At 39.2% G+C, this 72,089-nt stretch overlaps 1 protein-coding gene across 2 annotated transcripts; it reads right to left on the bottom strand.

The window, feature by feature from the left end:
* Positions 1-18,947: 18,947 nt before the first annotated feature.
* Positions 18,948-55,529, bottom strand: CAV1 (caveolin 1). Of its 2 annotated transcripts, none has more exons than XM_017535054.1 (3): positions 55,228-55,529; positions 53,658-53,822; positions 18,948-21,175 (listed from the first exon to the last, which is right to left on the bottom strand). In XM_017535054.1, exons 1-3 carry the CDS (start codon positions 55,255-55,257, stop codon positions 20,834-20,836), a joined length of 537 nt encoding a protein of 178 aa, XP_017390543.1. In that variant the 5' UTR covers positions 55,258-55,529; the 3' UTR covers positions 18,948-20,833. The 2 variants fall into 2 exon arrangements, with proteins under 2 accessions (XP_017390543.1, XP_017390544.1); XM_017535055.1 differs by having other exon boundaries at positions 54,528-55,306.
* Positions 55,530-72,089: the final 16,560 nt, after the last annotated feature.

Here is a 72,089-nt window from a genome sequence, read left to right as displayed (position 1 = left end):
TGGATATTGTTGCCTGGGATTTCACTGCGGTTATTGTGTCAGGTTAGCTAGTTGATTTGAGTATTTGAACATGTGGCATTTTTGGTTTCAAATGTGCTTTCAATATAACTTACCACCCAGTAATGAGATTGTTGGAGAGGAGGATTATAGTTCTCACGTGTTCCTAGCTGCTGGCGGTGATCAATATCTGCCAGAGTAACCTAAAACTCATGAACAGCCAAATTTGCTTAAGTCAGGTGCATTCACTTGGTCTGAGATAATTGCTTGAGAGTTGGTTAAGGAGAAACGCTGGGTTTTGAAGACAGCCCTGTGAGTGTTACTAGACTTGTCTCCTACTCAGCTCTAACAGTTCTATGGGGTTGAGGGCTGTGATGAAGGGTGAGTCACAAAGTCACACAGACCTCCCTATGGTCTGTGTAAAAAATGTGGCATGGAAGGCAGCCCTGCACAGTTATTGAGTGGACAGGGTGATTTTTCTTTCAAACACAGGATGTGAGTAATGTTACATTTCTTTCCTTTCTCTAAATAAATTTAATATGCTTCAAGCCTCCAATCAGCCTCACGGGTGGAAAGGTCAAGCATTGTATTGACGATGTCCTTCTTGGTGCCAAGTGAATGCTCTGTCATTTGGTCCCTTAAGATCATAGCTGACATGCTCAGTGTTCAAAGCTATACTATTCCTTAAGGGTGGAGGCTCTGCTGGAGCTGCCGTTGTGGGGCTCTAGCATCATTGCCAAGTCTAGGAGCCCAGTGCTCGTGGTCCAGCCTCTTTAGGAAGTCGAGGTGGCTGTTTCCTGCTGAGGTCCTGTCATATCTTGGGGTGCTGCAAGGGATCAGAGCACAGGCTCCTAGTGCTGTGAAGCGCCCCTACTTTTGGTGTCTTACCAATCTTGGATGCTTTCCAAATTACTCTGTGGTCTTACTTTTTCCCTTCCTTCCATTTCTGAAAGAATCCCATGTAATCACTCTTCAAGAAGTAATTTAGAAACATAGTGTGAACTCGTCTCCTTGGAGTGGTGGCTGAAAAAATAACATGCCAATACTAGCTATAAACACACTCCCTACAATGTAATCTACTTATGCTGACAGCCTCATTATTCAGTGAGATAGTGAGAGGAATTGTTGTAGAATTGTCACCTGAAACTACCAAGTAAGCGAGATGTAACCTTCTGAGATATGAAGTGCAGAGAAAAGAAATGGAAATCTTTTTATAGTGGAAGAAAATCATTTGCCTTTTCTTGGGCACATGTATGTCTTTAACTGTGCAAGGAAACATATATTCAATTATTTGTTAACACAAGCACCATTACTTTGATAATAGTTATTTAAAATAATTTAAAGTGAGTAACATATTTTAATAATAATCGGTATTTGCTTAGCATTAGATGTTTTCATGCAAGTGATCTCATTTGTTCTTGACAACATTCTGGGAAGGAGGCATGACACATAGGATCTCTCCTTTTTGCCACTAAGAAAAGTCAAGCACTTTTCATGTTAATTGAGCCTCAAAGCTAATCAGTTAGCAGACAGCTGAGTGTAACTAGTACCCAAGTTCGTTACTTTTCCACTTGGCCCCTTTGCCCTAAGCAGTAGATGTGGAGCAAAAATATGGCTTATGGATGACTTAATTTTAAGTGGTTACTTTGAAGTACATCTTTCAAATTAGCCATGAAAGACTTTCCTCACAGTATCCAATCAATGACCAAATTCTCTTTTCCTGTAGACTATATGTTTAACCTCAACTTGGCCAAGTACATATTACATGCTCCCAGCACTCTGCAGCTAGGAGCAGTTTGGCAGGGTGTAGGTTTGTGGAGGGATTAGGTATGGGTAGTCACTGATTCATTAAAAAACATTCAAATAGCAACTACTGAATGCCCAGCATCATCCTAGGGTCCAGTGCTACCATTTTTTTTTTTTTTTTTTTTTTTTTTTTTTTTAGATGGAGTCTCACTCTTTCCCACACTAGAGTGCAGTGGTGCGATCATAGCTCACTGTAGTCTCAACCTCCCAGGCTCAGGTGATCCTCCAGAGGTCTGTGCCACTACACTTGGATAATTTATCTTTATTTTTTGTAGCAACTGGGTCTTTCTACATTGCCCAGGCTGGTCTTGAAATCTTGGGTTTAAGTGATCCTCCTGCCTTGGCCTCCGAAAATGTTGGGATTATGAGCATGAGCCACCACACTTGGCCTCCAGTGCTGCTCGGTCCGACACAGTAGCCTTGAGCAACAATGGATTATTTAAATTGGAATTAATTGAAATTGAATAAGAAATGCATTTTTTCACTCTCACCAGTCATATTTCAAGCATTTAATTGCCACAAGTGGCCAATGGCTCTTATTGGGCCATTGGCCACTTAATTTTATTGGGTCATTTTATAAGATTTATAAAAATCTTACGGATTTTAAAAGGAAGAATATTTCTTTAAGAACTTTCCTTTTCTTAGGACAGAAATAAAGTATTTCCCTTATTGCAGAAAGTTTTGTTGGATAGCAGAGCTGCAGAGTTATAAGGATACAGAGGGACTAGAACTTACAGTTATTGCATGCCTATTACAGAACTTAGAATCTATCATGGTACATTCTATAATAGGGTATCAGTTTTAGTTTAGCAGATTTTTCTTATGCCAGTCACTATGCTAAATCCTATGGATACAATGAAAGCTAAAAATTGGTCTCTGAAACCCAGTAGTTACAGTTCAAGGGAAACAAGAAAAAAGTACCTTAAGGCCTTAGGGAACTAGAGTAATTTTTCCTGGGAAAGTTACAAGAGAAAACACAGTTATACATATTTATTCTGTCTTCTCTACCAATGTACATGCCTTGCTTTTTGAATAACACAGAAAAGTCTATGGCCATACCACCCTGAACATGCCCAATCTCATCTGAAGAGCACAGAAAAGACTTTAATAACTGTATCATGTAATAAGTAATTATTATAATTTTGCATTGACATTCTCAAAGCACTGGACTCCCTTTGCTCATTTTATAAATGAACCTGGACGGTAGGGTAAGAACTGTGACAACTTCTGAATTTACCTGGCAACATTAATCACAGGGTAGGCAGTCAGCCTCATGCCAGTGATGTTTCTCAGTGCAGCCTCCCCACCACCACTGGTAAAGTGAAGGAGACATTTAAGTCTCCTAATGACCCCACAGTTATATGGGTGCCCAGCAGTGGTCTTTTATTGAAACTTCTGGCAGCAGCTGTTTTGTATCTCTTCTACATTTAACATATTTCATGTAAATTGCAAAGATAATGAAATAGTTATGCCCCCTAAATGAGTAAGATAACTCATTTAATTTATGAGCAGTGGCTGTATATTAACTGTGTTTTCTGAAACTTGGATGAAAAGGACATCTATTTATTGACTGAACTAAGCAGATGGGGTTCTGTATTGCTATCTGGGGCTGGGGCCAAGGATTTAACCCTCAGGTTCCTTCCTTGCTGGCATTACTGCTACTGTACAGGCAGGAAGTTGCCCAGGAGTGAAAGCACAATGCTGCTGCGACAGAAGTCTATTTTAAGCAGCTGGTTTGTTTCCTCACTTTAGTGACCTTGGATAGATCTGTCTTTTCCCTCTGTCTCTGTCTTTGTCTCTACAATTGATTCAGATATAGCATTTATTGTACATGTGATATGGTTTGAATTTTTTGCAGCCTTTATTGTTAAAGGGAGACCAGGCAGTCTAAGCTCTCAATCTGGATTTATTTCTTGTTCCGCCAGTGTCTCTTTAAGTGACCCTAGGCTCATTAAATGACCCTAATGGAGGGACCAGTATCCCTGGCGCTTTATTCTTTCCATCTGTAAAATGGGGTTATGATCATGCCTCCCTTCCTATCTCTGGGAAATACAAGAGCATACATATGTGGGAGAATTTGGGGGATTGGAGTTTTATGAATATTTAGATTGTAAATAGACATGTTTGTTGGTCTGCCTGTCACAACCCTGTCTCTGATTAATTTCTTCTTCCTTCCATAGCCCCTTGACTGGGCAAACTTCAAACAAGGTGACTGAGCTCCCTCAGCTGCCACTGATTGGACCAGGATAGACAACAAATGTAGGAGGAGTTAATCTGGATCTAGCCTGAGCCAGTCAGATATCTCCCTTGAATCCATGCATATAGAAATACAAAAAATGGAAGCCAGAGGATGATGGATCCTTGAAGTAAAAGGTCAGGTAGATCTTGAAAATTTTTGACTCAATCCATATTGACCCAAACACAAGAATAATTCTGGTCTACAGAGAGATGCAATAGAAAGCCTTGGGTGTATTAAGAAAAGCAGATAAGTAACCCTGGGGCATAAGAAAGAGTGAGACAGGGTGATGGAAAGAGTGGCTGCCTGAAACTTTCTAGTTCACACAAGGTCTGGCTCTGTTTTAAGCATTCTTTACATTTTCATTCACACCAAACTCTAATGAGGTAGGAAACGTTACAGGTGCTGGTTTAGAGAATGCAGTCAGCTATGGGACTTATCCAAGGTCACACAGCTGGTTTTTAAGTTGGCTGAGGATTTGATTACAGATTTCTACTTCTAAGTTCAAAGTTTTTTTCTGCTACACAATGGCCTATTTTTTAAGGTTGAAGCTTGACAGAAAAATAAGAAAATCTAAAGAAACTGTTCTAGTTCAATGTAGATACTGAAGGCTGGTATTTTACTTGTAATGTGACTAATATTTGACATTATCCCTGATACTTGTCCCAATGCCAGTAACCTCACCATTAAATTCATCTCTTCCTCTGGAATTTGAATGACACTAACACTTTTTTCTCATTCCACTCAAGTAATTTTTCATTTCTGTTGGAACAAGAGTGTGAAAATTTACAAGGCTATCATATATTTTAATTGGTATTTACTCATGGTTCTGATAGATATTTTCTGTGTTTGGTCATCCGCTCTGTGAAGCCTGCATCTTCAAAAATTATTATTAGAACACATTTTAGTGACAATTATAAAAGCAAGCACCAACATTTCAATTAAGATCTAAGTCAGTATAAAGTATGTATTTAATCCACCAAGTCAATCAAAGGTTTTCAAATTTTCTTTGTGATGGAACTACTTAGTCCAACAAAATGTTATGCTGAAAATTAATATGAAAATAAATTAAAACAGAACTTGTGTGTTGAGGGAAAGTGGTAGACACTATTCCACTGATCTCTTTCCCTAATCTGCCTCTGTCATCTTGGGGGAGCTGGTCAATACCTCTGAATTCTATAAGGCACAGTTTTTTAAAATGGTACTTTTGGTTCTGGGGTACACGTGCAGATCATGCAGGATTGTTGCATAGGTACATATATGGCAAGGTGGTTTGCTGCTTTAATTCCCCCGTCACCTATATCTGGCATTTCCCCCCATGTTATCTCTCCCCAACATCCTCACCCCCCACTGTCCATCCCCTAATTCCCCCCAGTGTGTGATGCTCCCCTCCCTGTGTCCATGTGTTCTCATTGTTCAACACCCACCTATGAGTGAGAACATGCAGTATTTGATTTTCTGTTTTTGTGTCAGTCTGCTGAGAATGATGGTTTCCAGATCCATCCAAGTCCCTACAAAGGACCCAAACTCATCATTTTTTATGGCTGCATAGTATTCCATGGTGTATATGTGCCACATTTTCCTTTTCTGATCTATCATCGATGGGCATTTGGGTTTGTTCCAGGTCTTTGCTATTGTAAACAGCGTAAGGCACAGTTTTAAAGCTATTTTATTAAACCGTATAATTGATTGTCAATAATTTTTGTTTTACAAAAAGTTATTTTCTCAACAGGAAAAAAAAGCGAAATATTAATTTCATCTTGGAGTTGACTTTATAGGTGCTTCATGGAGCTCCCGTGAAGACAAAGACCTTTGCCTTGCTTATCTTTTCAATCCCTGCAATACCAAATAGGTGCTCCATAAATGCCTGTTGAAGGAATAACATAAACAGTATGTTAACAGAAACTTAGACTAGAGAATACATTATTTGCATGGCTTTTAATCATTTGCTCTTCCTTTTTTCCCACTGATGACACACAGTGCTATTGTAATACTGTCAAATAGTGTCACACTTAGGCACTTTCTCTCAAGCTGATAGTGAGTTTCCCTATAAAAAAGAGCTTTGAAGCTAATAGTGATAAGTATTAAACTCATTGTGTGACCTGGAATTGGTTATTTAACCATTCCAAGCTTCTATTTCTTGATCTCTAAAACAGAGCAATAGTATCTACTTGACCTAGATTATAATACATAGCACTTAGGGCTGTTGTCAGTAATATTTGCAAAATGCTTAGTACATTGCCTGTTGTGTGGTATGTGTTCAATAAGTGGAGGCTATTATTGTTTAGCAGGCAATATGAAAGGCAATGAGGCGAAAAACACAATCATTGTAAAAATGCAAAGTCACTCTGAAACCAATTTATATTAATCAATGTGCATATTGTGCTATGTACTTTACTGACTGCTTACTTGTGCTGTACAGTCAACAGAACTTTCTGTCTCAGAGTTGACAGGTAATTAAATCTCACCTTTTCCAAGAGGTTGTGCAATGTGATGGGGGATTTAAGAAATATTCTCTCAAAAGGACGTTGGCTGGTGCCTGGGATAGTTATTATCTCATTAATGGTTGACATTATATTAATACAACTGAAAGAGAGGAGTAGGTTTCTTTCTTGGCCATTCATAGGGTGGCTCAGATTGGCAGCTGTTGCTTTTTTTTTTTTTTTAAACAACTGCCTTTTTTCCGTTGCAAATACCCCACCCTTTATGCCAGTTTTCACGTTTTTCACTTGTGTTGTTAAAGTACTAGGCATGTGTACAGTTTTATCTTTTTGACACACAAATTATTCAACTTTCTCTAGCATCACATGTCTCTTTCTAGTTGATTTTATTCACTTTCTGCATGTCTAACTCTCCCCACTCCTCTCTCATCACAATGAAAAAATCCCTACTTCGGTAGCTGCAAGTTTTTTTTTTTTTTTTTTTTTTTTTTTTTTTTTTTTTTTTTTTTTTTTTTTTTTTTTTTTTTCTAGCTCTGTGGAAGTTTGAGTGACTCATTGCAGAGAGGAATTGATGGAGTCAACAGCTGCTGGAAAAATCTCTTTTTCCTTAATAGCCGTGTCAACATGTGGTTGCTATTATTCAAGTAAGAAAAATATGTATATCAAACATCCGTGGTAGTCCTTGCTAAAATTTTCATTAGAGAAACTCATATTTTGATGTAATAAAATGTTCAAATTAGTACCTGAGAGGATGTTTTGTGAGAGAACAAAATCATGGAGAAATAAAGTCTGAAAAGAAAAACAAATGGCAAGCATGTTGTTAATAATGCTGTAATTTATTTCAGAGTGGGCTGGGTGATTTTCTTCATGGCATTATTTGTGGCACTGTAGAAATTTGGTACCCCATGCCTTCCTAGTCTCCAGGATGATCTGACAATTCATCCAACAAACACTAATTGCTTATCAGGGTAAAATCTCTGCTTCATGGAGTTTAAAATCCTAAAAGGGGAGAAAAACTAAATATTGTGAACAGTCATATGAAATAATTACTCAATGTGATATGTGCTGTGACGGAAATAGGCAAGAGGCTAAGGTAGAAATTAAGATAAAAGGAATTCAGTTAGGGAAGATGTGGGACACCTCTCTGAGGGGTGACATTGAGGCTGAGACCTAAAGAATGAAAAGGAGGTAGCAAAGTAGAGAGGAGGATATAAGATCAACTTGGTCAGCAGGAGCATCTGTGCAAAGTCCTTTGACTTTGAGAGGGGCTGTAGCATGTTCTTGGGACTAAAAGAAGATCAGTGTGTCTGGAGCACAGATCATGAGGAGATGGTAGTATGAAATTAGGTTAGAGAGATAGGCAGGAGCTGAATCATGGGACTTTGTAGGCCTTCGTTAACAGATGTGATTTTATCAACACATTTTACTGAATGCAGAGAAAAGTTACTAGAGGGTTTTAAGTTCTGTGTGTGTGTATGTGCGTGTTCCTCTGAAAATGTTTGTTGCTATAAAGCAAAGTGGCCAAATGAGTTGCATGGGGTTAAGGGTGGAAACAGATAGACTGCCTAAAGTAGACCAGGATTTAAACAATGGCTGCTCACACTGAGGTTGTGGCAGCAGAAATGAAGCAGGGGTGCAAGAGCAAGACACATTTTGAAGATGGAACTGACACAATCTGGTAGTGAATTGGCTATGGGGCTTGAGAAAAAGAAAGGTCTATGGGGATTCCTAGGTTTCAAACTTGGGTAACTGTGTGGATGATCGAACAGTTAAAAATGATGTAGAATATTTGGCAGGGTGGAGGAAGCATAAGTAATACAGTTTGGAATGGCATATGATAGAGATATCTATGAGACAGACAGGGGGAGATGAGATAGCCTGGAGAGAACATGCACAGAGAGACAAGAAGAGGGCTTAGGATGGAGCCTTGGGCTAGCTTTTCATATGTGGGTTGGGTAGAGTACATCTGAAGAATAAAGCATCTCAAAAGCAGAATAACAAACTGGTTGACAAACACTCCTGGGAGCAGATCTATTACAATGAAAGGACCAATAATTTGTAACTTAATTTAACATCCTAACTGAGAAAAAGAAATATATTAGCAACATGAAACAAGAAAAGAAATCACCCCCCAAAAGCCATGTAAAATATCAGATCTAAAGTAACCTAATCGGTGGGATAAATAGTAATGTAGATACAGCTAAAGAATGAAGTAGTTGAAAGACCAGATGGAAGAATGCTTCTAGAATGGTAGAAAATGTAAAAGTTCATAGCCAGGGATAATAGAAGTACCAGTTTTTAGATACTTACAATGCCTGAAGGAAAAATTATAAAAATGAAGAGAGGAAAATATTTAAAGAAATGTAAAGACATTTTCAAAAGAAAGAACAGCTACAGATTGAAATGGTCTTTAGAGGACCATTTCATGGGAAATATATATTTAAAATATTTATATGTATTAAAATATTAAATACATATTTTAAAATTAACACAAAGGTCCATTATATTGAGACTTAAGAATACCATATGCAAAGAGAAAATAATAAATGACACAAATGATGTCAGAGTTTTCAATAATTGTAGAATGCCATTTATTAGTAACTTTTTAAAATAAGAAATTTGATGATAGAATTTAACAATTCATTTGTCATTCAAACATGTGATGGCAATAAAAATATTCTCAGGCATACAAGGCTTTACCATAAAAAGAACTCATATTGAAGAGATGTTTTAACATGAATGCTCAAAAAAAGAGAGAAAAATATATTTAAAAAAATTTTTTTAAAACAACTATATCCAAAATATCACAGAATTAAAGCTCTATATTGTGTCAATATGATTGACAATCCTGCTGGGGGAAGGCAAAAAGTCATGAATGTATATTAAAATTCTTGTCTAGTTATACTGTATATATACATTACTTTAAGAAAGTATTAAAAAGAAGCAAAAAGTAGAATACTTGCCATAAAAAGTAAGATAATAGAAAAAAATGTATCAATAATCACAATGAATACAAATAGACCAAATCTGCCAGTTAAAGAATAGACTATTGGCTGTCCGCATTGGCTCGTGCCTGTAATCCCAGCACACTGGGAGGCTAAGTTGGGAGGTCAGGAGATCGAGACCATCCTGGCCAACATGGTGAAACCCCGTCTCTACTAAAAATATAAAAAAATTAGCCAGACGTGGTGGCACACAACTATAGTACCAGGAGGCGGAGGTCATAGTGAGGTGAGTTCACACCACTGCACTCCAGCCTGGTGACAGCGTGAGGCTCCATCAAAAAAAAAAAAAAAAAAAAAAAAAAAAGACTATCAGATTGGATAAAAAACAAAATCCAACTCTAACTATGTCCTGTTTATAGAAGACTCACATGAAGCATAAGAACATGGGAACCTTACAGACACACAGTCTGGAAGATGCCATTCACATGACAGTCTCTCTAAATGGCAATGCTTATCTTTAAAAAATTTTTTTGAGGTGGAGTCTTGCTCTGTCACCCAGGCTGGTGGGATCTTGGCTTACTGCAACCTCTGCCTCCTGGGTTTAAGGGATTCTCTTGCCTCAGTCTCCCCAGTAACTGCGATTACAGGCATGGCATCCGCCACTATGCCCGGCTAATTTTTGTATTTTTAGTAGAGAAAGGGTTTCACCATGTTGGCCAGGCTGGTCTCGAACTCCTGACCTCAGATGACTTGCCACTCTCTGGCTCCCAAAGTGCTGAGATTACAGGCATGAGCCACTGCGCCTGGCCAAGAAAATGCTTAAGTAAGCAGGTGTAACTATGTAAGTTTTTAGCAAAATAAACTTTATGACAAAACAATAATTATAGACTCACTACTTAACCATAAAAGATATGTAGAAGCAACTTATCAGTAAGATAAAATATTTCTAAAATGGTATGCACTATGAGTAGCTTGATATGTATATAAAGCAAACAATTATAAATCCTTTAGGAGGACTGATTCTCTAGACTTATTTAAGAAATGGACTAGACAAAAAAGTCATTAAAATATAGAATATATGAACAACAAAATATAAGGCTGATATAATAGACATATATTGAATTCTGCATCTAAAAATTAGAGGATGCATATTCTTCTCAAGCATACATTAAATATTTATTAAAATTTATCATGGACCTGACCATAAAATGTCTTAATACATTTCAAGAACAAGTATATTCACATCATATTTTTTCCCATAATAGAGCTAGAAATTAAAATAAAAACTAATTTAAGAAATTTTATATATTTGGCAATTAAAAACATAATATTTGTTAAAAGTCACTGAACTGTGGTTAGGATATATTTCTCTTTAATGTTAATTATGCCTCAATATTCAAAAGTCAATTGCATTTCTAAAAACAAACAGTCAACAATTAGCAAATATGCACTAAAATAGTTACTAGGTATAATAATTATACTTAGAATAAATAAATCATAAAACATGAAAAACTCTACATGGAAAAATTATGAAACTTTATTGAAAATGCTTGTAAAGAAATAAATGAAACTTTACTTCCATGCTTATAGCTAGCCTTGATATCATACACATGTCAATTTTCCAACTTGATTTAAATATTCAATTCCAATTGATATTCCAACTGAGTTTTATTAGAAATGGATGAGACAGTTTTAAGTTTTTTTGGAAAATTAAATGGCCAAAAAATAACAAAGGCACTTGAAAGCAAGGAGTAAAGAAAACAGGAAATTAAAACTTGTCTTACAAGATTTGGAGACTTACTTTAAAATGTTATTTGAGTACAGAAAAAACAAATTGACCAGTGGACTAGAGAGTGCAGAAATCAATCTAAGTATGAATGGAACTTCAATAAATAACAGAGGTGGCAGTATAGTTTAAAGGAGAAAGGAACACATTTTCAATTAATTAAGCTAGCAAAAATGGTTATCTTGTTCAGAGAAAAAAAAAATGAAACTGGATTCCTACATCATGCCATACAAACAAATCAACTCCACATAATTAGATTAAGGACTTAAAAGTTAAAACCAAATATTTAATGTAATTGAACATATTGCAAAATACTTTATGTCAGAAAAACCTAAGATATTTAATCTCTTAGACCACAGTAATGCTAGTTAAAATACAAAAAATATCTTATTTATCTTGGCATAGAAAAACACTCAACATGAAAAAATGGATAAATTTGAACACTAAAGTCAAAATATTTGTGTTCATTACTAGACATTTTCATGAAAGTGAAAATGATACAAATTGAGAAAATATTTGAAGCACATGTAAAAATAAAATGATAAACATTAAGAATCTACAAAAATTCCTGACTCAATAATGAAAGAAAAGCCATTATTTTAAGAACCCTTGCTGAATGACACGTCATCTAACAGAAGAAGCCCACATGACCAAAAACCAGTGAAGAGATGCTTAACCTCACTGGTAATCAGAAAGTTACAAATCAAGACTAAATAAGATACTATTTCACACCCTGTTGATTAGCAAAACTGAAGAAGTGTAACAGTTCCAAATGTTGGTGGCAGTGTAAATTGCTATTATTACTTTGAAAAGCAATTGGCCATATCTAGAAAAGCTGGGGAATACATCATTTGTCAGAACTGAACAATTCAGTCCTAATGATAATCCCTAGAGGAATTTATGCTCATAAGCCCTCCCAGGGTACATATGCAAGTATGATTATAGCAGCACCATTGGCATACCATGTTCTCCTCAAGAGGCAGCTGGATAAAATGGGGTATGTTCACACAACAGACAAATCTATAGCACTGACAAGGAATGACCTAGAGCAATATTCAACAATATGAACAAATCTTAAGTGAAAAAAAAAAAAAAATCAAATGCCAGAATGGTCCATTCTGCATGACACTCCTTAAAAAGACTTTAAAAAGAACTAAAACTAAATAGATATTCTTTCCCTGGGAGATTGTATTTAAAACTTTTTAATAGGCAGGAGATAATAAATACAAAATTTAGGAGAATGGTTACCTCATATGGATTCAGGGGGACAGGTGGATAGGAAAGAGAAGGAATAAATGTGTAGTTGTGAGTTCTAGTTATTTGATTTGGTGATGAATTAATAGAGGTTGATTAATGATCATTAAATAATAAAATAAATAAAATCAACTAGAAGAGAGCCCCAGATGAACCAATGATAACATTGACTATCAAGCATGCCTATGCCTACATCTGGGCACCCGAAATAAGAAATTATTTAAAAAACCTCTTCAGCTGGGCACTATTGCATATGCCGATAGCCCCAGCTTCTCAGGAGACTGAGGTGAGCGGATTGTTTGAGCCTCCGTGTTCAAGACCAGCCTAAGCGACTTATCAAGACCTCATCTCAGGAAAAAACAAAACAAACAAAATCCAAAACAAACAAACAAAAACCCCAAACCCCAGAAACCTGTTGGGCTTAAAAGTATAATCATAGGTAGGGTAATTTAATAGTGTTTAGACAATGTATATAGATAATTCTTTTGTTAATTTTGGCAGTAAAAGAAAGCAGAAAAAACATTGATGGTTAGAGGAGGTTATAAGGTTAAGGAAGGGAATGTTTTTTTTTTTTGTTTGTTTCTGGTTTTTTTNATTTTTTTTTTAATGATAAAGTTATACGTGATGTTTGGAGGCTAAGGAGAACAATCCAGAACACAGGGAGAGATAGATAGTAAGAGTTAAACGAGATGACCAACAGAGCAAAGATCTTGTGAAAATAAGAAAGGACGAGATTCAGAGTGCATGTGAAGGGAATGGCTTTTGCTCAGATTAGGGAAGCATCCATTTTAGCAGAATGGAAAAATAAGATGAGAGCAAGTATCAGTAGGATTGGTGTGCATTGGGGGAAGTTGAGAGAGTTTGCATTGATGGTAAGTTGGGTAATAAATAACATCTTGAGACACACATTATTACTAAAAAAACTGGCAGATTTGAGAGTGAATATGAAAGTCAAATAAATGGAGTTTTTTAGAGAAAAAATAGGCTTGACTCTTAGTGGTAAAATAGTTCTATTGGTTATTTGATAGAACTCAATCTGATTCCATGGAAATTATTTAATTTTTGTCAAATAATATAAGTATTAGGTTTTATTTCAAAAAGTGTGTTTCTTTTCATCATTGAAATCTCTGTCTTGGAGTCTGTACATCAACTTATCACTTAGTCATCTTATGGTCTTGAAAGTCACTAAACTATAATATGACTGAACATACCCTATTATGAAACATTTTTTATGTTTTGAAAACTAATATGTAAATGCTTAAATCAAAGATTTTGCTAACTTTGTGAGAGCAGCTTTAATTTCATATTTTAGACTCAAAATGTTTTAATTTGTATTTAAATTGGCAACCATATTGTTGACCATTACTTGTTCTCAGTTGAGACACAACTTGCTTTTTGTGGCATTTCTACTGGCTATATGATTTGGTGCCATAGTTTAGCTCCCAGCTTCTGGAGCCAGACTCCATGGGTTCATAATCCTGACTTTGTTAGTTGCTGGTTGTGTGACTCTGAGAGAGTTACTTGACTCTTCTGTGTCTTGATTTCTTACTCTGTAAAATTGGGATGATAATGATAATACATACCATATAGGGTTATTGCAAAGATTAAGTAAACTAATACATTTAAAAGGATATAGTTAACATACGAAGTTGGATTAGAAGTTTTAACTGCTACTTAACTTGTGCTAATATTTACTCCAGTTCTGCTCACATTACTTTCTTAGTATACATTTCAGAATGGATTAAATAATTCTGCTAGCCAGTGGCAACAGGAAGCTTCATGAAGGGGAGAAAGGCTTAGGGGGGCTCAGAAACTGCACAGAGCAGGGGAATAGATGAGTGGAAGGAACAGAGCTTTGAGGACAGACACACCTGGAACTCCTGGATTAGACAATAGCTCCAATACTTAGTGACGTGAACAAGTGATTCTCTAAAACTCTTTAAATCTTATTTGTAAGGACATAAATAGCTATTTTAAACTCTTGTATAAATTTGTAATAATGTCTGTAAAGTATCTGACAGGAGCTCAGAAATGACACAGTTCTTTAAATATACTCACCCCCAAATTTTAAACAAAAAGTAGATGCATATCCTACCCACAATTTTAAGTTTTACTATTTAAGATAACATCATGCTATGAACATATTTCCATGTCATTAAATATTCTATTTCATGCAATATTTAAAAGCTAATAGAAGTCTGTTAAATGCATATGCCATAATTTATGTAACCGATTGGGTTGTTTTTAATATATATGTTGTTTCCAATGTATTATGCTATTGACAATAAAATAATGAACATCTATGATGATGAACATTGATATGCCCCTATTATTTTTGTTTAGTAAAAGGAATTGTGGGATATATCATGGGTACATTTAATTGTCTTCCAAATGGCTTATATCTGTTACCTTCTCAGATACAATGAATGAATGTGCCCATTTGCCTGAGTCTTCACCAGCATGGATATTACCTTTGTTTTCCGTGTCTGCAAACTTAGGTGAAAATGATGTCTCATTGCATTAACTGTTACTACTTAATTACTAATGAGTATAATTTTTTTTTATGATTGTTGTGTACTTCTTTTTTGTGAACTATCTTCTTTGCTTATTTCTCTATTAGCATATTCATCTTTTTCTTTTTTTTTAAATTTATCGTATTTTAGATTCTAGGGTACATGTGCAGTTCATGTAAGATTGTTGCATAGGTACATTCATGGCAAGGTGGCCCATTCCCACCATCTCCCATCACCTATACCTGACATTTCTCCTCACGTTATTCCTCCCCCACTCTCCCTCCTACTATCCCTCCCATAGCCCCCTCCAACAGACCCCAGCATGTGATGCTCCCCTCTCTGTGTCCAAGTGTTCTCATTGTTTAACACCCACCTATGAGTGAGAACATGTGGTGTTTGATTTTCTGTTCCTGTGTCAGTTTGCTGAGAATGATGGTTTCCAGGTTCATCCATGTCCCTACAAAGGACACAAAGTCATGGTTTTTTTATGACTGCATAGTATTACATGGTGTATATGTGCCACATTTTCTTTGTCCAGTTTATCATTGATGGGCATTTGGGTTGGTTCCAGGTCCTTGCTATTGTAAACAGTGCCGCAATGAACATGTGTGTGCATATGTCTTTATAATAGAACAATTTATAGTCCTTTGGGTATATACCCAGTAGTGGGATTGCTGTGTCAAATGGAATTTCTATTTCTAGATCCCTGAGGAAGTGCTACACTGTCTTCCACAATGGTTGAGCTAATTTACATTACCATCAACAGTATAAAAGTGATCCCACTTCTCCACATCCTCTCCAGCATCTGTTGTCTCCAGATTTTTTAATGATTGCCATTCTAACTGGCATGAGATGGTATCTCAATGTGGTTTTGATTTGCATTTCTCTAATGACCAGTGATGATGAGCATTTTTTTCATGTTTGTTGGCTTCATATATGTCTTCTTTTGAAAAAGTGTCTGTTCATATCCTTTGCCCACTTTTGGATAGGTTTGTCTGTTTTTTTCTTGTAAATCTGTTTCAGTTCTTTGTAGATTCAGGATATTAGCCCTTTGTCAGATGGGTAGATTGCAAAAATTTTTTCCCATTCTCTTGATTGCTGGTTCACTCTAATGATTGTTTCTTTTGCTGTACAGAAGCTCTGAAGTTTAATTACATCCCATTTGTCTATTTGGGCTTTTGTTGCCATTGCTTTTAGTGTTTTAGTCATGAAGTCCTTGCCTGTACCTATGTCCTGAATGGTTTTGCCTAGGTTTTCTTCTAGGGTTTTTATGGTGTTAGTTCTTATGTTTAAGTCTTTACTCCATCTGGAGTTAATTTTAGTGGAAGGTGTTAGGAAGGGGTCCATTTTCTGCTTTCTGCACATTGCTAGCCAATTTTTCCAACACCATTTATTAAACAGGGGATCCTTTCCTCATTACTTGTTTTTGTCAGGTTTGTCAAAGATCAGATGGTTGTAGATGTGTGATGTTGCTCCAGAGGCCTCTGTTGTGTTCCATTGGTCTATGTCTCTGTTTTGATACCAGTTCCATGCTGTTTTGATTACTGTTGCCTTGTGGTATAGCTTGAAGTCTGGCAGCATGATGCTGCCAGCTTTGTTCTTTTTGCTTAGGATTGTCTTGGCTCTGCAGGCTCTTTTTTGGTTCCATATGAAGTTTAAAGTGGTTTTTTTCCAGTTCTGTGAAGAAGGTCATTGGTAGTTTGATGGGGATAATAGCATTAAATCTATAAATTACTTTGGGTAGTATGGCCATTTTCACACTATTGATTCTTCCCAACCATAAGCATGGAATGTTTTTCCATCTGTTTGTCTTCTCTTATTTCCTTGAGCAGTGGTTTGTAGTTCTCCTTGAAGAGGTCCTTTACCTCCTTGTCACCTTTTTTTAATTTATGAAAGCTCTTTGTATTTTTAAGTGTATTATAATGTTGTGCACTCAAATTCTTTCTGTTATCAGTCATATTTGTTTCTACTGTTTTTGATATGTAGAAGTTTGATATTTTATGTTTATTGCCATGATCTTTTATTTTATGATTTCAGCCTTTTGTGTTATGTTAAGGGTGTCTTTCTTTACTTCTCCCCTCCACCCAATATTAAAAATATGGGTTACAATTTAAAACTCAGAACACTTGACTATTAGCACCCACATCAGGGATGATATGAGTCAGCTATTCAAACTGAGCCCCACTCCACCGAGATGATGTATGTTATTAAGGAACTAAATTTACTAGATGTTTCTATCTTCCCTCACTCCCTCCCTCCCTTCCTTCCTTTTTCCTTCCTTCCTTTCCTCTCCTTTCCCCTCCCTTCCCCTCCCCTCCCCTCTCCTCTCCTCCCCTCTCCTCCCCTCTCCTCTCCTTTCTTCTTTCTTTTCTAAGATGGTCTCTCTTGTTGTCAAGGCTGGTCTGAACTCTTGGCCTCATTTGATCCTCCAGTCTCAGCCTCAGCCTTCTAAAGTGCTAGAATTACAGGCTAAATGTATAATGTATGAAGCTATTTATTATCAATATGGAGTCAAAGTTGTCCAAAGCCATGTAGTGATTTGTGTATCTGGAGAATACAATGGAACTAGATGAGAAGCTGTGATAATTAACTTTTTGTGTCAACTTGACTGGGTCATGGGGTGTCCATATGTTTGGTCATGTATATTTCTGAGTGTTTCTTTGAGGGTGCTTTTGGATAAGATTAACATTTAAACTGATAGACAGAGTAAGGCAGATTGCCCTCCCTAATGTGGGTGGGCTTCATCTAATTAGTTGAAGGTTTGCATAAAATAAGCTGACTGTGACCCAGACCATCAAGTAAGAGAGAATTCCTTATACTTGACTGCCTTCAAACTGGAACACTGGATTTTTTTTCCTGTCTTTGAACTTGGCCTAAAATAGCAACTTTTCCTGGCTCTTAAGCCTGCTGATGTTGGACTGGAACTACATCATCAGCTCTCCTGGCTTCCCAGCTTGCTTACTCACCCTGCAGATTTGGGAACTTGTCGCCCTCCATAATCATGTGAGCCAGTTCCTTATAATAAAGCTCTTGCTCTCTATCTCTATCATCTCCATCTATCTCTATCTCTTTCTCTATTATCTCCATCTGTCTCTATCTCCATCTATCCCTATAATCTCCTTCTATATCTTTATCATCTCCATCTATCTCTCTTTCTCATCATCTCCATCTCTTTCTCTCATCTCCTCCATCTCTTTCATCTCTCTATATATACACCGATTTCTGTTTCTATCTATCCCTATATATCTCTGTCTCCATTTATCTATTTCTATCTCTGTTCTATTTATCCCTATCTATCTATCTACCTATCTATCTATCTATCTATCTATCCATCTCTAGCTCCATCTCTGCATCTCCATGGCCATCTTTATCTCTATCTTCATCTCTCTCTTTATCTCTATCCTATCTGTCTCTCTTTGTCTCTATCCTATCTATCTATTTCTCTTTATCTCTATCCTATCTATCTGTCTATCTATCTCCATCTATCTCTTATTGGTTCAGTTTCTCTGGAAAATCCTAATACAGGAGTCCTGCCTGTCAACTTAGCCAAGCAGCAAACATAAATTGAGACTGCAATATACCTCTTTAAAACCCAGTTAAGGCATAGCAAAGTTGAAGCCATCACTCCCTGAATGCAAATTGTGTCATTTACCAAGTGAGAGCATTAATATCCAAGCTTGCTGGGGGCTCAAATTAGATGACATATAATAAAACATTGGGCAAATTGCTAAAAAATATATTTGTTATTAATTATAACTTTTATCTGAAGTAACTCATGAATGGTGATGACCTTAGCAGAAATATCCTAAGTGACTTGGTAATAATTTTAAAGTGGGAGGCTATTACCCCCCACAAACACACTACAAACATATACACACACTATACACATGCTCACTACATACAAACATAGACACACACAGACGCTGACATATAAACACCTGTTTTGGGGAAAAACAGTAAAGCTGACTGTTTAACTGTTAAACATTTTTATTGTGCAGGCTTGTAACCTTTATAGGACATGCATGATAAAAAATTGTAAAATATATCAGTAAGCATATAAAATTTCAGCAATCTTTTGGACCAGCAATTGATTTGCATGAGGGACTAAGCATCTATGTAGAACAGACATGTCTTGGAATACACAGTTTACATATTGAATCACAAAGCCATTTCCTAAGTGATTTTCTTCATATAAAGATAAAAGTATCTTTACATTTAAAAAGTATGCAGTATAGCACATTTTCAGTTATATACAGTTTAAAAGTAAAACTATGTCCATGCCAGTGTCTGTTTTAAATGCAAAAAGTCAAAGTAGGTAACAGGTTGATAATTAAAGTGTCAAGAAAACTGGAAGAGGCAAAAATCAAGCGGAGTTCCAATACGTGTACCAAAAAAAAAAATAATAATAATAATAAAATAAAAGCATGACTGAAGGTTTCAGAAAAGTCCCCAAGGGCAGAATCACAATATGAGCAGGAGAAATAAAAAGCTTTTGCATATACCAGGCAGCTTTCACTATGACTCAGGTTTACAGGTGAAATTCCTCAGTTTGAGTTCAGAAGAATTTGAACTTATTCCAGCAAAACTACTTCATTCTTTTTATTACTGCCCCCTCCCCCATCTTCTTTCTGGGCAAAGGGATGCTTGGATTAGGTCCAAAGCTCCTGGTAGGGGGAGGGGCCATGTGTCACAGCATAACAGACGGTTGCAAGTGCTTTACTGAGCAGGGGTCATGTTTGCAGCAACTCTGACAGGCTCACACAATGGCCTCCGTTTTCCAGCCCCTCCCCAGAGGCCCACTGATCAGCTGAAAAGGGAACACAATGTTGAGCCACTAAACCACCCCAGTGATGGATTAGTTTGGATTCAGAAAAGCATGATTATTCTTGAAAATAAAGGAAGCTGAATAGACATGCTGACCTCATTCAGCTGATGACAGACAGGGAAAGCTGGCTTCCATGCCTGCCAGCCCACAGAGGGCTCAGCCCCATTGGTCCACTTTAATTCGTTTCATTGGGCTACTGTCGACCATCTCTATGGATAAAGATGCCACATGATGAAGCCCAGATGCGAGCTTCACTGGACTCTAGCTCAGAGTCAGAAATGCTCATGGAAGACTAGGTCATGGATATTCTAATTTTGGTCTTCAGGGAAGCTGCTGACCTAATGCATGTTGATGCATTAGACCCTATTTGAAAAAAATTTGTGAAAAACAGGAAGGCACTTAGGTCTTGTTATCTATATAACAAATATTCAGGCACAGAAAATATAGGTTAAAATTTCAAGAAGAGTAAGGCATTAGTTGGATCATGAGAAGGCAGAAGATTATGTTTTCTAACTTGTAAGGATTACTGGATCCTACTGGATCACGAAAATAAATGGCAGTAATCCACTAACTCCTTAAATGGTGGAAAAAGAGTTTGCTGAAAATATGCCCATATACTTGTACCCTCAATGGCCATACCCTGGAATTCTTCCCTTACCATAAAATGACCAACATTTTAGAGTAGGCAGTTGAGGTTGTTGGTTCTTTTTTTTCCCCTCCAGTTCTCCATAATTCTCTCAAATTAACTTTCAACAATATGTTCATATCTCAGCCAATAAAGTGATGGTTGATCCACATGCAAATAAAAAGGTAAAGAAAAAAATTTAAAAATTCAGACTGCCAAAAAAATAGATGAAATAACTCAGAAGAGACATAATACTTATGAAAACTGAGAAAGTGATTTCTTTGTTCTCAACCAAGATAATTCATTCATAAATTGTTGCTGTATTAGAAACTTGAAACTTGAAATTGGCACCAGGAAAATTAAAAGGAAAAAACATCAGGTATACTTCTATCCTTGAAATGTCATTTATATTTCTTTCTGCAAGCTGATGCGGACATTGCTGAATATTTTCCCAATAGCTTCGAAGAGTGGGTCACAGACGGTGTGGATGTAGATGGAATAGACACGGCTGATGCACTGAATCTCAATCAGGAAGCTCTTAATGCATGGGACAACTGCCCAGATGTGCAGGAAAGAGAGAATGGCAAAGTAAATACCCCATATGAGTGCCATCGGAATGCCAAAGAGGGCAGACAGCAAGCGATAAAACCAGTATTTCGTCACAGTGAAGGTGGTGAAGCTGGCCTTCCAAATGCCATCGAAACTGTGTGTCCCTTCTGGTTCTGCAATCACATCTTCAAAGTCAATCTAAAAGGAAGAAGTGACAGAACATGAGCATGGAATTGAAGAAAAGAGAAAAACTCACTATTTAGTATCCCATAGACATATACTGTATTAGCTTTTATGAGTTAATTCTTTGTGAGATGCTTAAAAACAACCAGCAGCATCAGCATCACTTGGATCTTGGAAATACAGATTTTTGGTTTTTTTTTTTTTTGAGACAGGGTCTTCCTCTGTCACCTAGGCTGGAGTGCAGTGGCATGATCATGGCTCACTGCAGCTTTGACTTCCCAGGCTCAAGCAATCTGACTGCCTCAGCCTCTTAAGTAGCTGGGACCACAGCTGCATGTCACCACACTCAGCTAATCTTTTTTTTTTTAATTGTACTTTAGGTTCTAGGGTACATGTGCAGATCATGCAGGATTGTTGCATGGGGACATACATGGCAAGGTGGTTTGCTGCCTCCATTCCCCCATCACCTATATCTGGCATTTTTCCCTATGCTATCTCTCCCCAACCTCCCTACCCCCTGTCCCTCCCCAGCACCCCCGCAACAGACCCCAGTTTGTGATGCTCCCCTCCCTGTGTCCATGTGTTCTCATTGTTCATCACCCACCTATGAGTGAGAACATGCAGTGTTTGATTTTCTGTTCTTGTGTCAGGTTGCTGAAAATGATGGTTTCCAGATTCATCCATGTCCCTACAAAGGACATGAACTCATCGTTTTTTATGGCTGCATAATATTCCATGGTGTATATGTGCCACATTTTCCTTGTCCAGTCATTGATGGGCATTTGGGTTGGTTCCAGGTCTTTGCTATTGTAAACAGTGCCACAATGAACATGCATGTGCATGTGTCTTTATATTAGGATGACTTATAATCCTTTGGGTATATATCCAGTAATGGGATTTCTGGGTCAAATGGAATTTCTATTTCTAGATCCTTGAGGAAGTGCTACACTGTCTTCCACAATGGTTGAGCTAATTTACACTCCCATCAACAGTGTAAAAGTGATCCCACTTCTCCACATCCTCTCCAGCATCTGTTGTCTCCAGAATTTTTAATGATTGCTATTCTAACTGGCATGAGATGGTATCTCAGTGTGGTTTTGATTTGCATTTCTCTAATGACCAGTGATGATGAGCATTTTTTTTCATGTTTGTTGGCTTCATATATGTCTTCTTCTGAAAAGTGTCTGTTCATATCCTTTGCCCACTTTTGGATAGGTTTGTCTGTTTTTTTCTTGTAAATCTGTTTCAGTTCTTTGTAGATTCAGGATATTAGCCCTTTGTCAGATGGGTAGATTGCAAAATTTTTTCCCATTGTCTTGATTGCTGGTTCACTCCAATGATTGTTTCTTTTGCTGTATAGAAGCTCTGGAGTTTGATTTGATTAGATCCTATTTCTCTATTTGGGTTTTTGTTGCCAATGCTTTTGTTGTTTTAGTCATGAAGTCCTTGCCTGTGCCTACGTCCTGAATGGTTTTGCCTCGGTTTTATTCTAGGGTTTTTATGGTTTTATGTCTTTTTTTTTAGTTGTGTTTTAAGAGATGGAGTCTCACTATGTTGCCCAGATTGGTCTTGAACTCCTGGGATCGAGGAATCGACCCGCCTTGGCATTCCAAGGGGTTGGCATAACAGGCATGAGCCACTGAGCCAACCTGAAACACAGATATTTGGGTTCTCCTTGGGCTTTATTATCTCTCAAGGGTAGAACCCAGGAGATTTTTTCACATGTCTTCTGGGAGTTTCTCTATCACACAAAAGGTTGAGAACTATAGCTCTAAAGAAAACCAAATGGATGTGATTAAATTTCTTGACTTAAAAGTAAAACCCCAAAACATGGATAAGGATATGAGGCACTCAGTACAATGTAATGAACATGACATAATTTAACTGCCTTCGAAGACACCTACACATGCAATTTTAAGGGTGTTTAGTTAACAATTGGTTAATAATTTTTCAAATTCCCAATTAGCATAATTACTTAAGGAAATTATATCATGATGAGCTGGGAGGCATCAAGAAGGCTTCATGAGGTGGGAGATTTGAGCAGGGCTTGGGAAATTGAGTATGATTTGGAGAGGAAGAAGAAAGAGACCTTGGAAGTGTGTCAAAGCCCCAGGAACAAGCAAGGGTGCCACAGTGAGTGTCACAGGCAGAACAGACCTGTGTCACCAAGGCTGGAAAGACAGGCTGAGGCCAGACTGGATATTATTATACAGACATTGGTGTCTATGGAAGATATGGGAGCAGGGGAATGTAGCCACAATCAATGCACTAATTTATCAAGATAAGTTTGACAACTGGGAAAAGGAGGAAAGAGATTCAAGGAAGGGAGGCTGTCACTGTCACTCAAGTTTGAAGGGCCAAGACTAGAAAGGTGGTTATAAGAAAAGAAAAGAGGGTCCCAGAGATGCTAAGTGAAGAATCCACAGGACTTGGTTAGTTCAAAGATGAGGATGATAGGAGCTGAAATACAAATTTGGCCCCTTTCCCAGTAGCAGGCTCTGCCAGGTAAATGTTCACCCAAACAATTAATTACAGGAAATTTTATCCCTCTGTAAAGATTTATATAAACTACACTTAAGCATAGGATTAAAAACAGAATTTCCAACTGAAAGGTAGGACAGAGGCAGTGCAACTGCTCGGCAGTGACAGCTATAGGAAGGGATTTAATGTAGTTTGAAATCCAAACAGGCAGATGACTGCCAGCAGCAACTCAGGCAGGCTCCGGATTAGGGAATGAGGACTTCCATGACTCCATGGAGCTGCTCAGTGCCAAAAAGCCACTTTGATTCGACACAGTAAAATGTCTTCTGGAAAAAGTATGTGATGCTTACCAATTTTTAAAGTTTATTTTGTGGAACATTCTGTTTCTTGACTTAGTGTCCAATGTTTTAATAACGTAATGTGAAAACAAGCAGTATGGCCACAATTATATAAGTGGTTAAGTAGATTTATTGTCACTCTTATTTTTTCTTCACCCATTTGGATCTAGACACAGGGTAAACATTTACTTGTGTGTTTTAAAATGTGGCAAATATGTGGCAAATCAGGTCAATACTTTTATGAAGTTTCTGTGCAAGTTTTATTTTTTAAAGATGTCTTTGTTTTGTAAGAGGATTTGAAGGCAGAATTAAAACACTACAGCAGGTAGTCAAAAGATGGGCAATGGCCATCTATGACTGCCTTGAAATGAGTACACACATTTTGAATGTATAATGGAAAATAATCCATTACTCTTATTAAAAAATATTCTATTACGAAAGAAGGTTAGAAAACAATTTACTGGGAGCAGAGGATTCCTACCTCTTTACAGAGCAGACCCAAAGCAGGTCTGCCTTGAGATTCTTTTCCTAGGAGGGAAAGATTTGTGAACATTTGTTGACTGGTTATTATGATCAGTCACTGCTCTCATTTAACTCACAACAACTCTATAATACAGTATTCCCATTTATTTTTTTAAAAAGCGATATTCAGAAATGCTAATGAATTGTCCAAGTAAATAAGAGGTAGATTTGTAGTTTAAATCTGGTCTGAAAGTTATCAATTTTCTTCAATATTGTACCACTTTTCCAAAATATTCTTCAAACTTTCTCTAAGTTGAGTATGCTATTTCATAATTAAAAGACACATTAATAAAAAAGAGTTTGCCAAATTTAACTCTGTGGTAACTGCAACAAATCTCACAGCATGTTGTCTGAGGACAGTGTTATGCCATATGTGCAATGGTTCTTAGTGAGGATATTTATGAACATGAGTGTGTAAGATTTTTTAATAATAATTCTATTTTTCTGAGCCTAAATTCAAATTATTTTTTAACGAGTACATTGGATTCTTATACTTTCTTTTAACTTGCTTACTAAATTTCTGGATGCTTGCAATTTCAGTGAAACTGCGTTTTCAGAAACTGCTAGTGAGCATGATTTATCCTCAAACATCCAAGTGAATTTAGAGTAGGTCTCCAGGGGTGCAAAGCAACATGACAAAAATAACATGTTATATAAATATATCCAGTTATTGCTGCTTTAGTCTTGAAAATTTAAGGTGGTTTAAAGGGAAACTAAAAGTATAGCCAATTAGGTGCAGCTGAGAAAAAGAAAACAAGGCAGGTTAAAGGAACAATAGTGGCAGAAGTAAAGCTTAGTGTCTTCTACCTCCATTTACACAGCAGTAATTAGTATTAGAGGAGTACGTGAGATAATTTATATAAAGTATTTAGCATGGGTGTAGAGCCTAGCAATATGATTAGTAAACGCCCAATAAATAGTAGCACTTAAAAAAAATCTCTTGCTTTTGATGATTAGGTCTTTTTTCTTTTCTTTCCTTCCTTCCTTCCCCCACCCCTCCTTTTTTTTTTTGAGACAGGGTCTTGCTCTGTCACCCAGGCTAGAGTGCAGTGGCACAATCACTGCTCACTGCAGCCTTGACCTCCTGGGCTCAAGCAATCCTCCCACCTCAGCCCCCAGAATAGCTGGGACTACAGGCACGCATCACCGGCTAATTTTCTTTTTTTTTTTGTAGAGATGGATGTTGGCAGGGGGAGGGTCTTATTATGTTGCCTAGGCTGATCTCGAACTCCTGAGCTCAAGCAATTCTCCTGTTCTGACCTCCCAAAGTGTTGGGATTACAGACATGAGCCACTGCACCCGCTGTGACTAGGTTTTTAAATAGACAATTGTAATAACAGGAACTATCAGCTGCAGAGCACATAGGGCTGTCAATTTAAACCCCACCAGTAGCTCAAAAGAACTAACTTCCATTTGTAATTATCTTCACTACAACCCACTGAAATGCATGTCATTATTCCCGTTTTACAGATGAGAATACTGCCGGGGGTTAATAAATTACCCACGGTCACACAGATGCTAAGTGACAAAGCTAGAACTTGTCATATTTCAATTCTGTGCTCCTTTTGCCTTTGTATTCCTGAGACCACAAGCCTTTACAATTGTCTTATTTGCTTGATTTTCACCCAGATAGATATGCTTCCTAAAACATTCCCATTTTGATCATTAAAGGAATTACTCTTGTTAATGTTTCCACTTTAAGATAAGACATCTAACCTAGGATGTTTTGCATTACTGGTCCTGATTGTGTTTTTATGGCTCTGAATGGTACGTTCTCACAATCCTGGGTCCCCAGCCAGGGACCCTCTAATTGGCAGATATGGAAACTGAGGCACAGAATGATTAAAATGAGACAGGCATTCTCAAGATCCAAAGTGAATTAATGGAAGAGCTAAAATTAGAACTCTAATTTCCTGATTCCCAGGTCTATGTCCAGCCTTGCGCTTCATACTTTTTCCCTAGGAAGTTACATCACCTTCCCCATGTGCCTTCTCTACTTACTCCATTCATATCTCTAGGTCTCCTTTAAATCTCTCATTGCTTTCTAAGGCATGACTTGAAAGTTTATGAGAAATGTTCTTTCTATAGTGTGAACATGAACATTTTTTGTACATTTATCTATGGTGAAAAAACCAGGAAGGAATATTTTTTACAAATCCAAGTATATTTTGACATGTATTCAGAATGTACTGAATCCAACAAAACTCTACTAAATGATTGATCCTTCTATTTAAGGGAGTTCGGAGTTCCACATCAATCAAAGCATAGCTGCTTCAGCAGATTCACAGATATTTAAAGCTAAAGGGATTCTTAAAGCAATGGAGTCACATTTGAGATACAGAAATTGATGACCAAAGCTGTCAGATGACTGGACCAAGTACCTTCCCATTTAATGGCAGCACAGGATTGCAACTCAGACTTAGAAACTCTCCTGGGCTCTTCTACTACTGCTTGCTATCATCACACATCCTTGATCACTCCAGCTGCTACATTCCGGATGCCTGTGTCTGAAATTAAACATCCTGAGGCTATCAAGAGGTCCCACAGGTCTACTGTTGAGTGGATGATGGTGCCTCTTTCTCACAATCCTTAATGGGCTCATTATTCACATTTAGCATCAGCTTGATTTATCTCTCATTGAAACAGTGACTCCCGAGTCCCAGTTCCCAGGGGACTGACTCCACTTGCCCTTATACAAGGGCTGGTCTTGCTTGGAGCAGTACTTTATGTGATTGCTTAGATTTTGAGCAGGACAGGAATTAAAAATTTGTGTAAAAACCTAATGCCCAAGAGGTGTAGGTGCCATCAGTTTCTTAGAGTGGGCTGCCTCAGATGAGGTTGAGCTACTCCTCCAAGAACCAACTGTCTGTTCTGTAATCTATGGAATAAGTTGCCTTTCTGGAGAGAATTATTACACAGACCTAAAGATCAAAGGCATAAATGTACTTCAGTGATATTTTTGTGTCTCAGTAGATGCTTTATTAGGAGCCAACAGTTTACATTACTAGATTTTTATAAATGACGTGAAATACCTTTGTACAGCATTGGTTTACAATACTACAATTTCAGAAACATGAGTTAACACAAATCAAGCAGCAGACGTCAAGAAAAGCAATCTGTCCTGTTGTGTTTTGATAGTACTTGGCTGATGTAGTAAATCTCAGAGGATTTCATTCTGTTCAATGTATCTGAAGGCAATATTTGAAAAACAGTTTATATGTGCACAGGATTTTTAAAATATAGGATCTTTTTTGGGTCTCAAAATCTGGACATTTTATTTTGAATAAGGAATTTTCAAGAAGGAAACCCTAAGCACGTAATAGATTTCATAAGTAATGATCTTACACATTCTGTTTCTATTGAAAAATATCTTCGTAGACAGTAAATATCATGATTGTACTGGATATATAGAACACATAAAAAACACCACCTAAGATGTTTACAGAAGACTTGTCTGCTGCCTGCCCAAAATTTACAACTCTACTTCTCTGCCAACAGGATCCTGATGGATTCAGGTAATGGCAATAATCCTTTGATCTCAGAGATGAGTCACAGTTGGTTTAGACTTGCCATGGTAAGGTTAGTCTTCTTGGCGAGTGATTGGTTTAAGGCAGGCATGTGACTCAGTTCTGGCCAATGAGATCTAAGTGAAATCTGCTAGAGGGGACTTCCAGGGAAGCTTTGTCTTCCTTATGAAAAGAGACAGAGGCAAACTCTCTTTGCCCTTTTCATCCTGCTTAGAATCTGAGGAGTTGCTTGTGTTGTGATTGTGAGGTGACATGCATGATTAAAAGGCCAAAAAAATAGGAGACATGCTGCTTTTGCCATTATCAAGCTACTGAAGCAATGCCAGAAGCTGCCCACCCCTAGACTTTTGCCTATGTGACATAGAAATACCTTTATTTTTAAGCCACAGCTGTTTAGGTTTTTAGTTACCTGTAGCAGAATGCATTCTTAATACACTCTTACCTGCTGGCTTGCATGGTAGTCGTACATCTCCTCTTTTAGAAACATGAGCTTAATTTCTGATCTCAACATATATTTTCAACACTACTGGACACTATTACCGCAATACACTGCCTAACCTGTATCAGAAAATGTTTGCTTTACATTGATATAAGTTTTAGCAAACCACAAATGGGATGATACATTGACTAAGACTGAAACAAATTAATATATTCTTTTCATCTAGGAAAATCACACTTAGATGTGATAGACAGCACCTAAGATGGCTTTCAATGACCTTCTCTGCTGGTGTTCATTCCCTTGTGTAATGACATCCCTCTAAATGTGGGCTAGACTTAGTGATTTCCTTCTAAATAATAAAACATGGCAAAAGTGATGGGGTATCACTTCTGAGACGAGGTTACAAAAGAGTGGGCCATTCATCTTGCTTGCCTGTCTTGGTCTCTCCCTTGCTTGCTCTACTGGAAACCAGCTGCCATGTTGTGAGTTGCCCTGTGGAGAGGCCCACGTGGAAAGGAACTGAGAGAGGGGTTTGGCTAGCAACCACTGAGACACGGAGGCCCTCATCTTGACAGCCTAAAAGGAACTGAATCCTGCCATCAGCCACGCGAGTGAGCTTAGACATGGATATTTCCCAGCCCTGAGACCTGGATTGCAGCCTCTGAGAGACCCTGAGCAGAACCACTCAATTAAATCACTTTGATTCCTGATACATAGAAACTGTAGAGGAGCAGTTTGTTGTGCTAAGCGACTCAGTTTTGGGGGTGATTTGTTATGTAGCTAGACAATATAATTCCAAAACAAACCACTTTTATTTTGATGATGATTTCTTATTTTCTATTTTATTGTTTTTTTCTATTAGACAATTTGGTTTTCATGTTTACAGAGAAATGTATGCAATGAATGTCTATCAGATGTCCTGGGACAAAGTCCAGAAATAGATGAGAAGGAAATATAGCATTTACAACTTTCTACAATTCGTACCAAACAGAATATAAGAAAAAAATTAGGCTATAGATAGTGTTTGGGTTGAAATATCAGCCCAAATACTTGAAGTGGTTTAGATTTATACCCAGGTATGCACCAAAGACAAATGACCAGCTCTATCTGGAAAACTGATCACCAAACTTCAACCCTGGAATATAATGCTTCATTCAGCACTAGCGCAGGTTTCTCATTTCTCAGGAGTTCTTGGCAAAAGGATCACCTGGTGAAGGGTGCTTGTTAAAATCCAGATTCTCTGGCCCCATTTGAGACTCAGATCAGACTCTCTGGGGTAGGGACTGGGTAACTGTATTTTTACCAGGTTTGCCCTTTGTCTCATGCAAAAGACGAGAGTGTGCCATATTCCCTTGGATTTAATTACAGCTCCTTTTTGCATATGCCTTTCTTTTTCCTCCACTCCTGACAGCCCTAGTCTGTTCCCCTCTTCTTTCTGGGAGCTCCTTGTGCTGGATGGCATCTGGACACCGGTGGATAAATGAGTAGAGCTACTTTTTGAGAGGCTTTTGCTAATTTAAACCCATAAATATGTATTACTGGGTAAGGATAAATGATGATTATTTATTATGAAAACGTACAAATTGATGATAGAAATCTTGATTTATTGTCATTATTCTAAATCCTGCATAAACAAATGCATTAAAAAAATGTAAATACATACTTGTAAAATCCTAATGTATGGGTCAAACCCAGTCATACAGAGAGAGGGTTTAGACCAATTTCAAACTCCTTCTTTGTTCCCACACATATTTTTAACGTGTTGAGCTGCCTTTGAAGTCGATGGAATAAATGTTGTGTGTGAGTGTGTGGGTGCAGAGGAGATTGAGAAATAGCACAATTAAATGTTAACAGAACATGGGAACTTTGCTCTAATACCCATGTGTTTCTCAGGGGCAATCTTTATTGGGCCAAACTGGCACCTCTGGGGAAAAGGCTGCAGTGCTCTTGCAGCCCCTACTGAAAATAGGAGGCCTGGATTGCATTGCAGATGCCTGTGTTGACAGGGGTTCCTAGGGATATCCACCTAGATCCCTAGGAAAAATGTAAACTTCTGGTAGGAGCACTGATTCTCGTTCTTGGGCTTGAACACTGGAGTGACAAATACTAAGTAACCTCGTCTTGCAGAAGGAAGCGTTTCCAAGGTTTCAAGATGGAAGAGGGCAAAAAGGTGGGTATTTATCTACCTTTGTGAGCAACTGAAGAGGGTTAGGGTGTGGGGTTGTGGGTGTGGAGGGGACTTACAGTTACTGACTTGAGCATCCAGCTTGGAATCCAGAGTCTCTGTCTTCTAAATGATTTCCCTCTTGTTGCTTCCCAGTCATTACAGAGGCCTCATAATATTTTACATTGATAGTGCTCTATTTCACTCATCTGCTTCTCTTCACAAACTTGTGAAGATCTAGATCATTTTCATAATAAGAATTGTCTTTTATTTCCCCACTGAGGGAAGGGAAGTTCACTTGACTAATAAGTGACTACATCAAGACCAGGATTTAGGGCAAAGTCTGTGTCTGCTGTGAACATCTGGTATCCTCCATAATACCTAGTGGTATTATGTACATATTAATTAGTGTATAAATATTTCTTCTAAATGCTCATTGAAAAGATGTAGCTGTATATAACATTTCACCAGCCATAGTATTATCACTTATTAATTCTTTGCCTGGTATGACAAGCACACTTTGATTTATGTATTTATTTATTTTTGGCAACCTCTTTTATCCTATTATTTTATTTCAAATGATTTAAAATTTCACTTAAATTTTAAATTAAATTTTATTTTAAAATTTTATTTAAAATTTAAATAAAATTCATTTAAAATAAAACAAATAAAAATCATTTTATTTTAAATGATTTTCTTATTCACCATAGCTCTAAAATACCACAACCATTGTCAAAATACAGTGGAGGTTGATTATCACTTAGGTCACTTGGACAGTATGGAAAGCCCCCTGACAAGGGGGTAATTCAAGCTCAGAAGTCTTTACCTTTAAAAAAAAACAATTTAGAAAATATAGGTTAAAGCATGCTTTGTGCTTGAGTTTTCTCCCATAACCTGAAGCACCTCAGTTGTGTAGACCTGCCCCCAAAGCAGGGGATATACACTGGAAAATGATGAGGAGAGGGCCTCAGGGAGGAGGCAGGAGAAGCAGCCCAGGCCCTGCCCTGCCAGGGCAGGGACGGGGAGAAAAGTGACTTTGTCCTTTGGTGCCTCTTGCCTCCACTTTTCCTCATGTTTTCTCGTGTGTGTGTGTGTGTGTGTGTGTGTGTGTGTGTGTCTGTGAATGTGCATGTCTGTGTATATGTGTCTGTGCAGGAAAAGAGGCAGGTGTATATATAACTTGTACTTTAGAATTACTTCAGGTGACTGTGTTTTCTTTTCTGGCAGGGGTGGGAGGGATGGTGCATACAGCAAGGGACAGCATTGTCTTCAGTGTCCTTTATGTGTCATTAATGGACGCAGGCATCAGTGTGGTGGATATATTCCAAGACAAGAGCCACTTACGGGCCTTGGAATAGCAATAAGTCATGTTATACAGCACTATATGCCTCAGTGGATTCACATCATGCCCTGTGTGTGAGGACCTGCAAGGCAGGTATTATTTCTCCCATTTTACAGATTAGGAGATTGAGCCTCAGGGAGGTTGTAATCAGTAATTGAAACAAACCCAGGATTTTGCTCTCTCAGTTTTTCATTCAGTTCTCCCTCCATCACACCATTCTCTTTAACCTCACCCCAAACTCCTTGTTCTGTTTATGCAAGCCTCTCATTCAAACAGAAACACATGGGGATTTCTGAACCCATGGGCTCTGGCTGCTCTTTGTTGCCTACATCCATATTTGCCATCCAAATTGTAAAACATGTTTCCCCTCACTCTGCAAATAATCATTTCCACCAAAGAAAGGGGGTGTAATTCAAGCAAGAGAGGTAGCTGGCTGGCTTCCTTCTGCTCTCAAACTTCCACATTCAGTGTCACCCTCACTCCCCAGCAACCTAACTCTCTTCTGGCCAGGACCCCTGGGCATTTGACTGACTATTGGCTACCAGAGTCCTCACTGCGTTGTCATGTCTTTCTGGCTTTTCCTGGTTCACTATAACATTGTATGTTCCCCTTGCTCCATTCCTTTAGTGTCAGTGGTTCCCATACATTAGTATACTTAAGAAATTTCTGGGGATGCTTGTTAAAATGCAGATTCTTGGGGCTTGAGATTATGAATCAGTGCTCCCAGGGTAGAGTCCAGGCATTTGTACATCTTCCAACCCCCAATTTTGATGCAGTTGGTCGGGGGAGGACACTTTGAGAAACCAGGATGCCTTAGGCTTTATTCTCTGCTGGCGGAGAGAATCCAAAAAAGGTGACACTCAGATGTGAGTGAATGTGATAATCCATTACTGTGTTGCTTTTGAAGAGCACTTATGAAAAGCATTATATCCTGCTTAACAGCATGGAGGTATCTGGATCTTTGCTTCTTAGGGTTATCTCATCTAAACTACTAAACCTCTCTGTGCCTAAGTTTCTTATCTGTAAAATGTGGTATGATAATACCTACATCTTAAGAGTTGTTGCTCTGGACATGAGTTAATTTATGCAAAATACTTAGGGCACTGCCTGCTACATCAGGAGCTCTGGCCCAGGTGCCTTAACCAGAAGTGGGGAAGGGTCAGGGATGTCAGTAACAGTATTGGGAAGATGGAAAAGGAGAACCTTTTGGTATTCTTGAAATCATTCCATGTCAGTGACTGCTTACTTTGTATTCTGCCATTAAGCAATCAAGAAGGGTGAGCTCATCTCTAGCAAGTCAATGAGGCTTCTGAGTTTACTACCATGAGGCACACAGTGATAAAATATGCCCCAGGGAGATGATGCCCTAGCTGATGAGTGCACAGATGTGTCAGAGAAAGTTGCACCAACATTCCATATGAGCCACTTTGGGATTAATTCCTTTTCATCTTATTCCTCCTTTTCTTTTGTTTGAAGGTAACCATCTGGCTTCTCCATCTTTTGCTCTTCTTAGGAGGGAGTATGAGTTTTCCTGGGGTTTGTATTACATTTTGAACATGTAAGCTAAATCTTCCTACACTGATAACAAAGATACCCATTTCTAGTTTATACCCTGTTATGCATTGAATTGTGTCCCCTTCGGCAAGCTCTGTTGATGTTCTAATCCCAAGACACTCAGAATGTGACTTTATTTGGATATAGGGTCATTGCAGATGTAATTAGTAAAGATGACGTCATACTGGAGTAGGGTGGACCCCTTGTCAAATATGACTGGTGTCCTTATATGAGGACAGCCATGTGAAAACACACAGGCAGAAGGCCATTAACGATGGGTACAGAGTGGAGTTATGTAGCTGCAATCTAAGGAATGCCAAAGATTGCCAGCAAACCACCAGAAACCAGGAGAGACAAGGAAAGCCTTCCCTACTGGCCTCAGAAAAAGCCTGGCCTTGCTGACATCTTGATTTTGGACGTCTAGTTTCCAGAATCACAAAATTTTTCCCAAGAAGTTTCTGTAGCTTTAGGCCATCCAGTTTGTGATGCTTTGTTAGGGAAGCCCTAGCAAATGCACACACATTCCCTTGGAAGTCACCAAAAATGATACTCAGGGATAGGATTTGGGATTTCTGGAACATTTTCATACCTCTTTGTGTAGCCTGTGCACTTTTTTTTTTTTGAGACAGAGTGTCATACTTGTTGCCCGGGCTGGAGTGCAATGGTGCAGTCTTGGCTCACTGCAACTTCTGCCTCCTGGGTTCAAGCAATTCTCCTGCCTCAACCTCCTAAGTAGCTGGGATTACAGGTGCCCACCACCACACCTGACTAATTTTTCTTTCTTTCTTTTTTTTTTTTTTTTGTATTTTTAGTAGAGATGAGGTTTCATCATGTTGCCACACTGGTCTCAAACTCCTGACCTCAGGTGATCCGCCTGCCACAGACTCCCAAATTGCTGGAATTACGGGCAACAGCCATTGTGCCTGGCCTGCACGTTCTTTTTTATGGGGTTCCCAGGTGGGTACCTAAAACCACACTGCAGACCAGCTGGCTGTGAGCAGTCTGCAGGAATCTGGAGACATCTCTCCTGTCTACATGGCCTCACATGTTCATATCATGAAAAACATCTAATGGCAGATGTCTTAGTACAAAGCAGGCTGTACACATCTTGATTCCATTTTGTCCTCTGGTGTCAATTTGGTAGCACTTGTTGATGTTGAGTGTTACCAAACAAGTGACATAGAACAGTGAACAGTGTAAAAATAGGCCACAGAAGAGCCAGCAATAGTATGGATTCTGTGTGATTAGCTAGTGAACTTAAATAGAGAGGAGGGATACCTCAGGGCACTAACATTTGCCATCTTTGAGGAGAAATAACCACAACCCCTCCAAGTGTTGAAAGTTCCAACCTAAATAGAAAAATCTTATCTTGCTTAATGTAAGAAAATCTTATTTTATCTAAATATGCAATTATAGGGATTCATCCAGAGGCCTGGCTTCCTCGCTAAATTCTGTGTTTACACTTTGGAGTTTGTTATTCTTTAACCTTTTGGGCGTGTCATGGGACAAATCTGAATGATTACCACACTAAAGAAAACAAAAGCTCTTTCTTTTCTGTCAAAGACACAAAAACGGAAATGTCTTAATCATTTTCAGACTATCCATTGGTCTGCGTGCACACTTGTTTGAACTAGAGCTTTTTAAACATCATTAGCTTCTTTTCAGTTTCTATAATACACTTCCTGATGGCAGAGGTTGTTTCCTACAATTCAGTTAAGTCAAACTAGGGTTACGAATAGCTTTCATCTTACCTCATTGCTGGAATATTTTTTCCTCCAGTGCTGCTAGTCTGTTTATTAAACACATAGAAAATGAATGAAATAAATCTCTGCAGGTTTGAATGTTGCATGGCAAATGAGGAAAAGGATATACACTAGGGTTCTTGCAAAGTCTAGGCAAGGATAATCACAGCCCCTTATGCAGTACAGAAAGCCAAAAGTGCCTGCAAGAAATAAACAAGCATTCTAGGCTAGAAATATTACTCAACTTCAAGTTGTATCTTATCACATCATATCCTGATTCTCTAGAGCGGTAGTTCTCAATCAAGAGCAATTTTTTCTTCCCTTTCAGGGAATATTTGGCATTGTCTAGAGATACTTTCAGTTGTCACAATTTGGGGGATGCATCTGTCTAGTATCATATGCTGTATAACGTGGCTGTCAAGACGCAGACCCCAAGCTCTACAACAGGGCTTTCCTATCTGGGCACTATTAACATTTTGGGTCCAATAATTCTTCATTACTGGGGTGTGGGTAGGGGTATTGTCCTGTGCACTGTAGGATGATTATCAGCATCCCTGTTTCTCTACCCAAGTAGAGACAGATGCATCCCCCAAATTGTGACAACTGAAAGTATCTCCAGACAATGCCAAATATTCCCTGAAAGGGAAGAAAAAATTTCTCTTGATTGAGAACTACCGCTCTAGAGAATCAGGATATGATGTGATAAGATACAACTTGAAGTTGAGAAATATTTCTAGCCTAGAATGCTTGTTTATTTCTTGCAAGTACTTTTGGCTTGCTGTACTGTGACTTTGCGAGTTCATTCATTCGTTTATCCAATATTTATGAAGCATTTACTTTTTGAGGATGGAGTAACTAAAATGAGGAAACAGGACCAGGACAAGATCAATGAGCTGGCCATGGGTAATGGAAAAGGGGACAGTGCCTATAAAACAGACACGGTCTCTGGCTTCTCAGGCTCACTCAGGAATCATTACCAAGGAGGGGTGATTTCCTCTGTGGTGCACTCTCTTACTTTTAATGTAATAAAGGAAGTCATTTTCGTAGTTGCCTCTCTAAATCACTCTTCTCTAGAATTCAGACTGGAATCTTGAGGGTTTCTCCTAGGACAATTCCCCAAACCCTCTTTTTGAGATGGAGTCTCCCTCTGTCGCCATGCTGGAGCGCAGTGGTGCAATCTTGGCTCACTGCAACCTCTGCCTCCCACGTTCAAGTGATTCTCCTGCCTCAGCCTCCTGAGTAGCTGGGACTACAGGTGTGCGCCACCATGCCCAGCTTATTTTTGTAGTTTTAATAGAGACGGGGTTTCACCATATTGGCCAGGATTGTCTCAATCTCTTGACCTTGTGATTTGCTGGCCGTGGCCTCCCAAAGCGCTGGGATTACAGGCGTGAGCCACTGCACCCGGCCCCTTCCCAAACCCTTTTCTACATCGAGGGCATTTGTAATTTACAAATGCCCACCGCGCGCCGGGACCGGGGTCCGGTGCGGAGTGCCCCCAGTCCTGGGAAACGGGGTGCGGCCGGAAAGGCGGCCGCCCCCTCGCCCGTCACGCAACGCACGTTCCTGGGGAACCTGGCGCTAAACCATTCGTAGACGACCTGCTTCTTGGCCGGGGTTTCGTACGTAGCAGAACAGCTCCCTCGCCGCGATCTATTGAAAGTCAGCCCTCGACACAAGGGTTTGTTTAAAAAAAAAAAAAGGAAAAGGGAAGAAAAAAGAGTCCGTCTCCTCCAGTATTCCAGTATCCCAATATAAGCAACCACTTCTCTGCCCCACAGAGGGTTTTCTCTTTGAATCCCCCTCCCTCTGCCTCTGTACAGGGGAACTGTTTTCTTCTTCCTTGCTCTTATCTTGCCTATTAAAGTTTTTGCTCTTTAAAACCAAAAAAAACACGAAAAACAAAAAACAGCTTCCCATTTGCTGTTGATTTGCTTGGAACATTCCTTCAGCACTCTGCACTTGGCTAACTTTGAGTTATTAATAATGTTTTAACCTAAATGCTTTTTCTTCAATGACTTCTTTCTAGCCGCTATCTTTTTTTACTCACTTGGACTTTTTTTTTTTTTTTCTTTTTTTTTTTATCTAGCATATCACATCCTTATTTAATGGAGTGTATATGTATGTGTGTGTGTGGTTATTATTTTTGATACTAGACTCTAAGCTCCCTGGAATGTAGTAGGTATTAAATTAATGTTTGTTGGATAAATGAATGAGTTAGTGAATACTGCTATTTACAAAGTTATATTTTTCTTTTTCTCCTATTTACAAGAGCAGTAACCTGATAAAATCTGCTAGGGAAAGGAGAATTTGGAATGTGTTATTATCTGGCATAAGAAATAGTAATTGCATTCATTCATTGAATTTATTTATTCTAATCCAAGCATAATTTTGGTAAAAAAAGTGAATAAAATGGAAGACAAATTAGTTCAGTTTTTGCTTATCATGAAATTTGAGTTTAAACCTACAGATTTTGGCATAGCTCTACCCACAGACATGATGATTTCCCTAAGAATGTTTAGGTGGTCTGGAATTCAAACACCTTCATGTTTACCTTCAGAATCATATGGCTGGGGTGTGGAGTGATAGGATTAAAATCATGCAGGGGCCTAAATAGTAAATTTTATATGGGTCAGAGAGAAACAAACTCTTTACAGCTGGGTAATGGGAAAATCTGACTCAACGTAATAGTGCTTCTGCCCTGTAGCTCTTAGTCATCTGATCCTATTGCTCATAGATGGGCTGTTAAAAAAAAAAACAACAAACAAACTATAGAAATGGAACCACATGCACTAGGTGAATTTGACAACTGTCAGCACTCAGAAAGTCTGAGCACTTTTTATTTAGCTAGACCTTAAGACCACTGTTCCAACTAAAGTTGCAAGTAATTATGTATGTCTCTGTCATGTGAACTAAGATGAACTGGCTGGTTGAAAACAAAACAAAACAACCCCCCCCCCAAAAAAAAAGCCCAAAACCCAAAAGTTTGTAGCCAACTTTGGAACTGATCTTCTGATCCATCTTGGAGCACATACAGCCAATTTGGCGGCAAGAGCGATCAAAGGGAAGACCACAGAGTTCTAAGCCCAGATCAGAATGGGAAATGAACTCTAGCTCTTGACCTTCTTCAGTACCAAATATTTATTTGTGGTCCATTTGCATTCAGTATGACATCTGTTGATACCTTGGTATTTCAAAGATGATTTAATTAAATCCCACAATTTGAATATTAACAGTGAGGATGCCAACTGGTAAAACCTAGGAAGAGGGTAATAAAAATACCCTTGATGAAAGGTCTCCCACCATCTCTTTGTGTGAGTTTTCTGTACTCTTACAGGCTTTGACTCTTGTATGAAGACTGGTCAACTGGAGTCTCAGAAATTTATAAATAAAGGCAACTTAGAGATTGTCTGCTTCTACTTCTTGATTTTATAGATGAAGAAACTCCTGTTCAGAGTGTAAGTGCCTTTCCCAAGGCCCAACATGACCCTGGAGGTCGATGTTCAAGATAGAACCGGAATTCAGATTTATTTTGAGGCTCAGTTTCCCTGTCTGCTCTGAGGAGTGACTGGCATCTTCTCAGTAACTTAAGGCCTCTTTTCTGCTAGAGAAATAATGATGTCTGCCTGTCCCTGGGCCCTTTGAAGATCTCTGTGGCCACTGGCACTTTGAGAATTTTGCTGCATAATTTGGAAAATAAAACTAGTGCATGTTGTCAGCTCCATTCCTATTATGTCTAAGCCATGAACTCAGGTGGAAAAAGGGGGAGGGGGATGACACTCTGGTGTTCTGACTAGCTAAGCTTCCTCTTGGGGAGAATTAAAAATAAACAGGCGAAGGAAAGGAAGGAACCACAGAGCTGGATTACATAAGTGATATGAGATTTATGCTATGTAGAAAGTATATCTCATGTAGTTGCTAAAGCAGTGTGCAAGAAAGAATTTTTTGTCATAGAAATTTGAGTGACAAATGTCATATTCCAATACAAATGCCAAAGACTTCCCCAAATGAGGATACAGTGAAATAATAACTACTTCACTGTGGCCCTTAAGGACCTGAAAGTTTTATCATGATGGAGGGTTTTATTATTAAGAAATTCTAAGAGTCTAAACCACACTCAATTCTGGCTATATATTAGCAACACCTGAGAGCCTTAAAAAAGAATACGGAGTCCTGGGCCCCACCATAGACCAATTAAATCAGAGTTTATAGGGCTGGGATGTGTAAAACAGTGATTTTAAATGTTCCCCAGATGATTTGCAGCCAGGGTGAAGAACCACTGGTCTAAATTCACAGAATAGCCAGCCTTTGCAGAGGCCACACTCTTTCATGAGTTTCTATCACAATAGGGGTTTATACAGGCTGCAAAATTGTGTGAATATGCAATGTGTAGGAGGGAGTGGATGGGCAGGCTTGCCATACAGATAATGCTTCATGCTGACCTTTTGGTACATACAATGCATGCATTTTGCAGTGTTCTACTTTTCGATGTTTACCACTTGCACTCTCAACCACTTACTGAAACAATGCCACATCAATTCCTCTTCCCCCCTAAACAAACCAGGTATCCTGCTGGCATACGGGAAAGTGTTCATATGTATATCTATGTTTAATGATGAGGCTGTGTGTGCAGGCTGTTATGCACCAAACTGTAACTGTAGAGACTGAAGGATTTGAGAAGTTATATAGACAAATAAGGAATTTAACACATGACTATTACAAAATAACCTCTGGTGACACATTCCTGGGATTATCCACTCATTACTTGGGAGTTCTCTCATATCACCTAACACTTTTTTTTGGAGACAAGGTTTCACTCTGTTGCCCAGGCTAGCATGCAGTGGCACAATCATGGCTCACTGCAGGCTTGACTTCCTGGGCTCAAGCAATCTTCCCACCTCTCAGCCCTCTAAGTAGCTGGGACTACAGGTACATGCCATCACGCCTAACTAATTTTTGTATTTTTTGTAGAGACAAGGCTTCATCATGTTATCCAGGCAGACCTCAAGCTTCTGGGCTCAAGCCATCTATCTGCCTTGACCTCCCAAAGTGCCAGGGTAACAGGTGTAAGCCACCACGCTCAGCCCACCTAACACTTTTCTGAATAAAAAGCTAAATGTTCCAGCCTTCCCTCTTATTTCTTATCTTGAATGGTGATTGCATCTGAGCAGTGTTTTTCTTGTAAGTCTCATACTAACCTAACAATAACCAAAGGTAATTGTTATTCCATGTTCCCTTCCAACTTTTCCAATAAATCACATACACGAAACAGTCCCTCCCAGCCTTACCTGGAGATTCCTCCTGACTCCTTATTCTTTTCCTTTAGCTCTTCCCCAAGGCTTCTCCAGAATCTCTACCTTCCTCTTAAGATCAAAACAGAAATCTATTCTGAATAAGTCTGACCAATAGCAGATAAGGTAGAGAATCTTATATGTGACATTTCTTTAAATATTTCATTATGCTTTTAAAATATCATTAAATAATTTTGATGCTTAATTTTCTGGAACAATTGACAGAGCTACTTTGAGTCCCCAGTTACTCAAGGAATGGTGTGTGGGTTCATCTATGGCTGTGTTTACAAAAGTAACTCTTAACCTGGAGACCTTGGCCCCTTGGGGCTGTGGAATTATTACAAGGGGGGTTTCCATATCCATTTTGCTCACCAGGCATCTTGGTTTTCCACATCACAGGCTCCCACAAAAATGACAACCCTTTCCTGGTATTTTCTTATTTTTTATATGCTCACCTATTTGTTTCCTACTTAATCTGTTTTATTTCAAGTCCTTTAACATCATCTTATTTTGTATTGAACTTTGTCTTATTTTTAGGGGCTATTGTAATTTGTCTAAATTACTTTGATATTATTTTTATCACAGATGTTAACAAGGTCATTGTAACTGGTATCATTTTTAAGTTGAGAGTCCTCTTAACTTGCTCACGCAAGTTTCTGATAAAATATTAAATGTGCTAGGTCTGTGATGCTGGCTGTATGTTGGATAACAAGTTACATCCAAAGTTCACAATACAGCCTATTACTCTTCTGATGGCTACTTCCTAGTTTTACCTATTCTCAACTGAATAATGATCCTGGTATTTTATACTTAGCCTGTTGAGAGGAAAGATGTTTGGGGTCAAATTAATGAGTCTTACATCATTACAGTAAATTCTTCTCCTATTATAGGAGACAAAAGAAGGAAACACATCTGGGAAAAGAGCTAACATTCATTTCACTTGGCACAGATACCAATAATGGAATTAATAGTGTCTGACTCTTTCAGAGTCATTTATGTGTTATTATTGTTGTTGTTTTGTTTTCTTCTTTTATCTGAAAAGAGATCTGAGATCTATAAGAAACCACTTTTGAGGCAAAACCAAATTTCTGTGCTATTGGAATAGTGGGTTAACAGTTACCACCTCCTAGCATGCAAAATCTCAGAGCTCTGTGTACTTGGATCTAGAAGTAGTAAAGTCAAAGAGAAGGAAGCAGAGGCTTGGGTTTCTCAAAGCTGTGGTCTCCTTCCAGGTATGGGAGGTTTTGAACTTTTCTTTTGGGCCATTCCCTAATCTAGTCATTCCTCTGAATCTTGCCATTGTGTGGGGATAGACAGGTTTAACAGGGAGTCCTTCCATCCCTCCTGTGACAGGGGAGTTCTCCAGTGGCCAGAGACCCAGCCCCCAGCCTCCACGCTTCTGGACTTAGGGGCAATGTGAAACAGCAGCTGATAATATATTTTGGCATTCTGGGAATTTGCCTGTCCTGTCTGCCAGACACTTAGGAGATTAGCCTTATCCTCCATGACCCCAGGAGATCATCTACATGCCACAGCTTGCTTACTGGAAGGTTTAGGAGAGATGTATTTGTGTCCTCCTAAACCTGGAGATTTTTTTTTAAGAGTCTTAATAACAAATATTTTAAATATACACACATATTAGAATATGTTTTCTCTTTAAGTAAATAGACGAAATGTTTTTGAATTTATTTATTAAGTTCTTGAATTTTTTTTTTCAACAAGTTTTTCGAATGTGACCAATAGGGACCAAGTGGCAAAGGAAGGAAGACACTCAGTAAGGTAATCCCACTGTGTCTTTTCATTCAAAGCACACATTAACTTACTTTAAAAAGAATTTCAGAGTGTCAACTGAATTCGGCATCTATTTTATCATGTCTTGCTCTGCATGGGGCACTGGGCAGCCACAGAGGTGAGGGTGCCATTGCCCTGCTCTGAAGGACACAGGCACAAATTCGGGGAGAGAACAGAGGAAGAGAAGAGAGGACACTGAAGGACAGTGAAGCAGAATAGTGGAAGTCTTTGATGAACACCACAACAGAGATAAAAACAAAGGATTGTAGGGTCAAGGAGAAGAGATGGCTGATTCCGAGGAAGCTTCGATATCAGAGGCGAGCTCCAGTGAATGGTTGAGGTTCTGGCAAGCAGGCTGTGGTGCAGCAGAACTCATGACATGCTCCGTGCCTGGTGCAGGGCCAGTGCTTCCCAAATATTGGTTGAATGTCTGATGTGGTTTTCTGTGTCCCCACCCAAATCTCATCTTGAATTGTAGCTCCCATAATTCCCACATTTTGTGGGAAGGACCCTTGAATTGTAGCTCCCATAATTTTCCCATTTTTGGGGAGATAACTGAATCATGGTGGCAGTTTTCTCCATACTGTTCTCGTGGTAGTGAATAAGTCTCACGAAAGCTGATGTTTTGATAAGGGGTTTCCCCTTTTGCTTGACTCTCAATTCTCTTTTGTCTGCCACCATGTAAGATGTGCCTTTTACCGTCCTCCATGATTGTGAGGCCTCCCCAAGCATGTGGAACTGTGAGTCCATTATATCTCTTTTTTAAATAAATCATCCAGTCTCAGTTATGTCTTTATCAGCAGCGTGAAAACAGACAAATACAATACCCTTTCTGGAATAGCACATTATATGACCTAGAGAAATAGAGGGGCTTACCCCAAAATAGTCTGGTGAATTTGTGGTTATTAACTGTTTTAGACAATTTCTCTTTCTACTAAAAAGCCTCACTCTCAAGAACATGCAAGGAAGAGAGATCTGTGAAGTTAACCAAAATAATAAGTGGTGAAATCTAAGGAGCACAATTCCACTTCCTTGACATAATTTGTTATGCCCATTTCCAGCCATATATTACTTCTAAGAAGATAGAAAAGCTATACAGTGAACCATGATTGGTGAGACATTTTAATTGTTCTTCCTGGAGATTAATGGTGCCTTGTAAAATGCACTGTTAAATCTGTTTCTTGCTTCTGGCATTTGTTTTTGAGAACAAATGTGTAATTACTAGGGAGGAAGTCTCAGAGAAACTATTTGCCATATTCCATAGGCATTTCTCCTCCCAACATAAAACTCAGGGTTTTCTCAATTGTTTCCTGCTTTTACAATGTGTTGGTGTGGCCACACAAATATCTATAGAAGTTGAGCAGGCAAATTGAGAACCTTAAAAGGAGCTGTTTAGTGCAAAGTACCTGTCAGGACCTGCTTCTTTTCCTCATGCTTACCCCTCCCCACACATACAGGCAGGATCAACTCCACCCCACCGGCTCTGGCCAGCTTGGTGATTAGGGGCACTTTAAAGACTTAAGTGATTCAACCTTAGCCAGCACTGCAAAGAGTCTCCTTCTACTTCTAATCACTGAGGCCACACCCACACTTTGTACCCCATTTCTGGTCTTTGGAGCTTAATCCTCCCTGCCCAGCATCCCCATTCCTTGAAGCCTGGGATTTTACATTGGCCCTTCCCCTTCCTCAAAGGACCTGCCAAAATCTAGGGCCTTATCCTAGAAGCTCAGACCTGTTACTCCCCACAGAGGTCACGTCTGGAATTGCCATAAGCTGCTCACCCAGTGTGAGGACACCATCTTTTCCACACTATGGCCAAACCAATGGCTTCAGGGATCATGGCTTATTACAGAGAGGTACTAGAGCACAGTATCTAAGAATCCGGGCTTTGAAGTTTCACCACCTGAGTTCAAACCCTGACTCTACCACTTCCTGCCTGTGTTATTCTGGGCAACTTGCTAAGCTTGAGTTTTCTTATCTACAAAATGAATATGATGATGATGATGATGATGATAATAATAATAATAATAATAGTACGCATCTCACAGGGCTGTTGGAGGTGTCACTAAAGTGATCTTTCTCGCCCAGTCAGCCTGCAGGAAGTGCTAGAAGAAGCACCCCAGCTTCTGTCTCATTCCCACTTGCACAACTCCCCTTGGTTTGCCCCATTGCACTGACAGCTCTTTAAATGGCATATCTCATCAGATATGACTCTGATGAGTACAGAATTCAGCTTTTCAAAACTTCATTTTTAGATTGCTATGAGACAGAATATTAAGCACATCCATACACCCTCAAAAGTTATTTAAGTCTTCTTGAAAGTAAAAACATTTGGTTTTTAATTGCCAGCACAGCTAATGATGATTAAGAAGAAACGGTTGTATCTTTAGGAATATGTCCTTCCCTGCCATGAAATAATGACCAATAAGAGACATCTTCTCAAGGTTCAATAAAGAAAACAAGATGTATTTCATATCTGAACATCAAAATAGTTCCCATGAAAGGCAGGAAATTTGTATTCTGTGCAGGTGTAATTCTGTTCTACCAACTAATTCCCTTGGTAGTTGCATAGCCTGTGGATCATGCAGCTTTCCTTTAAGGCGACATTAAAAACACTTCCCCCACCCTAAACAATGGTTTATGTGAAAGCATGCCATTTTATGTTTCCTGGACTAACTGAAAAATAGTTTAAACTATTTTAAACATTTACATCTTTTATTGAGTAGCTGAGAAAATATATGATGGAAGGATGTCAGTTTCATTAACTCTGTTTCAGGGAAAGAAAGGTCTGAGGGTTGAGTAGATTGGAACGTAAGGGCTCCTCTTTTAAGTTAGGGTGCAGCTTGATGGCTGTGATGAAAGGCAGCAGATGGGTGACATTAGAGAAAGGAGTCGGGGAAAGGCCTGACATGCCTGGAATGTAGAAATTTTGCCCATTCTGCTAAAAAATAGTGTGACTAGGGACTTCCAGTATATTCCAGGTACAGGAATTAGAGACAACCCATTGCAAATTCATTTGTAACAATATTGTTTTTTTTTTTTTTTTTTTTTTTTTCCAAATGGGACCCTTCTGAGCATGCCAGGATGCTATTATTTGGGGCTGAGTAGTGCTGGCTGGTCTGTATGAGAAAACCTAGAACATATGGTCACCCCTGAGGCTCTAAGCTTGCAGTTGGCATAAAGCCCAAGTGGCCTCAAGGGATGGAGAACCATTGAGCAAGTTGATATGGGAGCCCTCTCTGGTGTTACAAAACTCTCTGGCAGGGTTTTAAGTGCCCTAACTCACCAGTGTTCTACTGGCAGGGAAAACATCTACAACTTTGCTGTGCTTCTTATTTGTTCTCTTCAGGTAGAATCAACTAGGGTGTATATCTTGAAGCCAACCTTGGGTACAGTCATTTCTAAATCTGACTTCACAGTGTAATCATTTGAAACTCTGAAAAATACAGACATTCAGCTTCTACCTCTAGATATTCTAATTTAATATACCTGAGGTGGGCCCAGGCATCTGTATTTGTAAACATTCCTTTGATTATTTTGACACCTAGCCAAATTTGATAGTTCTTTTGGGCTTATGAAGAGGCTGTGGGGTTTTTAAAAGGCTGCATATTTCAATTTTTCTTTCTGTTTGAGATGGAGCCTCACTCTGTCGCCCATGCTAAAGTGCAGTGGTGCTATCTCAGCACACTGTAACTTCTGCCTCCCTGGCTCAAGCGATTCTCCTGCCTCAGCCACGAAGTAGCTGGTACTACAGGCACACACCACCATGTCTGGATAATCTTTTGTATTTTTCATAGAGATGGGGTTTCACCATGTTGGCCAGGCTGGTCTTGAACTCCTGACCTCAGGTGCTCCGCCTGCCTTGGCCTCCCAATAAATTTTTTAATAGGAGGATTAGAAGTTGAGAGCCAATACATGAAGAGAGGATATTAGAGAGGAAATGAAATATTTTCTACAATTTAATCACAATTTTTTATGAGACCAGAAAAGAAGCAAATTGCCTAAAAGTATCTAATCCTATTTTGCCTTGTTTATTCGCTCAGAAACAATTTGAAGATTTAGAAATGAGGTGCTTTTTGGACCAAGGACATAAGGATATAAGATTTTAACAGACAGTAGAATTTGGTAAAGAAATCCAGAAAAAGTATGTGAAGGAATCTGAGTAAAAAAAGTTAAGGAGATAGCTGCAAACTCCATGTGGGCAGCAATTCTATCTATCTTGTTCCGTATTGTAGTTCCTGGCACACAATGGTAGATGCATAAAAATTATTTACTAAAAGGCAAATGGCTCTTGGGGGGAACACTATTATGTGAGAATGACTCCCATACATTACTTTATAGTTAAAGAAAATCATGGGGCATGGTGGCTCATACCTATAATCCCAGCACTTTGGGAGGTTGAGGCAGGAGGATTGCTTGAACCCAAGAGTTCAAGACCAGCCTGGGCAACATAGGGAGACCCTGTCTCTACAAAAAATAAAACAATCAGCAGGGTATTGTGCTACATCCCTGTGGTCTCAGTTACTCAGGAGTCACTTGAGCCCAGGAGGTTGAGGCCATAGTGAGCCATGATTCCACCACTGCACTACTGCCTGGGCAACAGAGCAATATCTTGTCTCAAAAAATACATAGATAGATAGATAGATGATAGATAGATAGATAGATAGAGCAAAGAAACACATAATAGTTTGCCCAAAATATTTTTGGGGCATTTATTAATTGCTTTTAGACAAACAATTTTGCTCCCTATGTATAAGCTCAAATCTCAGGGACTACTGAGGAAGATAAATCTGGGGACCTAATGTCTTCCATCCTTTCTTCTTCCTTGGTGTCCACTGGGACTAGAATGCTTTCTAGTTGAAAGAGATCATGAAAGCATTAGGCCATTATGCTAAAACCAAACCTGATCTGATTACTTCATGCATGCTTTTTCTTGACTGGTAAAGAAAAAGAATTTTGTATCAGTGTCTACTTTAGAATGACCACATTCAAGTTTCAGAGAAGTTACAAAAGTTGTAATTTTTTTTTCTCATCTTGGCACAATCATCTTTCACTACAAGAGGTTGCCTCTGAATATCTACATTTTAGGCATAGTTTCTAGGGGCCGAGGCTGTCTGTTTTAGAAAGTTGTTTTAAAAGAAGTATAGATCGCGTATCTTTTTCTCTAGGGCCTCAGATTATAGTAAAGAAGATAATAAATATGCAAGGTCTCCAGAGTGTGGAAGAAGAAAGAGTGTGTGTATCTTGGAATAAATCATCTTTGTATAAAGACAGCAGCCCTGACCTTTCCCCACTGCAGACACAGCCAGGGGGATCATGGAAGGTCCCAACCCCTCAGGTCAGTGCACACAGCCTTGTTTTCCTAGGGGTCAGCTCTTTCTGGTCATTCTATCATAGAGAATTATGTTTAAAAGTAGAGCAAACTAAAAAGCAGTTTCATTTGGAATATGAGTGTCTGTTATTTTATGGACTTGAGTGGGCAGGATACATAAACAGGTGGTTTTTCAAATTACTGGACTTTCCAGATGCTGCTCACTACTGCAGCTGTTCCTACTTTCAACCCCTTAAAAGTATGGCCAACCCTGGGTTAATTGAAAGAATATCTCACATCATGAAGCTTTTCATAATTCAAGGGTACTTCGTGTACCTTGCCTTAAATTTTAATAAATAATGTGAAATCATATTCAGTTAAAACTGAAGTTTTTTTTTATTATAGTTGATAGATGGAGGGTGGAAAATACTCTTTTAATAAGCATTTAAAGTATGTATAATTGTTGGCTGAACTTGAAAGCATTTCACATGCTTAAGAATAAATAATATCCACCATATTATTATCATTCTTTGCTCGGTATTCTGAGAACAATTTCCCACTAAAGATAATCATAATGTAATTTTACAAGTTGGGGATTCTGAATTCCATGCATAATTTCATACATGGTAGAATATCAAGCACCAACTTGTGAAGCTATCCCCTAAACAAACATACAAGCAAAACTAATACTAATGCCAACAGAAAAAGATATTAACGTGGTACTGAGTGCTTTGAGACAATCTGATCTTTTAAATCTTATGCTTTGATTAGATGTATATCAAATAATAATTTTATAAAGACTGTTATACTGATATTATTCACCAATTGCTCTAGAATGCTTTCTAGTTGAAAGGGATCATGGTGGCATTAAGCCATTCTATTGAATCCAAAACTGGTCTGATTATCATGTGCATGCATTTTCTTGACTATTAAAGAAAAATTTATCTCTGTGCATATTTAAGAATCACTGCATTCCCATTTTAGAAAAGCAAGTTGTGAATGTATTTTTCTGTTTTGCAGCAGACCTCTTCTCTGATGTCCTGATTTGTCTCAGTGCTAACAGAATCATCTAAATGCATTTTTTCCTCTCATGACAATAGTCTATGACAAATCACATAATTTTATCTATTCTTCCTTAATGATACATTTCAAAATATCTGTTTTGGGCAGTAACTATGTAATAAGATGGATCACATTTTAAACTTTTTAGCCCTTAATTTCTCTTAATATTACAAAAGAGGACTTGGAGGCCAGCCTGGTAACCATGATAATCCCTTTCAACTGTAAAATTCTGTCATTTTCTACATATATAGTTCAATCCCCAAAGCCACTTCTCATTGTCCTCATTTCACATCCAGACCATGATGCAATTACATGTGAACTCTTTTCTGCTCAACTAGGCTGGCTACTTTTCATCACCTTTTGTACCTTCACCAGAGTCACTTTACAAAGTCACCTTCATTTTACCACACTGATGCTTGCAGTCATTCATGGCTGCCCACCACTTACACGACGATGTCCAAACTTATCACGAGTGCTGGATTCAGAGACTCTGTATTTTACTTTGATCAGTCTTTTCATCTTTATCACCTACCACTCTGCCACATGAAATCTCAAATCCCAGCTCGAATGAGATACTAAAACTTTCCTATATAAGACATTCTTGTCTCCGTGCCTGGCTCATTTAGAATGCCCTCCTGTACTTTTGCCCCAGTGATTTACAATCCATCTGTCCTCCATGACCCAACTCAAACTGCACCTCCATCATATCATTCTCAATTAAACCATCTGCAACACATCCTCCTTCTCTGTACTCTGCTATCCTTTCCATGGCTGGGTCTCCCTAACACTTCGTATTGATACCATTCCCTATTTAAAAATCTTTTTGTTATGCAGTATTCAACACTACTGTACTCGCTTTTGTTTTCTTATTGTGTATATTATATTTGGTCTATTTCCAAAATGATGAGAAGGCTTACAGTAGAGACCACATAAAACAGTACGCCAGTTAAAAAGGGAAACGAAAATACAAAACCATATGTGAAGAGAAGGAACATGAATTAATGAAACTTAAAATCCAGCTATAGATTTGAAACTGCTTCCTGGCAGTCAAGGCAAACAAACAAACAAACAAACAAAAGAAACAGATAAAGGATCAATTAGTTACCATGTAGCAGTGACTTACTATTTTGGTTGTATATATACATTTTTTTAAAACATTTTTTTGTATGCATGTATGCATGTTTGCATGTTGTCTCATTAATCTTTTTTTTTTTTTTTTTTTTTTTTTTTTTTTTTTTTTTTTTTTTTTTTTTTTTTTTGCACTGTCGCCCGGGCTAGACTGCAATGGCACGATCTTGGCTCACTGCAACCTCTGCCCCCCAGGTTCAAGTGATTCTCCTGCCTCAGCCTCCCAAGTAGCTGGGATTACAGGCGTCCACCACCATGGCTGGCTAATTTTTTTGTGTTTTTAGTAGAGACAGGATTTCACTATGTTGGCCAGGCTAGTCTGGAACTCCTGACCTTGTGATCTGACTGCCTCAGCGTCCCAAAGTGCTGGGATTTACAAGTGTGAGCCACCATGCCCAGCCATTAACTGTAATCTTCTTTGCGATTACTAGAATTTATCATAGGAATTACATAGCAAAGTATCTAATCTAGCATATTGCAAGCGTTTAACAAATAAATTAATTGGTGGCTAATCTTATCAAAATCATAGCTTTGAAGCCATTTTATTTAGAAAATCAAAATAAGTACATAATAAACATGTGAATGACAGCATGAACAAAAGAAGAAGACCAGAAATCTCAGAGGGAGAATGAAGGGTTTGAGTTTGTAACCACTTTAGTTAAAGGAAATTTTATAAAGTGGTCACAAGCTACTTAATATTTTTGGGTAAATGTCTATATTTGCGTAAATTGTCTCATAATGTGGATCCACAAGCTTTTAGTAAAATGAGAAATTAATTTTATTGGAACTGGATTGTATACTGAAATATATATCATTATTACTAGTAAAATAGGTGATAACACTGTACCTTCTTAAAATATATGTTTATACCACACATGAGTTTTCTTTCCTCTCCCTAAATAACTGTTTTCTTGGAGGAAAAAATGCAAATTCAGCTGTTTTCTGGGATTACTGAAAGTTACTATGCAGATACACTATCCTGTTCTTCACAATGCAGAGAACACCCTAGTCTGGCACTGTCCAATAGAGATTTCTGTGCTGATGGAAATGCTCAACATCTGTGCTGTTCAATTGATAGAGAAATGTTCTATACCTGTGCCACTAGCTTTGCCTGTTGCACACTCACAATGTGGCTACTATGACTAAGGAAGTAAACTTTACATTTTATTTAATATTAATTACTTGAAATTTAAATGAAAAGAGTCACAAATGGCTAATGATTACCATATTGGACAGAGTAGCTTTTACAGGGCTGCTTGCTTTTAGGACCAACTTTTCCTTACTTGATTGGGTACCTTTAACAGTAGATTCCATTGGCCACTGTTTCTTTCTTATTATGGGAACTTTTAAGCTACCATCCATTAGCAGTAAAACTTTGGGTGCTTTTAAGAAGCATCCAAAATTATTATCATGATTTTTTTAAGAAGCCTATGTTGTTGACCAGGTGTGGTGACTCATGCCTATAATCCCAACACTTTGGGAGGCCGAGACCAGTAGATCACTTGAGATCAGGAGTTCAAGACCAGTCTGGCCAACAACTGGTAAAATCGTGTCTCTACTAAAAATACAAAAATTAACTGGGCATGGTGGCGTGCACCTGTAGTCCCAACTACTCAGGAGGCTGAGACAGAAGAATCGCTTGAACCTGGGAGGTGGAGGTTGCAGTGATCCAAGATCATGCCACTGCACTTTAGCCTGTGTGATAAACTGAGACGCTGTCTTAAGTAAAAATTTGAGAAATTTATTATTTACTGTCATTGAAACTGGGAGAGAATCATCCCTGTTTCTGTAATTTTGTCTGTGGTTGGACTTGAGGGTACTTATTTATAAAATAGGAGTCTCTATAAGATGTAGACAGGCCCCTGTTCATCAGCCAGACACTCTTTGGGCAGAATTTGCATTTATAGTCTTGGTGTCTCTCTGCAGGGGGTTCTCTGAAGTCCTCTCTAGGCCAGGCATCTGAGTAAGTGAGGCTGCCAAATTCTTTTCTAGGTGGATTTTTTGGTTTGACTGTCTTGTTTTGCTCACAGTTCTATGAGCAAGCAGTCAGGGTTTGGTTTCTTTAGGCCAGCAGGAGCTTGCTCTAGCTTTTTCTTTTAATTTCTTTAATTTGAAGATCCCCACATTTGCTCTTTGAAATGCTGTTTTGTAAACTGCTATTTCCTCCAAGCCTGTTATGTTTTTTTTCCATCTGTGTTGAAGTCTCTTTTCCCAGTAGGGCCTTTCTCAACTTAGTCATGCTATGTGTGGAGACCCACATCCACACTGCTGGCCTCTCTGACTCATCCCGGGAGGTTCACTTGCTCCAGGGAATCTCACTCACAGTGCAGTGGAACAACAGGGAGGATCCAGTGAAGCGAGTCCTCTCTGAAATCTGCCTCTTTTCCTGGCAACTCTCCTGTTCAAAGCTACATGAGAAGGGTGAGGGGAGGAGGGAGGAAAGCACAAATATCCTCTTCCTTTAAGATAACGTTTTTAGTAAATAGTTTTTTTAGTGATTCTAATTTCTAGTTTATAAGGTACTTTTGTTGCTGTTGCTTTTAAATAGTCCATAATCTGGCTACTCAAAAAAAAAGCTGCAAAATGCTCCAATTTTCCTTTTTCCTATGCCAGGAAGCCAAGAGAGTCAATTCTGACAGTTATATTTTCCTTCCAGTTACAGATTAAACTGTTTCCTCTTTTGAAATATATTATTCATGAATGTCAACAGTTTGCAACCTATAGCTCCTCCCATCCATAGACAGGAGGTGTGGTGGGTGGAAATTGCTCCTTCACCTCATTGGTTGCTGGGGATTGTGGAGGTCTAGATCTTCACACTCTAATCCCTGAGCCAGGATTTTTCCTTAGCCTTCCACTTCTCAGAGAAAACCCTCTGCCAAGGATGGCTCTAGCCCATGATATCCCAATCCAGATGTGTTTAGACAATAAATTTCTCCCACTAGATTGGCTAAAAGGGTCAAAATCAAGTAATAATGATAATTTAAAACTGATCACTGAGTCAGACCTAAGTCTGGCCAATAACCAGGTCCATTTATTTTTAATCTCACCAAACACATCCTGAAAGTATGAGAAGGAGCTCCAACCTGAGCTAACTCCATTAGCTCAGGGCGGGCTGACCCAGGCAGCTGCTAAAGAAGCAACTTTCCACATCTAAGTGCAGGTGTTCATAGGAGAAACCAAGAGGCACATATTGTTTTTGGTTTTGTAGATTTGCTTAGTTGTGCAAAAGTGACTTATTAGCGTAAAGTAGCTCTCATTTGTATATCAATAAGTAGGTATTTTCTTTGTCTTTAGTCCTAGGCATTTCCATCCACTGTATTATTTTTTAAGAAAGCACTTCCCATCGTTTTAGTGGGGGTAACATGCCCATCTTGTATTCTAACTGGTCCTGGGCACAAGACCCGACACAATTTTCTTACTGTCTTAATGCCACGTGCAGTGGGGACCTGTCACTAGACTTTCAACCTGGCAATGGATAGGAACCATCTCACCGTCCCAAGGAGTATGGGTCGTCTGTTGCGGAGGTCAATAGGTTCACTTGCTAGGACAAAAGTGTAGTTATCAGAGCTACAAAACTCATTTTAGCTGAATTCCAGCTGAACTGACTATTGGGGGAAGATAGGGGGAAGGAAGATGTGACAATTTCTGCTGACTGTGGAGCGCCTACACATCAAACCCATAAAATTGTGTGTGTGTGTGTGTTGTGTGGTGTGGTGTGTGTGCACGGCAATGCTAAAGAAGGATGCAGGGGCTAACTGCCAGAGGAGAGCTGTCCCGGCCCTTCCCCGCTGGCCGCTCGGCCTACCTTGACCACATCGTCGTTGAGGTGTTTGGGGTCACGGTTGACCAGGTCGATCTCCTTGGTGTGCGCGTCGTAAACTTGTTTCTCGCTCAGCTCGTCTGCCATGGCCTTGTTGTTGGGCTTGTAGATGTTGCCGTGCTCCCGGATGGGAACGGTGTAGAGATGTCCCTGCAGAGGGCGGAGGGCGGCCGGCCAGGAGCGGGAGGGCGGCAACGGCGGTGGGAGGAAATATTCAAAAAGAAAAGCAAGCGATCAGAAGTCAGCCTGGTGGCGGGGAAAACCTCGGGCTCGAAATCGAACTAACCGCACCGCAGCCACGGCTCTGCGCACAGAAACTGCCTGCGCGCCGCCAGCTTTTTAAGAGGATCTCGCCGAAGACACCACACCCCTCGGTACTCAGTGGGGCGCGCCTGCCTCCCCCGCCCGCCGCCAGGGGTCAGGGCAAGCCCCGCCGCGCGGTCCGCAGGCCCCCGCCCGCGCGCGCCCCGGCTCAGCCCCCCACGACCCGCGGGACCCTGTGGCGAGGGGGAGGCCTCGGGCTTCTCCCGGACCCCTCTGCCGCGCCGCTCTTGCCCCTAGCGCTTCACCTGCTCCGCGTTCCGGTCCCCGGCCCCCATTACCCCTGTCCCCGTAATCCCTTCCAGCTTTGTCTAAGACCCAACAGCAGCCTCCTGACCCAGGGAACGTTCCCCTCATCGTGCTTCTTGGCCCGGTCCCCCTCGCACCTGCCCTCGCACCCCACCCTGCCTTGGCCCTCTCTCGTCCCTCTCTCGTCCCTCCACGGCACTCCCTCCCCATTCCCCCGCATTGATCACAATTCGGAAGCCCCATATCTCTGGCGGAGCCCCTAAACGTTCTATAACTCAGTCTCACCTGCGCAGCTCCCCGGACCCACCCTCAGGGCACTCCCAGGCTGTGGGCGGGTGGCTGAAGGGGAGCTACTTGTGTGAAGACGAGGTCCCCACACCGGGGCAGAGCTCCCGCGCGTGGAGGGGGTTGGAAGAGATGGTGGCAGTTTGGGGATGGCAGGTCCACCCCTCTCAGAACACCCCTGACAGAAGCCAAGATGCAGAAGGAGTTCTTGAGATGGTTCAAGAACTTTGGAAAGTGCAAACACACCGTGTGCCGCCTCCGGGACCAGCTGGTTGGGCGCCGGGCGGGGAGTCCCGGGGACTGTCCCCAGGACTCGAGTAAATGACCCCCCCAACCCTGAACTCCACCTCCCCGAACCCCCAGCAGGCAGGGCCGGATCGCTGGGGTCCCACAACAAGGGAGCACCCTAGACCCATCCAGAAAACATGTCCTCAGCCCGGCAGATCCAGTCTCAGGACCCCAACCCACTTTTCTGTGTCTTCCTAGTTCAGGGGCTCCCTTGGCCCCCTCCCCATTAGGAAAACATAAAACATTCCTGGCTTCTCTTCACCTCCCCGCCCAGGCCCATTCCTCAGCGGTGCCAACCCCAGAGGAGTGCTCTGCGAAGTGGAGAGAGGGCTGGGGCCAGGGCAGCAGTCGGGTACTTGGAGAGGCAGAGAGCAGAAGCGGGCACTCCCAGCGCGCCCCCACAGAAGCCTACCTCCGAGTCTACGTATTTGCCCCCAGACATGCTGGCCCGTGGCTGGATGAAGGCTCTGAGGAGGTTTCCCTGGGCTGTGATTTAAGGGAACTGAGGAAGGAAGATCTTCTATTGTATGGGGGGGAAAAAGGCGCTGGCGGGGGGCGGTGGCTGGGAGGGAGCCTCCTGGCCGCCGGCCAAGGGTTTGTTCTGCTCGCGGTTGGCCCGGACGTGCGCTGTGCTGGGTCTAGGCACATCCCCAAGGTTCTGGCAGCAGAGGGCGGGGAGCGCCCGCAGCGAGCAGAGAGCCAGTAAGAATGTTTCTCCCACTCTGGGTTGCTTGGGGAGAGTATTTTAAACCCGAGGCAACATTTTCCCAGCTCTGAACCAAGAGGCGTCCCTGGGAGAGCGAATGTTTTTGCAGTGCATCATCTCAGCAGGGGTGGAGGGAGCCGACACGCCTGCAGAGATGCCCAGTATGGGCAACAAAGGTGGCACAGTCCTGCCCTGTCCTAAGCCATCCCCGCTTCATTCCTCCGCCCCGCCCATCGCCCACTTTCTGTCTCTGCCTTAAGACACATCTGTCTCCCTGTTTCACAGAGGGAAGGATGAAAGATAGTTAGGAACCTTTAGGTATATTTCACATCTAAACTTTGTGGATTCCTTGTGGAAGGAATCTGTGTGGGTGCCAGTGGTGTACTTTTGGTGACACTCGTTTACATCTAGTCAGTGTGGATGGAAACTTAAGCAGGCATGCAGAATCTAACGTTTCCCATGCGTTTCTGAAATGCCTTCCAAACGCTTCAAAATAAGAAAGGAAGATGTTTAACTTTTCTGTAATTTTATTACCGATCTTTTCTGGAACAATGGAAATTTATGCCAACAAATTATACCATATTTGCAAAATACATAAAATATTTATAATTGTAGAATTATTTGATTAAAGCTTCAGGTTTATTATTATAGAAGATTTTTTTTTTAATGTGCTTGTCTGTGAGGAAAGATTTGAGTTTTTGAATTGATCAGACTTAAAAAATGTGATAGTGATTCAAGTACTTTATCTGTTCCTGAATTTGGGGCTTCTCTTTTGACTTTATTGTAAACAAGCACAAAGTGAATTAATTAAATAGTAATCAGTCATTTTACTTTTGGGCTATAATTAATCGGAAACTCATTATCCAAAAATGAAAAAGACAAGTTACTTATGATACCATATGCAGTCAAAAGTCAAAGTGTCACTTGAAATTAAAAAAAATAAAATAAAATAAGCTGGAAGTACACCTGAAGGGGCACAGGCTAAAATTAAAATAGAGAAGGGAATGCGGGGTGGGAGCAAGAGGGAGGAGAAAGGGAAATGGATGGAATGCTGAAATAGTTCATTATCTAACTGGAGAGAAGACACAAAGTATAAAAGAACTGTAAAAGACAGGATATGATTGGTAGCAAAAATTTTTGGAACAAAAGATCAGTTTTAACTAAGAATGGCAGGGAAAGAATGGCAGGGAAATGGCAGTTTTAGCTAAAGATGACAGTGTCACAAATGTTGGCATGCCTGTAATTATGTTGGCCATTCATGATTAGCAGACTAAAGATCTTTCCAAAGTTGGGTTTTTCCAAATACCACTTTGGTGGGAGCTAAATGATGAAAACTCATGGACACAAAGAGAGAAACAACAGGCACTGGGGCCCACTTGAGGGTGGAGAGTGGGGGAGGGAGAGAAGCAGAAAAAATCACTATTGGGCTTAGTACCTGGGCGATGAAATAATCTGTACAACGAATCCCTGTGACACAAATTTACCTATATAACAAATCTGCACGTGTCCTCCTGAACCAAAAATAAAAGTTAAAAAAAGTGGAGCATTTTAAAACAAGCTTATTTATGAATAAATAATTTGTTTTTCTTTCTCTCTTTCTTTCTCTCCTTCCTTCCCTCCCTCCCTCCTTCCTTCCTTCCTTCCTTCCTTCCTTCCTTCCTTCCTTCCTTCCTTCACAGGGTGTCCTCTGTCACCCAGGCTGGAGTGCAGTGGTGCGTTCATAGCTCACTTCAGCCTGGACCTCCTGGGCCCGAGTGATCCCCCCACCTCCTTTCCTGATAGAATGCTGAAACTATAGGTGTGCACCACCACACCCCACTAATATATTTTTTAAAGTTTTTGTAGAGATGGGGATCTCATTCTGTTACCCTGGCTGGTCTCAAACTCCTGGCCTCAAGCAATCCCCTTGTCCTGGTCTCCCAATGTGTTGGGATTACAGGCCTGAGCCACCGCACCTGGCCAAAACGTTGAGTCTTCTTAATTTTATTTCTGCCAGATTGCATTTCTAAATTATTTGAACAAATTGTTAACAAGTATTAACAAAAACATTGTGCTAGAAAAGACGGTCAGGTTCAGTATGTTCTATAGTACCTAGTCCACCTCCAATGACTGCCGTAAGTTCATTTAACTCTTCTTTCATATAGGTCATTTAGGGTTATGTTCTATGGAAAAATGTGGAAACCACTTCCCATCTATTGTTATTCAGTCTTCAGCTGTGATGAGTAATGTTCACTGTGAAAAAAGTCAACAGGAACACAGAGGGAGCTTGTCCTGCATTCCAGCAAGAAAAGGACTTTCTGGGGAGGCCTTTAAGTGAATGCTTAACTAGAACTCAACCAAGGGAAAGCAAACTCGCTGGGAAAGTCCGTGTAGAAAAGTCTAATCAACATCAACACATGGAATCATAATGATCAGTGAAGCGTTGTCAATGCCAAAATGCATTCCTAATGAGAGGAAAAACCACAAACTCTTCATTAACCTGCCTCAGCAAGAAGCTGGCACCAAAGAGAAACACATCTTAGTCTGGTTATAATAGCTGACTTAGAGAAACTGCTCCAGATTTATGAGAAATAAAAGGAGAAGACCATTGTTAGCATAGGTACAAAATTTGAAATGAATAGATGATATAAACAAAATCGCGTTTCTTTGATTCCCACACAGAGAACTTTAGGCTTGAAGGCAAGGTAATGACTTTCTTCAAATCATTTACTTAAAAAATGAGTAGTTGGCAATTCATTTGCCCTCTATCTTTTTCTGTTTTAGAAGCAGCATTAAGGGTCATCCTATGGATTAGAGGGCACTAGAAATATAGATCTAAAAGCCACACAGATCAAGCAAACCAACCATCTGAGAGATGAGGATGCTAAAGCTTAAATACACTAAAAATACATTTTCCTAAGGAGTTTTGTTAATGAAACATTTTACAGTTGATAAATCACTAGAGCACCTGTTAGCAACTTCCGAGACGGGGGTTCTTAAGCAGGCTAGTCAGGGTCAGCTTATGGCAAAATTGTAAAATTCATGGCTTTCATCTTCTCTCATCTCCTTCTCTACGTTGCTTCACCATGGCACAACTTCCTCTTCCCATCCTTACCACCATGGGTTCTTTTCATATTATTGGCTACTTTCTTTTCACTATCACTGTAAGATTTGGAATAGAAAGGTTTGACCACTTTCAATGATATCCACGGTGTTAAGGGCAGGCATCTTTCCAACATTTCCCAACACTCAGCAGCCCGAGAGTTTCCAAATATGCCTTTGGCAATTCGTTCAGAGAAGGAATTTTGGCTTGGGTTATAATAGGAGTTATCACTACGTATAATATTATGAAAATGTAATAATCAGTATGGCAGAGCCACCCGCCAATCATTTTAAACTTTAGCCATGGCACTGGAGCTGTGCATTAGACTACTGATGGTTAGTTGCTGAATCATTAGAAGGTTAAGGGTCCTCAGGGGAAAGCAAATGTACATTTCAGAGCAGTGACCATTTACATGCAAGTGTATAAACATGCCAACATTTTAACCATCTGTGTGTAAGTACATAAACACATCATCTTTTAATGATCTCTGAGTTCAGCTCAGTATATGCTCTGTTTGTCAGCATCACCACCCTGTACGCCTTCCCCTATTCACTGCATCAGCTGAATCCTATTGAGGCTTCCTTCCTGTAGTTGCCCATTTCATATGTGGAAAGAAGTGGCTTTCTGGATGAAGAGTGGCCACATTACCTGACCCCTTCCTTGCCTTGTTCTAACTTGAAGCTCTCATGGATTGGGCCTTTCCACTTTGAGTATTTTAAATAATTGTTTTCCTACTTATTTTCTTTAAAGAAACAAACAAGGAGCCATTTTGTGTTCAAAAAATCTTTCTGATCAAGATTGCTTGGCTGGGCATGGTGGCTCATGCCTGTAATCCCAGCACTTTGGGAGGCTGAGGCAGGTGGATCATGAGGTCAGGAGTTCAAGACCAGCCTGACCAAGATGGCAAAACCCCATCTCTACTAAAAATACAAAAATTAGCTGGATGTGGTGGCAAGCACCTGTAATCCCAGCTACTTGGGAGGTTGAGACAGAGAACTGCTTGAACCCGGGAGGTGGAGGTTGCAGTGAGCTGAGATCGTGCCACTGCTCTCCAGAGCAAGACTGTCTCAAAAAAAATATATATATGGCTAAGCATTTTCTTTTCATACTATTTCTTTAAGTTAACTTCATTTTATTTTACAAAATGAAAAATACCACTGATATCTACCCAATGGGAGTATGTAAACTTCAGTGAGGTGATGTATTTGAAGCTCCGAGGATACTGCCTAAAGCACAATAGTTGCTAGGGTTGAGGGAACACATTTCAGTCCATAAATTTAAGATTCAAATAAATATATTTTACTTCAAAGTATTTTTATTGTAAAATAATTCAATTATCCGAGATACGGCAAATTATATGATGGACACCTGCCACCTAGCTTGATCAAGTATCACTTTGCCTTATTTACTCCAGAGCTTTTAAAACAGAAAACATTACAGATACTGTCAAAGTCCCTTGTGGACTATAACACTCTCTTTTTCTGTAACTGAACTTAATTTCTTTTACAAAGCCCCATTCCTTCAGGTGGCTGAAAATTCACCTTAGTCAATTTCTAGTTTCTTCCAATTTGTCCTAAATTCCAGGGGCTTATGAGGTGACCAGGAATCTTGGGTGTATCTGTGGAGCAGCGTTTCTTCCTTAGCTGTACATCTTGGCATCTGCTGATAAGTACGTCACTCTGTCAGTCCTTGGTCATTGGTCCATTCAGGAGAATGAGAGCTGGGCTGTCCTTCAAGCTCATTGAAGGTGATCCTTTGGGCCAGAGACACTTTCTTGCTTTTTCTGTTCCTTTCTTGGGGCTCTCTGCAAGCAAATCTGATTAATCTGGGTGAGCAGGTCTGATGCAGCATGGTGGAACCTCCCATGGTGAGTATGATGTAGAGAACAGAGTAAGTCCTATGTTCTGCCATGGTGCAGAGAAGCTCTAGGGTGTTGCTGCCTCCATGCGCACTATCTAAAAACAGAAGGCACAGATATCTTTGCTTTTCAATCCTCTGAATGTATCAGGACCCAAGCTTAGAGACATCCCCGTCAAAAACTACTTTGCTTCTTTTCACAACTTCTCCCTTGAGCAGGAAGCCTTGCTTTTATATCACCTACAGATATTTTCATGCCATGAAATCCTCCAGGACCAGGATTTTGGAATTAAGAAAAGGCTTATCTCTGCTTTTATGCTATAAGAATTCTTCCACAAGAAAAAATGGGATAGGGGAAAGCTCCAGGGGCAACCAGAAAAGAACATTAGTGAAATTTCAAAAGCGTCGTCCTTCCCTGATTTTCTTCTCTTTCCCTTCAACCAAATCTTGCCAAGATCGTTGCCAGTACTGTTTCTGAGTTACAACAAACCCTCAAACTCAAATTTCACATATGTAATTTCAGAACTTCTGCCAATATTTACATTTCATTGGTAGCCTTAAGGCTTTTTAACCTAATTAACTCAAAATATTAATAGTGAAAGAATATGTTTAGCTTTTAGTGTTTCCTATGTCACTTTACAATTTTATTAATAAAATATTTTGTTATTCAATATGAAATAAATCTGATCGGTTATTTAATATGATGGAAATAAGATTAATTTTTAGGAGAGCAAGTGCAATTATTTTTTTGTGTCCTAGCTAAAATTGGTAGAGGAATAGCCATATTGTGAGTGCTAGGCCAGTAGTGCAGATGTGGCTTTATGGCCTTGTCTAAAGGATGTCATAACAGCTAACTGAAAGTGAAAGATGAAGTGTCCCGACATGTTTTTGTATCATATATCTAACACATATTTGTTTTAAAACTACATTTTAGGGTGTATCAATCAATTATAGCTGCAAAAATACTGCATAAGTAAACTACTACAAAATTCAGTGCTCTAAACAACCATGATTTTCATCATAGAATTATTAGGTTGGGTTGGCTGGGGCTTGGCTGATGTTGGTGAGGTGTCTGGGGCAGATTCACCTCTCACTGCTTGGTATGTCTCCTCCTTGGACCAACAAGATGGTTGAGGCACATTCTTCTCATGCTCCATGAAGCAGCAGTGGCACAAGAGGACAAGAAAAAATATATAAGGCTTCTAAAACCCCAGACTTGGAGAAGCACACTGTCACTTCTGCCTTGTTCCCTTGGCCAAAGCAAGTCAGGTGACTTAGCCCAACATCAAGGGATGGGGATGGAAATGCCACCAAGGATGAGGCCATGGCAAGGATGTATGAAGAACTCAAATCTATATCATATATGTGTGATCATTGGAGGTTGCTTCTTTTTTTGGCTTTCAATTTTATAAGTTTTCATCTAACTTTTTGATACTATTTTTGCTATTTATTACTTCTTTCTCAGAAAGCTTTATATAGTATATTAAAATTTTTGTCCCTTAGTTGGTAACAAAAACAAAGATTCCTTAATCACAAATGAAATGCAAACTCCTAGATGAAGATTTTCAGATATGATGGCTGACAGACGGCCTGAGAGAGGGGTCTTGGGAAGGTCACAGATACATTCTCTTGCCTTAAAAAAGAATGTGCTTTTCAAGACAGTTGATAATTAACCTTACTGGAGTAATAATTAGGCCATCACCTGTCCTCAAAATTCTTGGCTGGTGAAATCTAAAAGAATGTTTGGTTTTAGATAGCTGATACTAGGTTTTAGAGTGCCAGCTTTTATATTTTGGTAATTTCTGACAAAAATCACTCTTTAAAACATTAATTGTTAGCTGGGCATGGTGGCTCATGCCTGTAATCCCAGCACTTTGGGAGGCTGAGGCAGGCAGATCACTTGAGGTCAGGAGTTAGAGGCCAGCCTGGCCAACACAGTGAAACCTGTCTCTATGAAAAATACAAAAATTAGCCAGGTGTGGTGGTGGACACCTGTAATCCCAGCTACTTGGGAGGCTGAGGCAGGAGAATCACTTGAACCTGGGAGATGGAGGGAGCCAAGACCATGCCATTGCAAACCAGCCTGGAAAACAAGAGCAAAACTCTGTCTCAAACAAAAAAAACAGAAACATTTATTTTTCCCCTCCCTGTCTTTTAAAGCAGAGTTGGCGGAGCATAGGTGCTTGCCCCAGGCCGAAATTCAGTAGGGCTGCTGAAAGTGCTGGCATCTTCCTCCTAATTCCTCACAGTTTTAATGAAGATCTGGAGGGATGCTGCCTGAAACCAGATTTCAGAAACAAACTTCCAGTTGCAGAGACTTCCTCAAGTAGTCTCATTGGTATTTGTGCTACAGAGGGCTAAGTGTCATCATTATTTTTCCAGATTTAGAACTAAATCTGGTGGAATTTGTGCTTGTCTTTGAAAATGTAGCAAAATTTTGCCTTTAAAGATAGGTTATCTCAAAATGTGCAGACTTGGTTTATCTTACTTTATCTTATTGCAAAATTTGGTTCTTTGAGATGATATTTTCTTTTTAATTCCATTAAAAACAAATTCAAAAAGGCAATATGATTTATCAGTATAAAAGTATATTCAAATGTTAAGAAAATGCTAAATGATAAGCAAACCAAATTTCATTGAGTTATTTTCATTTATGCTTAAAGTCCATAAAAATTTCAGATTTCAATTCATCATTTCATCATAATGATGTATAAGAAATCAGGCTGGACATGGTGTCTCACGCCTGTAATCCCAGCACTTTGGGAGGGTGAGGTGGACAGATCACAAGTTCAGGAGTTTGAGACCAGCCTGGCCAATACGGTGAAACCCCATATCTACTAAAAATACAAAAATTAGCTGGGCACGGTTGTGGGAGCCTGTAGTGCCAGCTACTCAGTAGGCTGAGGCAGGAGAATCACTTGAACCCGGGAGGTTGCAGCAAGCCAAGATTGTGCCATTGCACTCCAGCCTTGGTGGCAGAGTTAGACTCCATCTCAAAAAAAAAAAAAAAAAAAAAAAAAAAAAAAAAAAAAAAAAAAAAAAAAAAAAAGAAAACAAACTAGCTGCCATGAAATTGAGTGATTTATTCACCTGACTATTTTAATCACTGGATTATAATAACCCTACCAAAATAATGGCTACCATTTTCTAAAGATAGGAAGTCTTAGTCTAAATGGCAGCCAAATACTAATATAATCAATGAATAATGTATTCAATAAACACAAAATGAGAGGTAAATAAATATTTTGCTCACTTTTCATCTGGATAGATTTATATCAACAATAAAAGTAAAAATTACAGCCCTACTTAACTAAAGACTGAAAATATTCACTATAAGGCTTGAGGTGAGCAATTTTCAGAAAAATTGCAGTCAAGTGGTAAAACAAATTATTACCTTTCATCTAGTTGAGAGATGCAGAATATTTAGGCATACAATGATTATATTTTCTCCTATTCAAGCAAAACAAAATTATGACCATCTTTTAGAAATATCGAAACTCCATAAATATTATCCAATGTATGCCTAACTCTCAAACATAGTAAGACAACAAAATAATGTAATAGGATATAACATAACTAGTACCTATATTTAATATATAGTTAATATAGCTTATATCTGAGAAATGTACCATTTTATAGCATACTAGTAGAGGTTTTAAATAGCATATTAGGAAAACATATATTTTATTATTAATAAATAATTTAAAATCCATTTTGATTATAATGAAATGATAAAGACTAAAAATGACTTTAGCCCCTTAATACTACCCCCAAATTATAATGAGATATTAAACTTCCACATTTTTCTTAAGTTAATGTAAATATTTGGGAGTAGTTCTCCACAAAAGCCCTTTGTTTTATAATCCATCTGGCTTTAAGTCAGGGCTCCATTATTTAACAAAGGAAACTCTCTTTCCTTTTGGCCCTTTCCCTGGTAAATAAACTATTTACCAGGAGTTGCTTTTACCTGGGGAAAATTTATCTCTAAACCACTCCTTTTGGGCAATGATGGTTTAAAAGAGTAAAACATAGTCTTTTAAAAGTATATATATATACACACACCTTCTTATATATATGTGCTTACACATACACACATTATATATGTGTATGCAAGGTGATTTTTCATATTTTTAATTTTAATTTTAATTTTTTTTTTGAGATAGTCTCACTCTCTTGCCCAGGCTAGAATACAGTGGCACGCTTTATGGCTCACTGCAGCCTCCCAGGCTCAGGTGATCCTCAGCTTCCTTAGTAGCTGGGACTACAGGTGTGTGCCACCACACCCAGCTAATTTTTATATTTTTGGTAGAGACACGGTTTTTGCCAGGTTGGTCTCAAACTCATGGACTCAAGCAATCCATCCACTGTGGCCTCCCAAAGTTCTAGGATTACAGCATAAAATAAATTCAGTCTTTAAAGACTCTGTGTGTGTGCATGTGTGTGTGTATATATATATACACACACACATGCACACACATATACATATATATATATGTTTATGTTGACTAAGTGGTCTGGTCTTCATATAGAACTTTATGTTCTTATAATCATATGAGTTTGTTTTTTCACTAATTTCAAGGAAAATCTGTGATTGCAACATCAGCTTTTGTGCAAACTAGAAAATGGGGTTTAATTCTGCAGTGCTAGCTTTGCCTTCAAGCAGCTTAGCTAACTTCAGAGGGAATGTAAATGTGTTTTATAGCAGGTGTGGGGAATTTAGTTTTTGGCTAGCCAAAGAATCTTTTCATAGAGCCAAACAAGTGAACTTTCTGTTAGTTTCTCCTCTTGTTTGTCTGTGCCTACTTTATCTTTATCTCTTTCCATATCTTACTTAAGCTACTCACTAGGTAGATCATTGCTACTCAAAGTACGACCTAGGGACTTGCAGCCTCAGCATCCTGGGAGCTTGGTAGAAATGCAGAATCCCAGGACCAATCCCAGATTTACTGAATCTGAATTGGCATTTTAACAAGATTCCCCAGTGATTCCTATGCTCATTTTACTCTGAGAAGCAGTAATGCAGGGGAAACAAAAACTTTAAACCTGAAGATGCTTAAAAAGGCAGAAGTTATGCCAGCAAATGTCACTCTCTTATGTAAGAAGCCTGAATGAAGAAAGAAATTCCACAAATGTGCATAAAAGGAGCCTTTACATTATAGGAAGAGCAGTAGCACTGCACGCTGGATGACTTACAGGGAATCCCAATTCAATAAAAGGAAGTAACATACTATTAAAGAAATATTTGTAAGCAAATTGAAGGAAGCATCATTTAAGGGAGAATCCTACAGGCTAAGTTGGCCAAGCTGCTTGTAGGGAACTGGCAGTTCTTTCTGTTTCTATAAACTGAAGGCTTCTTAGAATGTGGATTCAAGAATTACAAACTGGACATTAGCCAAGATTATTATTTTTTTATTTATTTTTGCTATTTAAGGGCTTGAGCTGTATTAAATTGTCTCATTGGCCACAGCCAAAAGGTATTGGTGAACAGCAAGAGTTGAGGCAGCACCATGTATTAACCTCATAAAAAGAGCAATTTCTTAGGGGCTGCTTCAAAGTAGCCCAAACCTATCCTGCATTTTGGAGAGTCTCATGCCCTGCAGACTTCATTGCAGACTTGAGGGATTTTCCTTTCCAATTCTGAATATTTCCTCAACTTTAAGAACTGTAAAATCATGGAAATCTTTAAATAGATTCCCTAGCTCATCGCACAGCATAGAGACTGGCCTGCATCTGATCTGCCCCAGATTAATGCTTATTATTGCCAACATTCTTCCAGGAAAAAATATTTTACAATCTTCTTTTTGCCGTTTTTCCTGGTTTGAATATATTTATGGGCACAGTTTTGTGTGTGTGTGTGTGTGTGTGTGTGTGTGTGTGTGTGCCTAGTCGAATACAATTATTGCTTAAGATAACCCCACATAGGAGTTTTCTTCCTCAGGAAAAAAAAATAATTTTAATAAAAGTCACTTCACACAATATTTTGTTTTCTAGGACCCTTCAGTCACTTCCAGAACTAAGCATACCAACAATGCTGATACTTATTTTTAAATTCTTTTTTTTTTTTTTTTTTTGAGATGGACTCTCGCACTGTCACCCAGGCTGGAGTGCAGTGGTGCAATCTCGGCTCACTGCAACCTCTGTCTCCTGGGTTCAAGCGATTCTCCTGCCTCAGCCTCCTGAGTAACTGAGATTACAGGTGCCCATCACCATGCCTGGCTAAATTTTTTTGTATATTTAGTAGAGACGGGGTTTCACCATGATGATCAGGCTGGTCTTGAACTCCTGATCTTGTGATCCAACCACCTTGGCCTCCCAAAGTTCTGGGATTACAGGCATGAGCCACCAAGGCCAGCTAATGCTGGTACTTTTTTAGGAATCTAATTTTAAAAATTGTAATCATCATAGGATTTGCCCCTTGTCTAAATAAAATGTATATGAATGATTCAGTTGATTCCTCACTTGTTTCTTCTATAGGATAACAATGACTTTTTGGTATTTTATTTCCAGTGCTTTGATCATGCTCCTCGCTCCACCCCATTCCATCCCCTGCAAGGCTCCTGCACATAGAACATGTGAAATTGATTGAATATGCTAGAAATTCTGTGGGGATCTTTTCCTCTCATTTATGTTCCCGAACCCTAAATAATGTGTGCCATTCCTATGTCTGCCCCCAAAAGGCTATCGCTAAACTGGAGAGAAAGGGTTGGTTGCATCTTATGGTTCTTTTTGTATATTCTAGTGTCTTGATTTCCCATTTTCAATCTAATCCCTGACTTTGATACTGATTGGTTTGCCACTGTCACTTTGTGAGAAAATACATAGAAACTGGGTGCGGTGGCATGCACTGAAGTCCCAGCTACTTGGAAGACTTGAAGGGGAAGGATCACTTGAGCCTAGGAGATTGAGGCAGCACTGAGCTATGATTGCACCACTGCTGTCCAGCCTAGGTGCCAGAACAAGACCCTGTTTCTAAAAAGTAAGAAAGAAAATAAAGAAAATTTATCATGAGTAAATTATTCAATAGGAGAAAATAAATTCATATATGGTTTTCCCTGGGATCTCCAAGATAAAGTAACTGACAATAAAATTGGATAACTTATTAAAGAATGTACAAACTATCAAGAAATTTCCAACAAAATGAAGAAAAATGCAAAATATGGGTTCTGTCTAGAAAATGGTATGATTAATCCAAACTGAAATTATTGCTGTAATTATTAATATTTTGTAGGTCAAGATGTTTTGCATTGAGAAGGAAAATCATCATTGGGCTTTTGGTGAAGGAATAAAATTCTATAAAATTTATAAAAAATGGGAATACTGGCATTTGAGAAATATTTTTCTGACTTTAGCTGAAGTATAAGGTCTAGAATTCATATCCTAAAGAGAAAGAAAGGGTGTGCCCTGAAAAGAAGAGGATAGGGCTGCAGAAGGGGCTCAGGGATTAGACAGAGGCAGAGTGAGGAGGGTACATGAAACCCAGGTGCTAGCTTGGGGGAGCTCTTACAGCTGAGGACATGAAACTGCCTCCATTGATGGGAGAATGAAAAAAAGGTGCTTCTCAGAGTAGGAAAGGTGACATGATTGAATGATGAATGAAAAAGAAGATTTTGGCTGGAAGTCATAAGAATAGCCATGGACATATTCTTTGTGGAAGCAGAAAACAATCTTTACAGTGATTAAGAGGGTATACTCTGAGGTCAGGTTCTCTTGGCTCAAATCCTGACTGTGATCTTGGGCAAATTCCTTAACTTCACGGCATCAGTTTCATTATCTGAAAAATGGGAATGACAGTCAAATTCCCATCATAGGGATATTGTACTGATTAAGTAAATGCCCAGAAGATAAGTGCTCAACAGACATAAATATTCCTGTGATTGTTTGTAAGGAGATCAGAGGTCTCCCTGCCATGTAGTGCATGAAGAATTTCAACCAGTTTCCTCCTCAGTAAAATAAGCCTGTTGTTCTCACCAGTTGTCTCCTCGGGATATGGTGTGTACATCCCTGCAACTTTCCAAATGCCTCCTTGTTTCACTGCCCTAGTTAGCTGAGACAGCAGTTGGCTAGAACCGAGGTGCCAGTCAGTTAAAGAAACAGGGCCTGCATACTGCCCTTCTCCCCCCTTTTGTTGCTGGTTGGTGCTCAGTGACAAGTGATCAGGAGGCAGGAAAGAAAAGAATGCTCCAAAGACGACCCGGTGCTCTCACCTCTTCCTGATCCGTTTATGTCTAAGAGAAATATTTGCCCTTGGCTATGTGCTGTTTCCCATCTGAGTCATGCCTCTTCCTTTCTCTCATTATCCTACACTCCTACCTTTTCCTATAATGGCAAAATGATTTCTCCAGCCATGCAGCTGAGCTGAATGACCTAATACGTCCAAGCGCAGGCAGATAGGTGTTCCTGTCCTATTTTTGGATAATTGTTAAAGTGGTGTCCTCTGATTTCTCGGACTGCAGCTTGGTTTTTCTTTGCCACAGACACACTGCAACAGTCAACAGCACAGAGAGGCAAGGCAAAAGAAGACACAGATGATCACAAGTTACAGTTTAATTTTCATTTTCATTTTCACTCTTCCGCATTGTCTTTAGGGCACATGGTTCCAGCAGAGCCCTCATGCCCGCTCCTAGGGTCCTGTTCATTCAGCAGTAGAGATGGGGTTTCACCATGTTGGCCAGGATAGTCTCAATATCTTGACCTCGTGATCTGCCTGCCTCGGCTTCCCAAAGTGCTGGGATTACTGGCGTGAGCCACCACACCCGGCCAACATCTCTTTTAATCAATGTGTGGTGCTCTCATATTGTGCTCAGAGCTCATAGGTAGTTTTCAACACTCCTTTCTCAGACCATTTGTTCACCTAAGATAAACAGATGGCTGCTAATAGATTGAAATGTTACCCCATTCAAGTGTATGTTTCACTTAAAGAATTACCAAGATGTCAAGTTCCAATGGCAGCATTTCAGATAAGATCCAAAGTAAGAAACTGGAGAGTGGACACAAAATGTCTTTAAAAATGTAGCAAAGAGTGCCCTATTTTGTTACTTTGGGATGAATAGGGAGAAGGAATTGGGATGGTTAAATTATAGTGGCTAAACTTATTTTTATTCCTAAAAAATATAAACTGAATATCGAGTACAGCTGTATGCCTTACTCCTCCTCTGTCAACTTCTTCCCCTGGCCTCCCTGCACACATGTGCACCTTGAAGGGAAGACGTGTACCAAATTGTGGTTTGTGATAAATTACATTCGTTGTGGTAATTTTTCTTTGCAGCTTTACTATTTTTTTTAAGATTCTTAAAGTGATGTGTAACCCTGTGAAAATTCTGTAAGCACTTGTTATCTTAAACAAATATTCTAAAATGATAAAGTTGCAAGCTAGAAAAAGTGAGTTATTATTGTTTTATTTCTCCATTATGTTATTTAATTTGTCCTGGGATTCAAATGAGACAATGTATGGGATTGTGTTTTCTAAAATGTAAAACCAAAAGAAACGTTTCCGTGTTATACATTTCAAAGGGAGGAATAGGATAGTAAAAGAAATAACAACATCCTAGAAAGCATGAAAGTATGTCCAAACAAATTTCTAAATGCTAGGATGTTCTACCCTTGAGGAATTAAAAGTAAATTTCAGACAAGAGAATGGAGACTGAAGACAGTCATTACTGCAATCAAGAAAATATACTTTATATGTTTATATAAGTCTTAGTTTTCCCAACTTAATGATTCATGAGTGAGAAAATGGTGAGAAGGAAATTTTTATTAGAATCAGTACATTTCAAATCCCTTTTGTAAATGAAGAGAATTATAAAGTTGTAGTGCAATTCCCACTCCCAGTTCTGCAATTATCCCAAGCTTTTTTCAGTTATTTATTTACATAATCATTCATTCAGAAACATTGATGGAACTCATTAAATACTGGGCACCATTTCTGAATCCCAGCAAAAGTGAAGTCATGTTTTTGGTTTTCAAAAACATAACTAGTCATCTAATGGTGTTAGTACAGGGTTACTTTTACAATGTAATAGGTGATCATAGGAATTTGTACAAGATTTTAGATGTAGACACAGAAGAGGCACTTGATGTGAAAGCATTTTGGAAACAAGAGTTAGGCAGGCATGAGGAGAAAAGTAATGATGGCATGGGGCAGGAGAGAGTGGGTTTACAGGAGTAGCACGGGTGGTTCAGAAAAGCTACAGAAGAGCTGCTAATGATGACAATGGGTTCATAGTGAAGGCCTTGCATATGTTGCTCAAGAACTTGGAATATTATTCTCAGGGCAATCACATACAATTGATAGTTTTAAGCAGGGAAATGACAGGGTAGTCTTGGTATAATCACTTTTTTTTTAAAGGGAAAGATGGATTGGTGATCATATTGAAGGCAGGGAGTGAGGCCACTTAGGAGGCTTTGGCAAATAGCCAGACAAAAGATGAAAATGGCTGTGATTATGGTGGCATAGCAGTGATTTTGATAGAAATTCTTCAAATCAAATATAGTCATTCCTCGGTGCTCTCAGGGGATTGGTTCCAGAACTCCCCTGCAGATATAAAAATCCTTGCATACTTGAGTCCCATCATCCCTGTGGAAGTCAAGCAGGTGAAAAGTCAGCCCTCCTTGTCTGAGGGTTTAGCATCTTGCAATACTCTATTTTGGATCCAGTTTGCTGGATACAGAAGGCTAACTGTATTTATTGAAAAAACATCTGAGTATAAGTGGACTGTGTAGTTCAACCTCATGTTGTTCAAGGTTCAACCATAAATTCTAATTAAGATATAAAGTAATGTTTTTTGAGAAAATTATAAAAATAATAAAGATGTAGAATTGATAAAAAATCTTAGAATCCCTGTTTTAAAGAATTGAGGCCAAATACAGTCTTACAGTCAATGGAAGGGTAAAAAGTACATGCATTAATTATTGTATTTACAGCACACATATCCTGTAATTGATAGAAAATTCACTGATTAAAAAAAAAGTTTTGGACTGGACAACTTGGTTGGTTTTCATATACATAGCCAAGTCTTCATCCTACTGAAGTCACAGAAAACAATGAGATGGGAAGCTACTGGGAGACCATTTAGTTCAACTCTTTCATTAGAAAGAAAACCGAGAACCCAAGATTAAACCCTTTGCATGAGGGGATACACCTCAACAATGGCAATGCTGAGACTGGAATCAGTTGCTTGGCTTCTAGGGCAGGGATTTTTTCACTACACTCCAACAATTTCCCAAGAAAGCCATCAAAATAAATTAATGGGATGTGGATGATTATAAAAAAGATGAATTTTTAAAAGTTCCTTGAAATTATAAGGAACATTTAAAAAAGCCAAGCACCTGCTTTATTATTGGAGGTTGATCATTTTTCCAGATGAACTGACAAGAAAATGTGTGCCAACATCAGCAACTAGTCTTCACATACTCACTTTCCAAAAATAATTTTGGACTCTAGTCTAGCTTCATGGCACAGGTATCTAAGTACATGTGATTTATATTGTTACTTTCTTATTTAGAAAAAAATTGGAAACAAATTTCAGTTTATTTAGGATTAGCAAGAAAAGATTTTATAAAAAAGAGGAAATACGGTCAGTTTATGAATAGGCTATTTTATACTATTCATCACATGATAGAAAATTTCTAT

The sequence above is a fragment of the Cebus imitator genome, unplaced genomic scaffold (genome assembly GCF_001604975.1).
Source record: "Cebus imitator isolate Cc_AM_T3 unplaced genomic scaffold, Cebus_imitator-1.0 Scaffold90, whole genome shotgun sequence".
NCBI classification, from domain to species: Eukaryota; Metazoa; Chordata; class Mammalia; order Primates; family Cebidae; genus Cebus; species Cebus imitator.
This window is presented reverse-complemented; position numbering and strand designations above follow the sequence as displayed.

Bases quoted from the DNA above. Each gene is read 5' to 3' on its own strand.
- CAV1 (XM_017535054.1), bottom strand. From the start codon at position 55,257: ATGTCTGGGGGCAAATACGTAGACTCGGAG. The intron at 53,823-55,227 runs GTAGGCTTCTGT...CGCCCTCTGCAG, and splicing joins GCAAATACGTAGACTCGGAG to GGACATCTCTACACCGTTCC. The intron at 21,176-53,657 runs GTAGGCCGAGCG...TCTTCCTTTTAG, and splicing joins TCAACGACGATGTGGTCAAG to ATTGACTTTGAAGATGTGAT.